General features: G+C 44.1%; 1 long non-coding RNA gene across 1 annotated transcript; it reads right to left on the bottom strand.

Annotated features, from left to right (window-relative positions):
* Window positions 1–59388: 59388 nt before the first annotated feature.
* On the bottom strand, window positions 59389–61015 carry LOC308170518. Its single transcript, XR_013937791.1, has 3 exons — window positions 60960–61015; window positions 60223–60338; window positions 59389–59488 (listed from the first exon to the last, which is right to left on the bottom strand). It is a non-coding gene; the product is annotated as an uncharacterized lncRNA (long non-coding RNA).
* Between the last annotated feature and the right edge of the window lie 11074 nt (window positions 61016–72089).

The following is a 72089-nucleotide window of genomic DNA, read 5'->3' as shown; positions in this document are numbered from 1 at the left end:
TATCCGCTAGAAATGCATAAATGATGATGCTTCATTATGTAGCCAATCAAGTAACATCGTACAGTGAAAGGTGTCCGCTAGAAATGCATCAATTATGATGCTTCATTTTGTAGCCAATCAAGTAACATCGTACAGTGAAAGGTGTCTTTATCCGCTAGAAATGCATCAATTATGATGCTTCATTATGTAGCCAATCAAGTAACATCGTACAGTGAAAGGTGTCCGCTAGAAATGCATAAATTATGATGCTTCATTTTGTAGCCAATCAAGTAACATCGTACAGTGAAAAGTGTCTTTATCCGCCAGAAATGCATAAATTATGTGGCTTCATTTTGTAGCCAATCAAGTAACATCGTACAGTGAAAGGTGTCTGCTAGAAATGCATACATTATGATGCTTCAATTTGTAGCCAATCAAGTAACATCGTACAGTGAAAGGTGTCCGCTAGAAATGCATAAATTATGATGCTTCATTTTGTAGCCAATCAAGTAACATCGTACAGTGAAAAGTGTGTCCGCTAGAAATGCATAAATTATGATGCTTCAATTTGTAGCCAATCAAGTAACATCGTACAGTGAAAGGTGTCTTTATCCGCCAGAAATGCATAAATTATGATGCTTCATTTTGTAGCCAATCAAGTAACATCGTACAGTGAAAGGTGTCCGCTAGAAATGCATAAATTATGATGCTTCAATTTGTAGCCAATCAAGTAACATCGTACAGTGAAAGGTGTCTTTATCCGCCAGAAATGCATAAATTATGATGCTTCATTTTGTAGCCAATCAAGTAACATCGTACAGTGAAAGGTGTCCGCTAGAAATGCATAAATTATGATGCTTCATTTTGTAGCCAATCAAGTAACATCGTACAGTGAAAGGTGTCTTTATCCGCCAGAAATGCATAAATTATGTTGCTTCATTTTGTAGCCAATCAAGTAACATCGTACAGTGAAAGGTGTCCGCTAGAAATGCATAAATTATGATGCTTCATTTTGTAGCCAATCAAGTAACATCGTACAGTGAAAAGTGTCTTTATCCGCCAGAAATGCATAAATTATGATGCTTAATTTTGTAGCCAATCAAGTAACATCGTACAGTGAAAGGTGTCTTTATCCGCTAGAAATGCATAAATGATGATGCTTCATTATGTAGCCAATCAAGTAACATCGTACAGTGAAAGGTGTCCGCTAGAAATGCATCAATTATGATGCTTCATTTTGTAGCCAATCAAGTAACATCGTACAGTGAAAGGTGTCTTTATCCGCTAGAAATGCATCAATTATGATGCTTAATTTTGTAGCCAATCAAGTAACATCGTACAGTGAAAGGTGTCTTTATCCGCTAGAAATGCATCAATTATGATGCTTCATTTTGTAGCCAATCAAGTAACATCGTACAGTGAAAGGTGTCCGCTAGAAATGCATAAATTATGATGCTTCATTTTGTAGCCAATCAACTAACATCGTACAGTGAAAGGTGTCTTTATCCGCTAGAAATGCATAAATTATGATGCTTCATTATGTAGCCAATCAAGTAACATCGTACAGTGAAAGGTGTCTGCTAGAAATGCATACATTATGATGCTTCAATTTGTAGCCAATCAAGTAACATCGTACAGTGAAAGGTGTCCGCTAGAAATGCATAAATTATGATGCTTCATTTTGTAGCCAATCAAGTAACATCGTACAGTGAAAAGTGTCTTTATCCGCCAGAAATGCATAAATTATGATGCTTCATTTTGTAGCCAATCAAGTAACATCGTACAGTGAAAGGTGTCTGCTAGAAATGCATACATTATGATGCTTCAATTTGTAGCCAATCAAGTAACATCGTACAGTGAAAGGTGTCCGCTAGAAATGCATAAATTATGATGCTACATTTTGTAGCCAATCAAGTAACATCGTACAGTGAAAGGTGTCTTTATCCGCTAGAAATGCATCAATTATGATGCTTCATTTTGTAGCCAATCAAGTAACATCGTACAGTGAAAGGTGTCCGCTAGAAATGCATACATTATGATGCTTCATTGTGTAGCCAATCAAGTAACATCGTACAGTGAAAGGTGTCTTTATCCGCTAGAAATGCATAAATTATGATGCTTCATTATGTAGCCAATCAAGTAACATCGTACAGTGAAAGGTGTCCGCTAGAAATGCATAAATTATGATGCTTCATTTTGTAGCCAATCAAGTAACATCGTACAGTGAAAGGTGTCTTTATCCACTAGAAATGCATAAATTATGATGCTTCATTTTGTAGCCAATCAAGTAACATCGTACAGTGAAAGGTGTCCGCTAGAAATGCATAAATTATTATGCTTCATTTTGTAGCCAATCAAGTAACATCGTACAGTGAAAGGTGTCTTTATCCGCCAGAAATGCATAAATTATGTTGCTTCATTTTGTAGCCAATCAAGTAACATCGTACAGTGAAAGGTGTCCGCTAGAAATGCATAAATTATGATGCTTCATTTTGTAGCCAATCAAGTAACATCGTACAGTGAAAGGTGTCTGCTAGAAATGCATACATTATGATGCTTCAATTTGTAGCCAATCAAGTAACATCGTACAGTGAAAGGTGTCCGCTAGAAATGCATAAATTATGATGCTTCATTTTGTAGCCAATCAAGTAACATCGTACAGTGAAAGGTGTCCGCTAGAAATGCATAACTTATGATGCTTCATTTTGTAGCCAATCAAGTAACATCGTACAGTGAAAAGTGTCTTTATCCGCCAGAAATGCATAAATTATGTGGCTTCATTTTGTAGCCAATCAAGTAACATCGTACAGTGAAAGGTGTCTGCTAGAAATGCATACATTATGATGCTTCAATTTGTAGCCAATCAAGTAACATCGTACAGTGAAAGGTGTCCGCTAGAAATGCATAAATTATGATGCTTCATTTTGTAGCCAATCAAGTAACATCGTACAGTGAAAAGTGTCTTTATCCGCCAGAAATGCATAAATTATGATGCTTCATTTTGTAGCCAATCAAGTAACATCGTACAGTGAAAGGTGTCTGCTAGAAATGCATACATTATGATGCTTCAATTTGTAGCCAATCAAGTAACATCGTACAGTGAAAGGTGTCCGCTAGAAATGCATAAATTATGATGCTACATTTTGTAGCCAATCAAGTAACATCGTACAGTGAAAGGTGTCCGCTAGAAATGCATAAATTATGATGCTTCAATTTGTAGCCAATCAAGTAACATCGTACAGTGAAAGGTGTCTTTATCCGCCAGAAATGCATAAATTATGATGCTTCATTTTGTAGCCAATCAAGTAACATCGTACAGTGAAAGGTGTCCGCTAGAAATGCATAAATTATGATGCTTCAATTTGTAGCCAATCAAGTAACATCGTACAGTGAAAGGTGTCTTTATCCGCCAGAAATGCATAAATTATGATGCTTCATTTTGTAGCCAATCAAGTAACATCGTACAGTGAAAGGTGTCCGCTAGAAATGCATAAATTATGATGCTTCATTTTGTAGCCAATCAAGTAACATCGTACAGTGAAAGGTGTCTTTATCCGCCAGAAATGCATAAATTATGTTGCTTCATTTTGTAGCCAATCAAGTAACATCGTACAGTGAAAGGTGTCCGCTAGAAATGCATAAATTATGATGCTTCATTTTGTAGCCAATCAAGTAACATCGTACAGTGAAAAGTGTCTTTATCCGCCAGAAATGCATAAATTATGATGCTTAATTTTGTAGCCAATCAAGTAACATCGTACAGTGAAAGGTGTCTTTATCCGCTAGAAATGCATAAATGATGATGCTTCATTATGTAGCCAATCAAGTAACATCGTACAGTGAAAGGTGTCCGCTAGAAATGCATCAATTATGATGCTTCATTTTGTAGCCAATCAAGTAACATCGTACAGTGAAAGGTGTCTTTATCCGCTAGAAATGCATCAATTATGATGCTTAATTTTGTAGCCAATCAAGTAACATCGTACAGTGAAAGGTGTCTTTATCCGCTAGAAATGCATCAATTATGATGCTTCATTTTGTAGCCAATCAAGTAACATCGTACAGTGAAAGGTGTCCGCTAGAAATGCATAAATTATGATGCTTCATTTTGTAGCCAATCAAGTAACATCGTACAGTGAAAAGTGTCTTTATCCGCCAGAAATGCATAAATTATGATGCTTCATTTTGTAGCCAATCAAGTAACATCGTACAGTGAAAGGTGTCTGCTAGAAATGCATACATTATGATGCTTCAATTTGTAGCCAATCAAGTAACATCGTACAGTGAAAGGTGTCCGCTAGAAATGCATAAATTATGATGCTACATTTTGTAGCCAATCAAGTAACATCGTACAGTGAAAGGTGTCTTTATCCGCTAGAAATGCATCAATTATGATGCTTCATTTTGTAGCCAATCAAGTAACATCGTACAGTGAAAGGTGTCTTTATCCGCTAGAAATGCATCAATTATGATGCTTCATTTTGTAGCCAATCAAGTAACATCGTACAGTGAAAGGTGTCCGCTAGAAATGCATACATTATGATGCTTCATTGTGTAGCCAATCAAGTAACATCGTACAGTGAAAGGTGTCTTTATCCGCTAGAAATGCATAAATTATGATGCTTCATTATGTAGCCAATCAAGTAACATCGTACAGTGAAAGGTGTCCGCTAGAAATGCATAAATTATGATGCTTCATTTTGTAGCCAATCAAGTAACATCGTACAGTGAAAGGTGTCTTTATCCGCCAGAAATGCATAAATTATGTTGCTTCATTTTGTAGCCAATCAAGTAACATCGTACAGTGAAAGGTGTCCGCTAGAAATGCATAAATTATGATGCTTCATTTTGTAGCCAATCAAGTAACATCGTACAGTGAAAAGTGTCTTTATCCGCCAGAAATGCATAATTTATGTGGCTTCATTTTGTAGCCAATCAAGTAACATCGTACAGTGAAAGGTGTCTGCTAGAAATGCATACATTATGATGCTTCAATTTGTAGCCAATCAAGTAACATCGTACAGTGAAAGGTGTCCGCTAGAAATGCATAAATTATGATGCTACATTTTGTAGCCAATCAAGTAACATCGTACAGTGAAAGGTGTCTTTATCCGCTAGAAATGCATCAATTATGATGCTTCATTTTGTAGCCAATCAAGTAACATCGTACAGTGAAAGGTGTCTTTATCCGCTAGAAATGCATCAATTATGATGCTTCATTTTGTAGCCAATCAAGTAACATCGTACAGTGAAAGGTGTCCGCTAGAAATGCATACATTATGATGCTTCATTGTGTAGCCAATCAAGTAACATCGTACAGTGAAAGGTGTCTTTATCCGCTAGAAATGCATAAATTATGATGCTTCATTATGTAGCCAATCAAGTAACATCGTACAGTGAAAGGTGTCCGCTAGAAATGCATAAATTATGATGCTTCATTTTGTAGCCAATCAAGTAACATCGTACAGTGAAAGGTGTCTTTATCCACTAGAAATGCATAAATTATGATGCTTCATTTTGTAGCCAATCAAGTAACATCGTACAGTGAAAGGTGTCCGCTAGAAATGCATAAATTATGATGCTTCATTTTGTAGCCAATCAAGTAACATCGTACAGTGAAAGGTGTCTTTATCCGCCAGAAATGCATAAATTATGTTGCTTCATTTTGTAGCCAATCAAGTAACATCGTACAGTGAAAGGTGTCCGCTAGAAATGCATAAATTATGATGCTTCATTTTGTAGCCAATCAAGTAACATCGTACAGTGAAAAGTGTCTTTATCCGCCAGAAATGCATAAATTATGATGCTTAATTTTGTAGCCAATCAAGTAACATCGTACAGTGAAAGGTGTCTTTATCCGCTAGAAATGCATCAATTATGATGCTTAATTTTGTAGCCAATCAAGTAACATCGTACAGTGAAAGGTGTCTTTATCCGCTAGAAATGCATCAATTATGATGCTTCATTTTGTAGCCAATCAAGTAACATCGTACAGTGAAAGGTGTCCGCTAGAAATGCATAAATTATGATGCTTCATTTTGTAGCCAATCAACTAACATCGTACAGTGAAAGGTGTCTTTATCCGCTAGAAATGCATAAATTATGATGCTTCATTTTGTAGCCAATCAAGTAACATCGTACAGTGAAAGGTGTCCGCTAGAAATGCATAAATTATGATGCTTCATTTTGTAGCCAATCAAGTAACATCGTACAGTGAAAAGTGTCTTTATCCGCCAGAAATGCATAATTTATGTGGCTTCATTTTGTAGCCAATCAAGTAACATCGTACAGTGAAAGGTGTCTGCTAGAAATGCATACATTATGATGCTTCAATTTGTAGCCAATCAAGTAACATCGTACAGTGAAAGGTGTCCGCTAGAAATGCATAAATTATGATGCTACATTTTGTAGCCAATCAAGTAACATCGTACAGTGAAAGGTGTCTTTATCCGCTAGAAATGCATCAATTATGATGCTTCATTTTGTAGCCAATCAAGTAACATCGTACAGTGAAAGGTGTCTTTATCCGCTAGAAATGCATCAATTATGATGCTTCATTTCGTAGCCAATCAAGTAACATCGTACAGTGAAAGGTGTCTTTATCCGCTAGAAATGCATCAATTATGATGCTTCATTTTGTAGCCAATCAAGTAACATCGTACAGTGAAAGGTGTCCGCTAGAAATGCATACATTATGATGCTTCATTGTGTAGCCAATCAAGTAACATCGTACAGTGAAAGGTGTCTTTATCCGCTAGAAATGCATAAATTATGATGCTTCATTATGTAGCCAATCAAGTAACATCGTACAGTGAAAGGTGTCCGCTAGAAATGCATAAATTATGATGCTTCATTTTGTAGCCAATCAAGTAACATCGTACAGTGAAAGGTGTCTTTATCCACTAGAAATGCATAAATTATGATGCTTCATTTTGTAGCCAATCAAGTAACATCGTACAGTGAAAGGTGTCTGCTAGAAATGCATAAATTATGATGCTTCATTTTGTAGCCAATCAAGTAACATCGTACAGTGAAAGGTGTCTTTATCCGCTAGAAATGCATAAATTATGATGCTTCATTTTGTAGCCAATCAAGTAACATCGTACAGTGAAAGGTGTCCGCTAGAAATGCATAAATTATGATGCTTAATTTTGTAGCCAATCAAGTAACATCGTACAGTGAAAGGTGTCTTTATCCGCTAGAAATGCATAAATTATGATGCTTCATTATGTAGCCAATCAAGTAACATCGTACAGTGAAAGGTGTCCGCTAGAAATGCATAAATTATGATGCTTCATTTTGTAGCCAATCAAGTAACATCGTACAGTGAAAGGTGTCTTTATCCACTAGAAATGCATAAATTATGATGCTTCATTTTGTAGCCAATCAAGTAACATCGTACAGTGAAAGGTGTCCGCTAGAAATGCATAAATTATGATGCTTCATTTTGTAGCCAATCAAGTAACATCGTACAGTGAAAGGTGTCTTTATCCGCTAGAAATGCATCAAATATGATGCTTCATTTTGTAGCCAATCAAGTAACATCGTACAGTGAAAGGTGTCTTTATCCGCTAGAAATGCATCAATTATGATGCTTCATTTTGTAGCCAATCAAGTAACATCGTACAGTGAAAGGTGTCTTTATCCGCTAGAAATGCATCAATTATGATGCTTCATTTTGTAGCCAATCAAGTAACATCGTACAGTGAAAGGTGTCCGCTAGAAATGCATAAATTATGATGCTTAATTTTGTAGCCAATCAAGTAACATCGTACAGTGAAAGGTGTCTTTATCCGCTAGAAATGCATAAATTATGATGCTTCATTATGTAGCCAATCAAGTAACATCGTACAGTGAAAGGTGTCTTTATCCGCTAGAAATGCATAAATTATGATGCTTCATTTTGTAGCCAATCAAGTAACATCGTACAGTGAAAGGCGTCCGCTAGAAATGCATACATTATGATGGTTCATTTTGTAGCGAATCAAGTAACATCGTACAGTGAAAGGTGTTCCGCCGCCGGGGCACCTGCTTGGCCGTCCTTGTGCGGGGCCTCTTTGGTCTGTGCTTGCTTGGCTGGGCCGGGTGTGCTGGTGGTGGGGCGGGCTGGTAGTCTAGCAGGAAGGGCCCTCAGATTTTGAGATACCCCTACCCGAGGTAGAGCAAATGACAACAATGATTTTTCTTATCTTTAGGGTCTCCCATTAATGAAATTGATTGTTGTCAAATTTTATTTTGGGGGAAAATATGTTTTTTGGGTTGTTCTTTAGAGCTACCCCAATCCCTGAAAAAGAGCCAAATTAGACCAGGCCGAATATGGGGAAGGTGACAAAAAAGCCCATAACTTGAGAATGATCACTCTTTTCCTCTTCAGATTTGCTGAGGTATGAACCAGGTGGTTGTCCTACATCACCAAATAGTCAGACAACTATTTACCTAAATAAATACTGAATTATAGTCCTGTAAACTTAGCTTTAGTTTAGACGGAAATTGTACTTTTTGGTGACAGGAACATAGGACTCCATCACTTTTCTCTCATTTATCAGAAAAACAGAAATCCCTGAAAAATATATCATTACTGAATTGTCTAGGGTGCTATTGAACAATAACCAGTAGTTGTATGGAAATATCTCATACAGTTCTATTGCAAATGAGATTTCTTTAGACATAGGCCTATCTCTTCTCTGATACAGTCAAATTCCGAATGGGGGATAAGTGGCATAATAGCCTATAAGTTAAGAATGCCTACTCTGATGGTCATCATATTTGGAGAGGGAAATACCAGGTGGCTGAACGACATCACCAAATAGTCAGAATAAGAGTAACCCAATAAAATAAAGTTTATTAGTTCTAAATTACAAGCCTCTAAAACATGTAAATGTAAGGTGTAAATAGTACAGGTTTTATTAAAACTGGAACCTTAATTCAAAGTACAATTAAATACAGTCCTCAAACATTAGGGGACACATTTTGACATTCTGCACAGCAGGTGCAGAACTCTGTACAGGGAAGGCCAACAGAGAGGCACTGGCACTTTCCACTCTCTCCACACTTTGCATCTTTGCAATATAAGTGAGTGATGTCTCTCACTTCTGTAGGTGCTGGGGGTTTTGTAAAAAGGACAGGTTGAATGGCCCCATCTCTGATAATCCACCCCTTGCCAATAGGACTCCATAACAGGGGTTTGGGCATGTGGCTGTGACACCATACCGCTGTCTGGAACATTGCTCTCTGCACATGCTGCTGAAATGCATCCTCTGTTGGCGGCAGATTTGCAGAGGCTGTATCAGATGTTGATGCAATTATGAACCTCAGTTCATCCAGGTTTGAGCACATCAATCCATTTTCCATTTTCTTTTTTCCATATAGGAGAAGCGCAAATTCTCTTGCGACTGGCAAAGACTCTTCCAAGCTGGCAGAGAGTCCAAAATGGGCCAGATCTTTGAGCTCGCTGAGATGGGTCTTGAGTTTGTTGAATGCTGTTGTCTTTCCTATTCTGTACAAACTACTTGTTGTGTCACAGCCAGTGAGTGCATGACATGCTGGTAGACAGTTAGACATGTCTTTTCCAATCTTCTCAGATATGGTGTTGATGGGGACATATCTCTCTCTCATTCCATGGCCTGTATGCATGTACACCAGAGATGAACCAAACATTTCTTTGCTTGCATAGTATATGAGCAGTACTTCCACATCTGTGTCATCAGACCTCACAATGATACGGGAATATGACTCTGCAAGATGTATGGCATGGAGCACCATCCTTGTGTCTGCCTCCTCCTGATCACTGTACAGTGATGTCAAACTGCTGACTCCTGCTGTGTAAATGCTCTTCACCTCCTCCCCTTTGTCAAATCCACCTGCCAAGATGATGGAGTCATCTGAGTGTAGTCTCTGTGGGGCTGCAGTGACAATGTAGTTGCTCACAAACATGCACAGTGCAGTCTTGTTTCCACTACTCCTCAAGTAGCCTACTTCCTGTAGTTTGGGACATTTGTGTTGCCAGTGATAACATGTGTAGGCCTTCCATCACTTGCACCTCTCCTTTGCCTCTCCAGGTCTTTGATTGACTGTGGGCCGTCATACCTGTCAAATACCATGACCACACATTGCATTTCTTGTTTTCTATTTAGAAGTGACAAGATCTTCTTCAGGATGCATTCTGCTAGCTCACTGAAGGTCTGGAAGGCTGAATCATGGAGGCTTTGAAGCATAGCCATGCCATCAATGATGTATGCAGATTTCTCTGTGGTGTCAGACAGCTCTTGCATCACTTCTACTACCGACTCCAGTTTTTTTGCAAGGTCTGCTTTTGTGGTTTTTCTCATCGCCCCATCGTCATAGAAGAGAGAGGGTGGGACAGCAGCCAATTCATGACGCATCACATTCTCCAATGATACGTCCCTTTGTTTTGAAACAGCCAGGAGTCTCCTGAAGAGGACATCGGAATCCATCTGAAGCTGCTTAGATTTACTAGATTTTATTACTGCTATCATATCTGTGAATGTTGCCAATTTATGTCTTTTCTCAGGATCCCAGAAACGTTTTGGTGTATCACTCTTAAGTCGTTCATCAATGAAATTAGCATTTAGCTTTTCTCCATCTTCCAGAAAGCTTGAGAGATCTTTTGCCACCTTTTGTGATGCTACTTGTCCACTTGAAATATTGATGAGCTCATCGGGAACTTTCTCCAAATCAAATGGGTTCTGCCTGTCTTGCACAAACTCCATTATCTGTATAGTTTCCCTCTCATCCCTGTCCATGCGGGCTGCTCCATGTTCTTTGTGGGATTTTGGTGCATGTGCCGCTGCATCACAAAGCTCTGTCATGGCATCGCAGTACTCACTGGTGACATGCCTTGTAATGAGCCATCTTTTCAGAGCTCCCTTTCGTAGTGTGAAGCCGATAATGCCTCCTTGACCCTTTCCTTCTCTGTTGATAGTTTGTTCAAGTGCTTGATCGGTGGCTACACAGTTGAAGTTTCTCTCATCTGAGCGCCGCACAACAAACCCTCCTTCTCTCATGAATTTGTAGGACTCTGGTTGGCTTTTTTCAAGGGCTTTCATTTCAGCTATGTAGACTGGCATGTACTTTGCATAGTTCATCCTGCCAGCAGCCCGGAACCATGGTATTGCTTCAGACATGCAGTTGAGATGAAGGTCAAAGTTAGCTTCACGCTCTGATCGTAGCATTCTGAGTAAGAGATCAGCCCCTTTGAGGAAATTCAGCCAGTACTTAAAAGTTGCTGATTGTTGAACTCCCCTCTCTGAAAACTGTTGTATTCTTCTCCTCAGTTCAGGAAGGTCTGTCTCCACTTCACTTAAGAACTGTCTGGCAGAGACCTGGTCGTTGCCATGAAAGGCATGCTGCACATCTCGCAGGAGGTGTTCTTGTTCAGCAGACAATGGACTTTGGCCTTTTTTGTTCAGCCAGGAGACCAGTGCCATCCAGAAGAGCCTGAACAGAGCCTCTGAAACAACCTTGATGCTCCTCACACCTCTTGTCAGTTGTTTCCCCTGAAGCATCTGCCGAGCTGTTGCGTCAGCATAGACTCCAGACTCGGTTATAATGTCAAAGAGGCCCCTGTCTGCATACACCTTCCCAATGCTTGCCAGAAAGGCCATGGTGACGTGCATTCCTCCAATTCTCATGGTGATCTTGCCATCCAAAGCTTCAGGTTTGCTCCACAGAATTTGCTGTGCTTTGCTGTAGATGGCAAGGTCAGCAGTTACAAGTATATGCCTCTGTCCCAGTTCTTGAGCAAGCTGTGTGAGCTGCAAAAGAGCTGTATAGATTGTAGATAGGTCTGATGGTGAAGCTCTTATGAAGGGCATATATTGTACTGTTGTTAATGGGATGTCTGACGTGGATACATAGGCATTGAATGCAGACCATCCTGGGATTCTCTGTTCTTCTTCTTTCATGATACGGCTCACCTTCCAAAGTAAGTCTTGGCCTTCTGCTGCCTGAGCTTTTGTGCTGTCTGATTTGAGGACCTGTGGTAGAACTGCTGGTGGTTCAGATCGCCTACCTGGCTTGATGTATCTGAAATTCAAGAACAAGTCATTGGGCATCTTTTGTCATATAATTCAATCTTTAACAAAATTCCCTTACAAACAACAACACTCCAGATTCCTTAGATCATGATGTGTGACCTCACAAATAATGTGTAACTTGAATATTGGACAAATGCTAGTCTGACTTACACAAGTGTAATGTGAAACTTGAAGCCTCCCGTGCACATTACACATTTAACATTTTAATATTGGATTATATTGCATTAACATACAGTATATCAGAGCCATTTCAATCAAGTATTGCATGTGTCTGGCAGATAGTTGGTCTATAATATTTACCTCTGAACCTCTTCATTATCCAAATCACAGCTGTCCAGGGCATGGAGAGATCTCTCCGGGATTCTCAGGATGGGGTTGTGTGCTGTGGCAACATCACCTCTTCTGTATACAACAATTGCCATGGAATGTGTTGTATTTTTGCCATCCAGCGTCTCTTCATTCTGGTCAAAGTTGTCAATGACTGCATCAATTATCCCATGTTCTGTGGTTCTTGTCAGATCTTGTCAGATTTCTGTGATACTTTGCATCATAGGCAAACAGATCTTGATAGGTCAGCATACGGTGATGTCATCAAACCTCTCTGAGGCTGCATTGAGGACCTTTGACCTTGTACTTTCACCTGTACCGGTACAGATAGGGGTCAGGCCTTCTCTCTTTGTGACTTTCCGGCTGCAATTGAAACATTGGCTGCAAATGAAACACTGGCTACGGATGTCAAATCTAGTGTCTCTGGACAGTCTAAGTCTTTTACTTTGACACTGATCCTGGGGTGGTTCTTGATCACTGGTTGTAGGCATATAGTTATGTGTGCTTGAATAAATGGCCCGACATGACTTGTGATATGAAACCTTGACCTTGAAGGACAGTATGTCATCTGAGTGGGGCGATAGTCTCTTATGAACTTCATCATCTCGTCCTTGAGCAACGTTCAGTATGGTTCTGAGTCCTTGTAAAGTGGGATTCTTGACAAATGGATTATTATTAGTAATGATGTCCTTGTAGAGCTTTTTCACATAATAAGCAGACCTTTTCATCCAGTGTCTGTAAATATGGCTGGCTAGCTGTCTGCGTTGGCCCTGTTGGCTCCATTGTTACAGTGAACTCTGGTAAATATGGAAAACACACACACACACACGCACACACACACACACACACACAATTAATTTATGCTAGCCTCTGTTAGCTAGCCTCTGTTAGCTAGCCTCTGTTAGCTAGCCTCTGTTAGCTAGCCTCTGTTAGCTAGCCTCTGTTAGCTAGCCTCTGCTAGCCTCTGCCTAGATCAGAATGCCTGCACTATGGTTTAAAAGCTCACACATCTAACAACATATTCAACAACATATTAATATCATAGTTGGACATATGTGTTACCTATTATCTGTCATTAGATTGGTGATAATCTGAACAGAACTGTCAATCCACAGCCCCTCTCCCTCTGAGATGGAGAATGTTATGGCTGCTGCTGCCCAGTTGGCTACAATGTTTTGAAACATGCAGCTGTCACTCAAACCAGAGTGGCAGAGAGTGTTCCACTGTCAAGCTTCACAATTATTTCTATACTGTACTTTGAATTAAGGTTCCAGTTTTAATAAAACCTGTACTATTTACACCTATGTTTTAGAGGCTTGCAATTTAGAACTAATACACTTTATTTTATTGGGTTACTCTTATTCTGACTATTTGGTGATGTAGTTCAGCCACCTGGTATTTCCCTCTCCAAATATGATGACCATCAGAGTAGGCATTCTTAACTTATAGGCTATTATGCCACTTATCCCCCATTCGGAATTTGACTGTATCAGAGAAGAGGTAGGCCTATGTCTAAAGAAATCTCATTTGCAATAGAACTGTATGAGATATTTTCATACAACTACTGGTTATTGTTCAATAGCACCCTAGACAATTCAGTAATGATATATTTTTCAGGGATTTCTGTTTTTCTGATAAATGAGAGAAAAGTGATGGAGTCCTATGTTCCTGTAACCAAAAAGTACAATTTCCGTCTAAACTAAAGCTAAGTTTACAGGACTATAATTCAGTATTTATGTAGGTAAATAGTTGTCTGACTATTTGGTGATGTAGGACAACCACCTGGTTCATACCTCAGCAAATCTGAAGAGGAAAAGAGTGATCATTCTCAAGTTATGGGCTTTTTTGTCACCTTCCCCATATTCGGCCTGGTCTAATTTGGCTCTTTTTCAGGGATTGGGGTAGCTCTAAAGAACAACCAAAAAAACATATTTTCCCCCAAAATAAAATTTGACAACAATCAATTTCATTAATGGGAGACCCTAAAGATAAGAAAAATCATTGTTGTCATTTGCTCTACCTCGGGTAGGGGTATCTCGAAAACTAAAGCCTTTTTTGAGGACTTGCTGCTGGACTATGGGTGCGTGGGGCGGCGGGGGCTCCCCGGGGGGGGGTGTGGGGGCCCACCGCTGGGTACTGATAGGCAAACTGGCTAGTAGTCGCTCTATGTGTAGAGGGCTGCAAGGGAATTTTTCCTGGCTACATATAGTGTACAGGTTTTTACTTTTGCCTGCTCGCGGCTCTGTCAGTATTGATTGATTGACTGATTGACTGAACATTTTCATTGTGTGAAGCGCATTGAGTTGCATCTTGTAAGAAATGCGCTATACAAATAAAATTTGATTTGATTTGATTAGAAATGCATACATTATGATGCTTCATTTTGTAGCCAATCAAGTAACATCGTACAGTGAAAGGTGTCTTTATCCGTCAGAAATGCATAAACGAGCAGCGAGTGAGACGTGTGGGTCCGACTCTCTCGGGGGAAATAATTGATTTTACCCCAAAATCAACTTGATATGATTTAACAAACTTTTCTTTATGCATTTAAGTTGATTATAACTCTGTCCGTCATTTGGGAAACTTAGGCAAACTTTCGCGAGTTGCCTATTGAACAAACAAACAAACAAACAATTAACCACGCCTGTATGCCACCAAAGACACGCTCTATGCCGGAGATGGAGAAACTACAAACAACGCTGGATACACTCGTGGCATCGAACACTACTCTCACCAGAAAAATGGATAAACTGGACACACTTTCGAACAAAATAGACAATCTGAGCAGATCAGTGGCGTCCATCGGTAACCGGCTGGATAAAACCGAAGCCGACATACTCATACAAAGCAACAAGCTGGATGTGCAAGGTTCCAAAATTGAATCCCTGGAAAAGAAATTAGCGGATGCTATCAATGAGATTGACTTTCTCGAGAACCGATCCAGGAGGAATAATCTTCGCTTGTTACACCTACCTGAGAAGAGCGAGGCTGGCTACACCATGGCGGCTTACCTGGCGAAGACCCTATCGGATCTTCTAACCATTCCATTACAGGAGGAGGACATAGAAATCGGCCATAGAATCGGTGCCCTGGGTGAGGAACATACCAGGCCCCGCACGGTGATTTTTAAACTGCACCATCTCCAGAAGAAGTTCTGCATCCTGGAAGCTGCTGGAAAATGCAAGGAGCTGAGGCCCAGGGGTCTTCCAGGCGTGAAGCTGAACATCACTGCTGACATGTCGGTCCGCCGGAGGAAGCAGCGAGACCAATACTGGCCGATTCGGCAGCAGCTCCATGACAAGGGGATCAGGACCAGAGTCCGGGACCCAGCGACCCTCTGCGTCTGGACTGACAATGAAGCCCTGAAGTTTGAGAGCCTAGAAGAAGCTACTACGGATTTAAAACGTAGATACCCTGACATAGATTTCGCTAAAAAGGTTTAATTTTAGTAGGCTAAAAACCTGCCCAGGGGGTAATAGGCATGCCCCATCTTCCATTCTAAGCCTAAACGTGTTATATTATAGCCTATATATATATTCTTGTTTTTCATCTCCGAGACCTATGCATTTTGAGGCTGGGTAAGTTAGTTTATATTATTTCATTGTTGTTGAAATGGTCACTTATCTATATTATTTCATCATGATGTTAGTTGATCAGCGCTTGAAAGTATGCTATAGGCTTTAAACTGCTGTTTTTTGTGGTTGCTGTTGACGGTTGTTTTGTTGCTAATTTTGTTTTCCCAGTATCTTTCATTACGGCCCTGCCTAAGGTTGTGTATTCTCTACTCTGTGTAGATCAACGGGCCGTATTGGTTTACCTAAAGTAAAGGACTTATTTTTCTTATGATCAATTTATTTCGCCCCCTTGGAGTTCTCTAGGGACTCGCCTTCTAGTATTGCATGGGTTATCCATGTAGGACGTTGTTGTTCTTTTTGTGTTGTCTTGTGGTGTGTGTGTGTGTGTGTATTTGTTGTTTCTACTCGCTGCTCTGGTGTGTGTGTGTGTGTGTGTGTGTGTGTGTGTGTGTGTGTGTGTGGGTGTGGGTGTGTGTGTGTGTGTGTGTGTGTGCGCGCGTGGAGAGGCTGCGTGTGTGCGTGTGCGTGCGTGTCTGGCTGCATGTGGGTATGTGGGGGGTATGGGTGTGTGTGCGGGAGGGGGGGGGGGGGTACAGGTCTTGCTCTGCCAGTTTTTTTTTTTTCTTTTTCTTTTCCTTCAGCTCATATTATGCCTTCTCGTTTCTATTCCTCTTCCTCTTTCCCTCTTTCTCCTTTCATTACTGTCCTTCCCCCTCCTACTGTTTTCCTAGTCCCGATAATATGCTTACTTTATGAAATACTCGCAATGTTAATTTAAAATGAAGCCCTTAAACAGAGATATGAAAAAGTTGAAAATAATATCATTAAATGTTAATGGCTTGAATAACATAATTAAGAGGAAAAAGATTATCCTCCAGCTGAGGAGAGCTGGAGGAGATGTCCTCTTTTTACAAGAAACCCATTTAAAAAAAAAAGAACATGACAAATTGAGTAGGGGACAAATTTACTCCAGTTCATATGGAACACAGAAGAGGGGTGTTGCTATAATTATACAACCACACATACCATTTATAGAAGAACAACATATATACGATAAAGAGGGCAGGTTTGTTTTAGTAATTGGTAAAATAGAGTCAATTACTCTCTCATTTTTAAATGTATACTATCCACCGGAATTAGGCCCAGAATAATAATCGAAATGTTAATGACAAAATGTAAAGGAATCACCCTAATGGGAGGAGATATGAATCTTACAATAAATTCTAAGCTAGATTCCTCAAATAATAAACCACACAGAGCTGATAAAACATCATCAATTTTAAGAAGTGCAATGTCAGAATTTGGATTAGTAGACATATGGAGGATGCTAAATCCAACTAAAAAAACATATACATATTATTCTGGACGATTTCCAACTTCCAATAAACTGGATTATTTCTTCATGTTTAAAAAAGACGTAGAGAGGATGGAAACATGTACAATAGGCACAAGGGATTTATCAGATCATGCTATGCTATCTATAACTATACATTTGGATATAAAGCAAGGAGAAAAAATATGGAGATTAAACAACTCACTTCTCCAAGATAAGATCTTTGTTGAAAAAATCAATAAAGCCATAAAAGAATACGTAGAGATAAATGACAATGGAGATACTAATCCAACTATTATATGGGAGGGCCTTAAAGCGGTACTACGAGGACAGATAATAGCATATTGCGCATGGAAGAAAAGACAAACACAACAAAAACAGAAAATACTTGAACAACAAATACAACACTTGGAAGACAAATTAAAAAATACAAATGAAATAATAGTAAAAAATGAATTAAAAAAGAAGTATAAGGAGTTGGATAAAATTCGTACAGAGGAAGTGGAGAAATTAATGACATACACCAAACAGAAATATTACGATGGAGGACCTAAGTCTTTAAAACTCCTAGCATATCAACTTAAGACACAGACTAAAAAAGCATACATTTCGAAATTGAAGACTGTAGAAGGCTCTGGAACAATAACGGAAAAGGATAAAATAGCTGAAGAATTCGTAAAATATTATGAGAACCTTTATAAAAACACAGGAAACATTGACCTGGGACTAATGAAAGATTTCTTACATAAGTTAAACTTAAAGCAAGTAACAAGATCAAAAAATGAACAGCTCATTAAGGACATCACAGTAAATGAAATACAACATCAAATAAATAATCTTAAAATGGGGAAAACACAAGGTGATGATGGATATACTAATGAATTTTATAAAACTTTTCAAAAACAATTGATACCACTACTTTTACAAGCATATAAGTTTGTATTACAAACGGGAAATTGGGCAACTACTTGGAACTCATCTATCAAATTCAAATCAAATCAAATTTTATTTGTATAGCGCATTTCTTACAAGATGCAACTCAATGCGCTTCACACAATGAAAATGTTCAGTCAATCAGTCAATCAATCAATCAATACTGACAGAGCCGCGAGCAGGCAAAAGTAAAAAACCTGTATACTATGTAGCCAGGAAAAAATTCCCTTGCAGCCCTCTACCAATAGAGCGACTACTAGCCAGTTTGCTTACCAGTACCCAGCGGTCCCCCAGGGGAGGCTAGGACCACCGGCACAAAGCAAGCAAGCAAGGGCAAAAACCTGTACACCATGTATCCAGGAAAAATTCCTTGCATATTATCGGCGTACATACTGTCCATAAATTTTGTGTTGTATTTGCATCGTTCTGCATCCAGTATGGTCACAGGTCCTGCCAAAAGAGAAACTTAAGCACAGTTATAATGCAACAACACAATAGAGACAGTAAAGATGACAGCAATACAACCTGATGGTGGTCCTGGTACACTCTTGTACCGGTTCCAGTACTGCTCTAGGTGCTATTTGGAGCTGACAGTGCCTCATCAGCACCCGGGTCCATTTTCCTGTCAATACAAATCTCAAAAACACGAGTATGGTGTAGTGGCCTAGTGATCCTAGTTCTATAATGTCCAATGTCTCCCGTAGTATCAAAAGGCGACATTGAATAAGTAGGTTTTGAGGTCACGCTTAAAAATGTCCTGAGTTTTAGACAACCTCAGGCCCTCAGGTAGGGTGTTCCACAATCTAGGAGCATATATGCTAAAAGCTGATCCTCCAAATCTCTTTGTCCTAGCCTCTGGCACTATTAAAAGTTCCGTGCCACTAGACCGTAAGGGTCTAGCTGGTGTGTATCTTATGAGCATGTCCACCATGTAATTGGGTGCATCACAGTGAAGTGATTTATAAACTAGTAAAAGGATCTTGAAGTCTATTCTATGACTGACAGGGAGCCAGTGTAGTGATCTCAAGACAGGTGTGATGTGCGCTCTCCGTTTGGTCCTAGTAAGGACACGAGCAGCAGCATTTTGAACCATTTGTAGTCTATTTATCATTTTTTTGGGGAGACCTGTCAGGAGAGCATTACAGTAATCTAGCCTACTAGTAACAAACGCATGCATTAATTTTTCAGTGTCTGCCTGGGAGAGAAATGATTGTACCTTAGTGATGTTTCTTAGATGGTAGAAGGATGTTTTAATAGTGTTATTTATATGAGTTTCAAAATTTAGATCTGGGTCAATTATGACACCAAGATTCCTGGCCTGACACTTAGTGTTAAGAGCTAGTGTTTTCAAGTGTGCAGATAATTTCTCTCTCCCAGTTTTCTCGCCAATGATCAATACCTCTGTTTTTTCTTGATTGAGTTGGAGAAAGTTTTGTGTCATCCAAATATTAATATCGGCAATACAGTCTATCAGGTGGTCGATCATCTTGTAGTCGTTGGGAGTTACTGAGATATAAAGCTGAGTGTCGTCAGCATAGCTGTGGTAGTTAACGCTATGCTTCTTGATAACAGAACTGAGGGGTAGCATGTATAGGCTAAAAAGCAACGGTCCTAAAATGGACCCCTGGGGAACTCCACAGGTTGTGCTATAATTTATATCTATAATAACGGTTATACATAAAGAAGGTAAGGACGCTACTGAATGTTCGTCTTACAGGCCAATATCACTACTGAATACGGACCATAAAATAGTAACAGCCATTATTGCCAATAGGTTAAAGGACATCGTGCCAGATATAATAGACAGCGACCAATGTGGTTTTATACCAGGTAGGCTGTTGTCAGATAATATAAGGAGGACGTTAAATATAATGGACTACGCACAAAACAATGGTGAAAACCTTCTACTCTTAACACTGGATGCAGAAAAAGCATTTGACAGAGTGCTATGGCCATTCATGTTTGAAATTGTAAGAAACTTTGGATTTCATGAGAATTTTAATAAATGGCTTCAAGGAATGTATAAAAATCCAGTGTCAAGAGTAAAAGTAAATGGCACAATATCCAGAAGATTTCCAATCTATAAAGGTACAAGACAAGGAGACCCACTCTCAGCAGTTATATTTGCTATATGCATGGAAGGACTAGCAGAAAGTATAAGGAAAAATAATACCATCAAAGGCATAACGATAAAAGAGGAACAGCACAAACTGGCATTATATGCAGATGACGTGGTTGTTTATTTAACATCACCAGCCCAATCCTTACCAAGCCTAATGGAAGCAATTACAGAATATAGTAAACACTCTGGTTATAAACTAAATGAAAGTAAGTGTGAAGTATTAACAATTGGAGAACAGATAGATTCGGAAATTAAGGAAAAATACAAGTTGAAATGGGATGCAAAGAAAATCAAATATTTAGGAATCTACCTCACTGGAGATATAACAACATTATACACCGACAATTATCAAGCCCTTGAAAATAAAATACGAGAAGATCTTAATAGATGGAAGATAACACCTGAATCCTTAATGAGTAGAGTAGAAAGCGTCAAAATGATGATCCTCCCACAGTTTCTGTTTTTATTTCAAACATTACCAGTTCCCATTCCACAGCGTAGCTTCAAAAAATGGAATACAATGCTCTCAAATTTCATTTGGAACTACAAAAGTAAACGGAAAAAACTTAGTATACTAACTCAAACCAGAGAAAAAGGAGGGTTTAATTTCCCTGATCTAAAGTCCTATTTCCATGCAACTCAAATAGATACAATAATGAAATGGATGAATAACTCGGTTCAAACCAAATGGAAAGACATAGAAAAACAAGCAATATCAATATCAATAGGAACACTACCTTTTCTGAGTCTAAAGGATATTCAAAAACATAGTGGAAATAACAGATGCATAGAAAATACCCTCAAAAATTGGAAAACTATTCGTAAAATGTATAAATGTGATGACAAATGTATTTATTTGAGAGAGATAGCCAGTGACCCAGACTTTTTACCTAATAAAACAGACAAAATATTAGAAGAATGGGCTAAGAAGGGACTACAGGTGTACTCACAGATGTTTACAAATGACATGATAGACTCATTTGAAACCTTAGTTAATCAATTTAATATAAGTAATTATTTTTTTAAGTACTTACAAATTAGAAGCTACCTTATAACACAGCAGAGGAGACAGGAACAAAGATCACATATACTAATGGAATATCTGATCAAAAATAGAAACAGTGAAAAGACAAAAATCTCAAAAATTTACAAAATCATGCAAGAAATCAAGATACAAGAAGATAACACTAAAGAAAAATGGGAAAACGAATTAGCAATAACAATTACGGATGACGAGTGGAAAGAAGCATGCAAAAGAATATTTAAGACAACACAATCAAAATTCTGGAAAGAATTTGCTTGGAAAATAAATATGAAGATCTTCCTAACACCGAAAATGTTGTCAAAATATAGGCCAACAGGCAATGCAGAATGCTGGAGGAAATGTACGGAACGAGAAGCCAATCACACACACATTTTCTATACATGCCCTAAATTGAAAAGGTTTTGGGAGGCAGTTCAAGTAAAAATAAAAAATACATTTACCTTACAAAATCCTATACATCCAGTCAATATTATACTCGGTCTTATTCCATTAGATATATACAGAGAGGGAGATAAATATTTGTACACCATACTACGTATCGCGGCTTTAAAGCAAATCACACGTAAATGGTTGGACTTAAACCCACCATCCGTTAATAATTGGAAAAAAACTGTTGAAGACATAAAAGAAATGGAAAGAATTACTTGTGTCGTATATTTTCTACTATATATATCCTATTTTCTAGTGTTGTGCAATGGCTCTTGTAATCTGACCAGCCCTCGGACTTGGGGCCGTGGTGACATCACAGGGGACGGCCCTCATGGCCATCTGGATAAGGTGATAGGCTATGACCTGTGACTGTATTTGCATAAGAGGGCAGGGATCTAGGGGACTGAGACAAAACCAGCCAGGAAGGGAGGGAGCGGCCTCTTTTTTGCACCAGCCCACAGGATCAACACGTGTATGTATAAATCTGTTTGTAACTCGGATTAAATCATCTTAAACTCAATAATTGTTCTTTGATGCATAACCAATAAGAAATACACAACACATGGCGAGCCTAGCAGGAGACAATATAGCTTAATTTACAGTATTGTGCAAACTCTTCAATCCGACGAAGAAGGTAGGTTTTCTGCAGAGATCTCTCTCTAGTCGATTGGTGTGTTTAAAATAGACTGTAAATCTCAGATAAGTTATAGTCAAAAGAATCTTGTGTAACGGTAATCTTGTTGGAATAGAAACAAACTTTTCATAATCTTTAATAAGCCTGGGTTGGTGATAAGGGCCGAATTTGGTAATTCGCCTTTTTGTGTAATATTGTGTAGTCTATTTTTGTAACTAATAGATATTGTTTGGACGGTATTACGGAATATCGTGAGTGTGTGTGTAGAATTGTGTTAAAGTGTAAATGGACTGTAGTCTATTTTGTATTGTAGCAGTGAAAAACATATGAGACTCTTTTGTCTGTGTGAAAGGACGCCATTGTGTAAGCGGAGCTTAGGCGCCATTTGCAGTGTCCTGTCAGCGGAGCTTAGGCGCCATTTGCATTGTCCATTGTTGTAAACGGAGCGATAACACGCACGCTCGGGCACGCGCGCAGACACGCGGACACACAGGGCCTTTAGACATCTCTGTGAAGAGACTGGAAAACGTGAATACATTGTAGAATATTTGAATGAGATAAATAATAGTTTAACTGGATTGAAAGATAATCTTGATATTGCTGTGTCGTGAAAAGTAATCGTTTATGAAAACAAGTTGTGTTAAAGAGATTGTTTTAAAGCAGGCTACAAACACGCGGTGGTTTCTCAAGGACAAAAGGGTTGTTAAATTGAGCCGCCTGCTTTCTGCCTCTGGCCTTTAGGCTTCGGACACGTAGGGGGGTTGCGTGTGATTGTTGCATTACATAGACTATAGTATTTTAGAGATAGAGATAAAGTGAATTGATCAGCGGGGTATTTTTTAATAGTTTAGAGTTACGGTTGGAACATTCATAGACGCCATTTTACACGGAAGAGCTGGCGCATGCGCAATCGATGCGCGTTAGCCGGAGCACAGCTCCATCTGCTGGCCAAAACACGACAAGACATTTTTAAAACATTGGCTCTCTGTAAATTGATGAAATACAACCCTCCTTCATTGATGATGTTTGTAGATGATTGTTATTAAATTACTTTAATTAATTTAATTAATTACTAATTGGTTGAATTAATTATTCAGATCATTCATTATCTGTTTCACAAAACTTTGATCAATTGTTTTGTGATAATCTAATGATAATCATTCCTTTTTTGATATTTTGATAAATAGCTGAATGACTTCACAGGTTTGCATCAATGAAGTATACGATTGTACAATGACTAAGTCTAACTAATCATTCATTCCTTTCAAATAACAAGTCGATTTCTTTAACAGGTTGTAATTAATAACTAATCATTCATTCCTTTCATTTAACAGTTGATTTATTTACAGGTTGTAATTCATATTTGTAATTTACATATTTTATTTTAGTTAGGTCATTTCCACAGTGTTTGATTAAGGAATAGCAGAATAGTACATATTTGATAAATAAGCAGTAAAAGGGTTTTTGTAAATCGGTGAATACTTAGGTGTTGACCAGACTTTGTGATTTAATAATTGTGTTGACCAGAACTGTAATTAGTATTGAATGAGTAATTAAGTGACACATATTCATAAACAATTAGGAAACACATTTAAGTATAAAGTACTTACACAGAGATTAGATTTAAGTTAATACTGCACTGACATACACAAGAGGCAAATCTGTTATTTTGAGTTGCAGGGTTTTGTGGGGATGGTTAATACAGTTATATTGGACTAGCATTTGTTTAGCAAACAAGACAATAGGAAGGTGGGTTGTAAGAAGCGTACACCTTATCTAATATAGAATATTGTCAGCATATTGAGCAAGTAGAATGGGGTCGAATTCCACGAAGCTGTTAAAAGATATTAGTGAACATCGTGGAATGTTGGCTACGTTATCCCCTATGGCTGTAGTGGAAAAAATGAATCCTCTTGTTAGGGAAATTAGCAAAATGTCTACGAAATGGAATAGCCGTTGGGCATACATTGAACAGCCGTGGCCGAAAGAGGGCAGCCTTAATTTACAAATAATTGCAACATTGGAAATACTTATCAATGGGCACAAAGCACATCAAAGAGGAAAGATTAGATCAGAGAAACGCAAGTTAGAGTTAGCTATTTTAGATCTATTTAAGGTAGAGGGACAGAAAATAGCTCAGATGGAACCGGAAAAGAAAAAAGAATTGGCCAGAACACTGGAACAGAAATTGAACATTCCATCCCCAGACATGTGTCCTGTCTCCAGTCCCCCTCCATATGCTAAGGCACTGGAGGACCATTCCCAGAAGAAGAAGAAGGAGCCAAGGGGAAAAGGGGACGACAGGAGTGACGAGGAAGATGACAGCGAAGATGGCAGTGAAGACTCAAGTGATGACGATAATGCAGATGGAGGCTACAACGCGCAGGTCAGGAAGATGATAGCCACAGCCGAAAGGAAAGGTGGGAGAAGACGCCCGGAGAAAGCGGAAAGAGAGGAAGATTGTCACCGAATGTCATCAAATACATTAAAGAACTGTCCAGTGCTGATTCGGGGTAACAAGATGGAATATCATCCGTGGCATCATACAGATCTGTCTGAAGTGATCGAGAAACTCCCAGTTCTGGAGGAGGGAGGACATTCGTGGACGCGAGAGGTCGACGTGATACTGACAGGAACGCAGGCCGCAATGGGAGACCTGAAAAGACTCTTAGCTTTTATTGCAGGATTGGATACAATGCAGGAAATATTGATGAAGGCAGGACTTCATAGATATATCAATACATCAGTTTATGATCCAGAGCTCTTCGCAGCAAACAGAGGCAGGCTGTGGAAAGCAATCAGAGAGACCTACCCTACTCACATTCACCCAGACAATATCATTGTGAAGCCACTGGGGGGGGATGAGAATCCCAGGGGTTATGTTGCCCGTGTGCACTCTCAATGGAGAAGTGTGACAGGGAAAGACGCTGAAGATAACCCCTTAGAAAAATCCATAATCAGGGAAAAAAATACAAGAAGGGCTTCCTACCCCAGTTAAGGATAAGCTAGCAGAAGTGGTGGGGCTACGACACATGAACAAAGCTGTTTATATAGACCACGTAGCTCATCAAGTTGAGTTATATCGAAAGAATATTCAGATACAGAAGGCAGAAGACGAAGAATCACTCAGAATATTGACTCATTTGCAATTGACTGAAAGCGAGAGGAACATAGAGGGAGTGCAGGCTTTAGCCCCACAGCAACAGCCACCTGGAGTGCAGACTGCTACTTACCAGTCCTACTCACAGGGGCCACAAGGGGGGTATCCTGCTACTTACCAGTCCTACCCACAGGGGCCACAAGGGGGGTATCCATACCCACAAGGGCCACCAGGGGTGCAAGCGGTTCCATACCAGATGTACAACCAGCCTGGCCAAGGACCACCACCAGGGGGATGGACAGAAGCAGGGAAGAAGATGCTAGAACTGTGTTACCAATGCGACCAGAATGGACATCTAGCCTGTACCTGCTGCAACAGGCCCCAGGGGGGCGCAGGGGGGAGCCAAGGAGGAGGATATTGGCCTCCTACTACACCTGCTCCAGGAGTGATGAACCCTTACGGAGGCCCAGCAGCTGGCCTATAGGGGTGCCCGGAAGATCCGAGTGGGAGGTGCCAGCTGGTGGTGACAAAGAAGCCTGAAGACGCCACGCACCTTCCTATGTCTGGAGAATATGTCAAGACAATCGGATTTGAGGGAATTAAACAGCTGATTCCTACAACTGAGCTTGTAGACTTAGAGTACAAGGGACAGAGAGCAACTCTGTCAACACTTGTGTCAGAACACACGCCAACAGGGCTGCTAGGGAAAGATGCTCAATGCCAATTGAACTGTACAGTAAAATGCACACCTGACGGCTGTCAGGTGACGGTGCCATCCGGTGTTCAGATTCCATCGACGGCCAGAGTGATTAAGCATAGAACAGACCTACAAGCTTTGCCTTTAAAGGGAGCTGATATAGAATATTGGGTTGATGGGTCTTGTTACGGGGTAGGAGAAACTTTGTGCGCTGGGTATTCCTTAGTTAAAGCACAGAATTCAAAGTTTATTGTAGAACAGGCTGAGGCAGTTCCTCAGCCATGCTCAGCTCAGTTGGCTGAATTGATTGCCCTCACGGAAGCATGCAACTTGGGAACCGGACGGAGAGTGACAGTGTACACCGACTCTGCCTATGTACATAATGTTTGTCATTTTAATGGAGCTGTATGGAGGGGGCGGGGTTTTAAGAGAACTGATGGTACGCCTATACAGCACCACGCACAGATCATGAAGCTGTTACAAGCCATGATGAAGCCAAAGGAATTAGCCATAGTGAAGTGTGCCACACACAGGTCTGACTCATCACATGTCACACAAGGTAACAGGGCTGCAGAGGATGCAGCCAAAGCCATTACAGGAGCAGACAAGGCAGGTAAAGGTCTTCTGGTCACACATGAAAAGCAATTACAGGGCATGGTCACACTTGAGGATTTATTGATGTTACAGAGTAGAGCAACTATGTTAGACAAGAACGTTTGGCTAGCAAGGGGGGCAAGTCAGGATGACACAGGTCTATGGAGGAATCATGAGGGGTTGGTTGTAGCACCCTCAGATTTATTAGGCATGTTAATACGGGAAGCTCATGGATTAGCACATGTGGCTAGGGGGGAGGTAAGACGCAAGATCACCAAGGAATATGGGTTTTGGAGTCCATATTTGATGGAACAGATTGACCATGCTTTGGGTCAATGTGGGGTCTGTTGGAGAAACAACATCAGAGTGGGTACACCAGTGGTGTCTGGGCATATCCCTACCCCAATAGGGCCACGGGTGGTGGACAGGGGGGTGGATGTACAGAGTAGGCAGGATGTTGTGCCAACAGGTGCCGAGGTCCCCAGAGAACCTGAGAAGGAGGAGCTACGAGGAGATGCTGTGGTGTTGCCTGAGCCAGTGGCAATGCCAGCGTTACAGCCAGTGATATTACCGGCAATGCCTGAAGCCGAGGGGACAGTGGAAAGCTGTCCAGATGCCAATAAACCAGAAACCAACGAAGCAGAGAGTGTTGACAGTCTGGAGGTCCAGCCTGGGAGTGTCCAAAGCCTGGACACCTGTGCTACTGGGGATGCTGGCGAGTGCCTGCACCATGCTTCAGATGATGCTGAGGGCGACTCCCCAGACCTTGATCAGCGTGGGAGGGGACCAGGCGGCTGCCTGAACCTCAATGACACTGACGGACGACGACCAGTTAGGAAAAGATTAAAGACTATGAATAGGGTAGTGAAGCAGCAGATCAAAGGGAACGACGGGAATGGACAGCAGATGATAGCATGGCTGGAAACGGTCTTAGGGGCATGGGAAACTTATTTTGCTAAGATAGGAGCACCTATTATAGCAGACATGATTTTTGACTTTCTTAGGAGGCAGGGCCTCATTGACTGTTTTTGGAAAATCAGTCACTCAGTCCACGTTAATGAACTTTTCAGAAGACTAGTCCTCACCTGAGGTGAAGATCTATGCATTAATGCATTCCCTTTGTCCTATGCTTACTGTTGGAGAATTATGTGTTATGATAACTGAATGTCATTATTTGTGTATTGTTTGTTTGTTTCTATATTGTGTGATTGAGGTCAGTTGAGAAGTGATGTGGTGGTTATACAAAGCTAAGAGAGAGGTTCTGTTCCTAGCGCAACGAAAATGGAAGCTCCTGACTATGAAAGTGTTATCAATCTGAGACAGCGGTAAAGGCTGTTCTCCAACTGGGTACAAGTGCTAGTAACCTCTGACCCTGACGCTTCAAGGACAAAGAAAACATCGGTCGTTGGAAGTTTCTGTATTGATTTGTGCATGATGAACTGTGTTTAGTTTAATTGTGATTGTTATTTTCAAGATTCTTTTTATTATTGGTTGTTTTCTATTTTTTGTTTATAATATCTTTGGTTCCTAATACTGGTCCTGGGTTGGTCTGTGTTATTGTGCTTCTTGTGTTGTGTGTTGGTGTAGTTTTTCTGTTTGTTGTTGTTTATTTTTTTATTTTTTTTGGGATATTTTGTGGGGTTTTGTGTTTTTGTTTTTGTTTTGTGGTCGTTTAGTTTCGGAACACCCTCTGGGTGGTCCGAGGGGGGATGTGTCGTATATTTTCTACTATATATATCCTATTTTCTAGTGTTGTGCAATGGCTCTTGTAATCTGACCAGCCCTCGGACTTGGGGCCGTGGTGACATCACAGGGGACGGCCCTCATGGCCATCTGGATAAGGTGATAGGCTATGACCTGTGACTGTATTTGCATAAGAGGGCAGGGATCTAGGGGACTGAGACAAAACCAGCCAGGAAGGGAGGGAGCGGCCTCTTTTTTGCACCAGCCCACAGGATCAACACGTGTATGTATAAATCTGTTTGTAACTCGGATTAAATCATCTTAAACTCAATAATTGTTCTTTGATGCATAACCAATAAGAAATACACAACACTTGCAAAGTGGGAGGCCGTGAAGAGCAATTCACTATGAACTGGAGTAAATGGACCGAATGAATGAGTAGGAAGGAAGCCCCCCCCCCCAACCCTCCCCGATCCCACCCCTCCCACCCCCCTCCCTTTGTCTCTTACTTTTCTATTTCTATCCCTATAATTTCTCTCTTTTTTTTTTCTTTTATATTTTCTCTCTAGTCTCTATTCTTTATTTTCTTTATTTCTTGTTCTCTCTATAAAAAATAATAATAATAAAAATAAAAATAAAAAAAATGATGCAGGATGAACTTAAACAAGTGAAGAACTTGTAAAGTGTGTGAAATGAACTTGTGAAATGTAATGTAAAGTCCTGCAATAAAGTATAAAAAAAAAGAAATGCATAAATTAGGATGCTTCATTTTGTAGCCAATCAAAATAACATTGTACAGTGCCAAAGGTGTCTTTATCCGCTAGAAATGAATAGCCTACATTATAATTGCTTCATCTTGTAGTCAATCAAAGTAACTCCGAGAATGGCTTGCTGTTTTGGGCAATTTTGTGACCTCGCCCATAACTGTTTTTGACAATTCCTTCTTTATTAGCATGAAACTTTGTGAAAATCCCTTGATGATTTTGCAATGCTTCGGATGTCCTCACCTTTCCTCTTCCTCGTGTTTCGTCTGAAAGTGACGATTGAGGTTGAAATCCTTACATACAGCGAAACGTTCACTACAAACTAAACGCACAACTTAAACCGGCGACTTCTGTGAAAAAATACATTGAAGTCCATGGTTTACTGAACACCCGACACTCGGTGTTCATCTTCCTCTTTTTATCGTTCATTTTAACTAGGCTACCTGCCTGCTCCGATGCATTTGGTTTGATGCTGCGTTCATTCAAGCTGAATGACACCTGCTAAACAATCATGTCTATCCACAATAAAAGCTCATTTGACGTGTTTTAGTCATCAGTTAAAGTTATTTAGTTGGTTTTGGACCTCACGGGACATTCAGAACCGGCCCGCGGGCCACACGACGTCCAGGTCTGTTTACAGTGCCGAAGGTGACTAAATCCGCTAGAAATGCATAAATTATGATGCTTCATTTTGTAGCCAATCAAGTAACATCGTACAGTGAAAGGTGTCTTAATCCGCTAGAAATTGATAAATTACGATGCTTCATTTTGTAGCCAATCAAAGTAACATTACAGTGTCAAAGGTGACTTTATCCGCTAGAAATACATACATTATTATGCTTCATTTTGTAGCCAATCAAAGTATTGTGTAGGTAAACTAAACTTAGGTGGTTTTTTGGCAGTTGAACAGTGCTTAGAGGTAGCTATATAATTAAGCAAGGATGAAAAAAACTCAATAGCACAATACCACACAAAAACAAGACATTTCCCAAACACAAACCTGCAAGTATTTCATTCTCTTAAATTAATTATATGGTTCATTAAAGTATTAGCCAATAGCGGTCGAGAGAAATCCGTGTATAATTATATTCATTCTTTATTAAAAGTATAATAGAAAAACACAACTTTATTTGATTGAATTAACAGTTAAATAACACACTTTAAACAGTCCCGTTGTAATTTCAGCGTCAAGGGTTAAGGGTTAAGGTTAAGGGTCCCGCTTAGCATCTACTGTTCATTTTTAAATCACTCCTCGCCATTTATATCTGTCTCAACAATATCACTATCATCATAATAATAATCATCATCATCATCATCTTTGTTGTCGTCGTATTGGTCGCTGTTGCTGGACCCCTCCTCCTGTTCAGACAGCTGTCCTAACGTCCACGCCCTCGTCCTATAGGGCCTCGTACTTGTCAATAACTATAAGGCTCCGGAGTAGGCCAACACCCACTCCAGCTCTGGGGGGAGGAAGACAGAGAGGGGGGCGGGTCCACAGTCAGAGGAAGTTTGAAGCCTGTGTGTGTGTGTGTGTGTGTGTGTGTGTGTGTGTGTGTGCGCGTGCACGCTTCTCTGTGTCACCTTCTGCCAGCATGTTCCGGCCCCCGCACTGCTTCTCCCCGACCAGCCTGCAGATGATGCGCCCCGTGTCGTAGATGAACACGGTGGGCAGGTGGCGCTCCGGGTGGCGCTCCGGTGGGCACAGGCCCGGCTGGATCTTCAGGAACTTGGTCTCCGGGAACCTGACGGCCAGGCTGAGGAGGTGGTGGTTCAGGAGGGCGCACATGGGGACTCTGAGACCGTTTGGAGGGGTGGGGGGGGGTTGGGGTGGGGGGATAGGGTGGGGTTGGGAGGTTGGGGGGTGGGATAGGGTGGGGTGGGAGGGGTTGGGTGTTATAAACAGTTCGTTTAGGACTCTCTGTCGGTCCCACGAGAACTTACTCCCTGTTCTCAGACTCGTTATCAATGTTAATGTTCTTTGTAAACGTGCGCTGGAGTTCCGAGGTGACAGTGCTCCACAAACACTGTTCCACGGCTATAGAATCCCTATTCATACTCTGTCGTCCATTCTATTCCCCCCGTGAGTTCAGCTCATTCATTCTCGCGTGTGTCTACATTCCACCTGATGCTGACGTCACCGCAGCAGTAGACACACTGGCAGAGCAATTGATGAGTGTGGAACGTAGTTACCCGGACAGTTTTGTTGTTGTTTTGGGGGATTTTAACCAGGCTAATCTTAGCCGGGCGCTCCCCAAATACAGGCAGCAAGTCACGTGTCCCACCAGGGGGGTGAACACTCTGGACCATTGCTACTGTACAGCTCGTCAAGCCTACCATTCTGTCCCCCGTGCTGCACTGGGCTACAGTGACCACATCCTCATACACCTGATCCCTCGCTACAGGCAGAGGTTAAAACTCTCTAAACCTGTTGTACGGCGATTCAGGGTGTGGTCCAGTGAGGCATGTGAGCGACTCTGCGCCTGGTTGGAGAGTGCAGGCTGTGACCAGGACTTGGTGGAGTGGGCGGGGCCAGAGGCTGGTAACAATCTGGATATATACACAGACACTGTTGCATCATTTATCAGCCTTGGCGAGGAGGTGTGTGTCCCCCTCCGCTCCAGGAAGTCCTTCAACAACGACAAGCCCTGGTTTTCATCCCAACTCAGGCGTCTGAGGTCAGAGAAGGAGGTGGCTAGGCACAGTGGGGACGTGGATCGGGTCAAGCAGGCCAAGTACAGGTTCGCCAAAGCGGTGAAGGAGGCGAAGCATCGCTTTTCGGAGAAGCTGCAGCAACAGCTCTCTGAGGGGGATTCCGCCTCCGTCTGGAAAGGCCTAAAGACCATCACCAACTACAAACCCAGGTCCCCGCTGATGTCCGACAACCTCCCTCTCGCTAACGAGCTGAACGAGTTCTATTGTAGGTTTGAGAAAGAGAGGTTCCCGCCCACCCCCGCCCTCTCCCTCCACACCCCCCGGCTACAACCACCACCCCCGTCCCCCAGGGGGGCCAATGTCGCTCCTGCTACCCCCCCCCTCCCCCCTCCCCCCCCCCCTCCCTCCCCCCTCCTCACCCGCCCCGCCCACCCCCACCCCCCTTTCCCCACCCCCTCTCTCTGTCACAGTGCGAGAGGTAAACAGACTGTTTAAGAGGCAGAATCCCCGGAAGGCAGCTGGTCCGGATTCCGTCTCTCCCTCTGTCCTGAAGCACTGCGCCGACCAGCTGGCCCCGGTGTTTACCCACATCTTCAACGCCTCGCTGGAGCTGTGTCACGTCCCAGCGTGCTTCAAGGCATCAACCATCATCCCCGTCCCCAAGAAGGCCAAGGTCACAGGCCTCAACGACTACAGACCCGTCGCTCTGACCTCTGTCGTCATGAAGGTCCTGGAGCGCCTTGTCCTGGCCTACCTGAAGCTCATCACGGATCCTGTGCTGGACCCCCTGCAGTTCGCGTACAGAGCCAATAGATCCACGGAGTACGCCGTGAACATGGCTCTGCACTACGTACTAGAACACCTAGACACTGCAGGCAACTACGCCAGGATCCTGTTCGTGGACTTCAGCTCGGCCTTCAACACAATCCTCCCACACATCCTGGAGCACCAGCTATCCCTGCTGCAGGTGCCGGTCTCCACCTGCAGGTGGATCACGGACTTCCTGACTGACAGGTCTCAGCGGGTGAAGCTGGGGAAGAGCATTTCCAGCTCCAGGTCCACCAGCACGGGCTCCCCGCAGGGCTGCGTCCTGTCTCCAGCACTATTCTCCCTTTACACCAACAGCTGTGTCTCCCGCCACCCCTCGGTCAAGCTCCTGAAGTTTGCAGACGACACCACCCTGGTGGGCCTCATCTCCGGGGGGGACGAATCTGCCTATACAGGGGTGAGATCGAGGGGCTGCAGAGCTGGTGCAGTTTAAACAACCTGGAGCTAAATGCTCTGAAAACAGTGGAGATGGTGGTGGACTTCCGAAGGAAAGCAGCCCTGCCCCCTCCCATCACGCTGGGAGGTACCCCGGTGGCCTCCGTGGAGTCATGCCGCTTTCTAGGCATGACCATCTCCCGGGACCTAAAGTGGGAGCAGAACACCGAGGCCCTCACGAAGAAGGCCCAGAAGAGGATGTTCTTCCTCCGGCAGCTGAGGAAACTCAGGCTGCCGAGGTCCATGATGGTCCAGTTCTACACGGCCATCATAGAGTCCATCCTCACCCACTCCATCATCACCTGGTTCCCTGCTGCAACGACCAAGGACAAGGCCAAGTTGCAGCGGGTGCTACGTTCAGCAGAGAGGGTGATCGGCTGTCCCTTGCCCTCCCTCAACTCCCTGCATGACACCAGGGCTCTGAGGAGGGCAAGGAAGATCATGGCAGACCCCTTCCACCCCGGCCACGGCCTCCTCACCCTGCTTCCCTCTGGAAGAAGGTTGCGGCTGCCTAAGGCACTGAAGGCCCGCCACAGGCTCAGCTTCTACCCCTCAGCCGCCAGACTGATAAATGACTCTGGCTTCCCCCTCCCCCCCGCCCCCAAGTCTGCCCAGGACTGAACTGGACTCACTGTAAAAACTCTGCACTGCACTTTATACCGCACTATCCAATGCACTGTTGTCTGTCCTGTGTTGCTGTGTTGTTGTTGTTGTTGTGTTGTCCTGTTTTTTGACATGTGAAAAAAAAAGTATAAACGCACTTGCTGTGGTGACGAAGCAAATTCCTATATGTGTAATGCATAGTGGCAATAAACTGAATCTGAATCTGAATCTGAATCTGAATGTTATGACTATGTTAACAATATATCAATTGTACTATGTGAGAGTTTTGTGTCAGTCATTGGAAGCTTCCCATTGAGAAGTTGACTGTCCGCTCTAGAGCTGTAAAATATCATTTTCTTCAATAAATACTATACCTAGATTTAAAGCAAGTTCCTATCGTGAGTCTCATTAATTAATCCACGACAGTAGGAGGGAGGGAGAGATACAGTATGTCTATCAGGCAGGGGAAGATGGAGCAGAGTGCATGGAGGAGGTACAGAGTGAGGAAAAAAAGAGGGGGAGTGAGGGAGAGAGAGAAAGAAAGACACAGGGAGGGAAAAAGATGCAGTGTTTAAACTCACCCCGTCCCAGAGAGGATCAGTGTTTAAACTTACCCGTTCTTATACATGAAGAGCAGCACCCTGACCCCGGCCGGAGCGCAGGTGACCTCCCTGACGTACTGCTCTCCGTTGATCTCCCTGAGCTGACTGAACCTCTGCCCGCTCCGTCTGGCCCCTCTGGGCCTCCGTACCCCTGGGCTGACCCCACCTGGGACCTGACCCCCCCCCCGTGATGCAAAAGGCCGGGAATGTTACGTGTGGAAAAAAAAGCTTCTATGTCAATAATGTCATGTATAACCTGATACCAGGATCACACACACACACACGTTATTCACACACACACACGTACGCACGGACGCACACACACACACACACACAATTAGTACAGATGAATCTTTGTCATTCTTTGAAAAACACGTACAACAAACGATTACCACACACACACACACACATACAGACACACACACACACACACACACACACATACAGACACACATACAGACACACACATACACACACACACACACACACACATACAGACACACACAAACATACAGACACACACATACAGACACACACACACGCACATACAGACAGACACACACACACACACACACACACATACAGACACATTGTAAAGTGAGCATTAAGCTTTACAACCCCCTCCGTACCTGTACCGGTCCCGGAAGCAACTATCTTCCTCGTCTTCCTCATCCTCCTCCCTAACCTAAAGTCATTTAAATAAAATAAACCCAATTACTGATCAACTGATCAAAGAATATTTCAAACAGTAGACAACATTACACAATAATACATCTAAATAAAAATGATAGAAGATGATAGTTATAGCAACACTGTGATCATCATTTACTACTGTCTTTTTCATTTCACTGCTGGCAACTACAACCGAAGTTCCCTTCAGAAAAATAAAAAGTTATTCTGGGCCCGGATTCACAAAGCGTTCTTAAGAAAAAAGTTGTTCTTAATACTATACATTTATGGAATGATGAAATAATAACCTTCAGAATGGATATGTCAACCATCGTTCAAACCCCCAACAGCTTGGCCAACTGCAAGTTAAAACAAAGAATATCGCACGTGGCTGTATTACATATAATTGAAACGTGCTTATGAGCTAGCTTCCACAACACGGCAATAAACTCAGCTTGGTGGTGGATTAAACCTGTTCTTCAAATCTATAAGCTATATACTATTGGTTAAAATAGTTAGTTATAGTCGTGCATTTTATGATTTTGCTCAATAAAATAAGCACGTGCGGTTAGCCTGCTTAGCTAATGACTTCACGAGAAACGCAGTCTGGTAATAAACTAATATGGTAAACGGAGATTTTCTTGGCTAATTATAATTTCAGCTAGCAGATATTCGCTTGCACATGCCTCTTTGAATCGTGATAGCTAGCAATTTCACTAGTGTTGTACCTTCTTAAAGTTCGCTGAGCAAGAAGTCCAACGCACCTAACGCAGACCTGGCACGTGTCTGCAGAGTGCTTGGTCAATGCTAACCCGTCGCCACTGCTTCCCTGTCGACACTTGTATGAATTTCCTACCTGTTTTAGTTGAAGTGTAAGTATAAGTGTATAAGGATTCGTTTTATACTTTACTTATACTTATATTTTGTGTGTGTTTGTCGTCCAGGGAGAATCAACCAACAGAATTAGCTAACCGTCATCCACATCAGCAATGTGGTTATCGAAGTGATCGGGTAGGTAAATGTGTAATGTTCTCTACTGCCACCAGATGGCGGTGTAGATGTATTCCCTCCGCTGCCCACCAGATGGCGGTATAGATGTATTCCCTCCGCTGCCCACCAGATGGCGGTATAGATGTATTCCCTCCGCTGCCCACCAGATGGCGGTATAGATGTATTCCGTCCGCTGCCCACCAGATGGCGTATAGATGTATTCCCTCCGCTGCCCACCAGATGGCGGTATAGATGTATTCCCTCCGCTGCCCACCAGATGGCGATATAGATGTATTCCCTCCGCTGCCCACCAGATGGCGGTATAGATGTATTCCCTCCGCTGCCCACCAGATGGCGGTATATATGTATTCCCTCCGCTGCCCACCAGATGGCGGTATAGATGTATTCCCTCCGCTGCCCACCTGATGGCGCTATAGATGTATTCACGTCCGTCAGAAACTTCACTTTCAGTCCCTGCCGTTTTTCACCAAATGAATTAGGATATTAGAAATAGAATTACAAACCCTTAAAAGCAATAATTGAGATGTTTATTTCCATAGATAAGTTAAATATAATGTGTGGTTCCAGGGCTGCCAAGTTTCACCCAAACTTTGGAGTGAGATTTTTTGCCGGTGGAGCGACGCAAAACTGAGCACGTTTGGCAGCAGCGGCCCCTCTCTCCCACCCAATTATTATTATTATTGCTAGTTTCCTACAATTTTACATCATAATAAACCAGCACAAGAAATGAAAACAATTGGAAAATTGTATAAAACAAGATAAATTCAGACAGTAATAAAAATATAGTATATTTATTATCATCTATCTATAAATAAATCAATCATGTAACATCAGAATAACTCTTTTAACTGTCAATCAACCATGTAACATATTAATCACTCTTTTAATTGTCAATCAACCGTGTAACATATTAATCACTCTTTTAACTGTCAATCAACCATGTGACCTATAAAGTTACAACATCTTATGCAGTACAACAACCCCAACCCTTACAAGCGGTGTTCATAACTCTGTGTTGTAGGTGTTTGTGGCAGATTTTGATGCCTTAATAACAGAGGTAGGGGGCTCCCACTTGAAACATTCTGGCTCGAGGCCAGCCATCTTCACAGTCATGATGGATGAAAGGGTTACATCAAGAGCCAGACTGTTACGGGTTTTGGTTTTGTTCAGCCCCACCACGGAGAACACTCGTTCTGTATCAGCATTTGAATGCAGAAGTACCAAAACCAATTTGGCAATATGAGAGAGCCTCCCAAATCTGCTCATCCCGTTCACCTTAGAAAAATGTACATAGGAAGCCTAATTACTCAAGGATTTTCTTATGCAGCAAGTTGATTAAGTCAATATGTAGTATGTCAAAGGGTGCAGAATAATTATTACCTTATTCTTCTCTGATGCCATGTTCCCCCAAAAGCTCTCAACGTCGAATGTGGCTGGGTCTGGTGGCATGGGAATGTCCATGAACTGGTAATCCAGAAACTCCTCGCTGAGTTTGTCATGCTCTTGAGGTCCGTGGTACGGGAGAAGTTCAGCAAATCTAAAAAGAACACAATGTGCACTGATCAGATATAGTTACAGCAACTGGAACAGTGGGGTTTGTTTTTCAGATGTGATTATCAAACTTAACAATCTATTCAAAATGATCAGAACATGTCAACCCTAACCTGTCAACAAAGTACAAGGCATCTTCCACACCACACTCTGTCCTCTGCTGGACATCAACAAACATGGCATGTTTGAGCAGGGGCTCTCGCAGGGGTAGTTTCTCCATGGCATACTCCACAGCCCTCAAAAGAAATGCCAGTGCTGCCTGTTGGAACCTCTCCACTTGCTGCGGTGTAATGTCTCCTGCATCAAGGAGCCTGTTGAGCGTAGCTCGAGTAGTAAAGCCGATATTCAGCTTTTCTCCTGCCAGAGACACAATAACAATACAACTATCAATTACTTTAGAACAGGTAAGTTTAAATTAAAAAATATTTTGGTTTGTTTACAAGAGTTCGTTTACAGAGTTCATTTACAATCATCAAAGTATCTCCCATCACATCAGTCCCATTCCTCTGTCTCCTCTGACCTGGCAACCTTTTTGGAAGGGGGCTGACCCTTCGCTGCCCACATTGAAAGCAGGTCTGCCTGCTTACTGCTCCCTGCTTTCTGCTTCGATGACATCTTTAAACAGACAAAATGCAATGATGATTCAAAATCAGAAGTGCTGATTTGAGGTAGTTTTTACAACTAAACATGACATAAAAAGCACAAGAAAATCTGTCTGGTCTGAAACATCGCCCCCCCCCCCCCCCCCCCCCCCCCCCCACCACCACCACCACCAGGGCCAACTACGTACTTCGCTAAATATCCTTTTACGAGCTCACTGCTCACAGTTTTAGTTTTACAATTACGAGCTCACAGTATCAATTACCTCGCAAGCAGTTAAGTGATTCAATTTAGTTTATATTTTAATCAAGAACCTGGATTCTAATTCGAATGAGGTGAGATTTACCTACCGTTTTGGCCGTCCGCTTCATGCTGCAGCTCGCGTGAACACAGATGCAACGCTCATCTACCGCTCCGACTGCGCACGCAAGCATAATAACGCGAGTGCAGAAAGAGGACGTCACGAAACTCATGTCCAGTAGCTTTCTTTCAAGGAATTTCAAAAATAAAAGTCCCGTAAAACAAATTGTTATTTCTCGCCGTGAGAAATAGAGTTGCGGCGTGAGAGCGTGAGTCTCACGGTGATTGCGTGAGACTTGGCAGCCCTGGTGGTTCCTTTATCCATATTAACTATTTCTATACTAAATGCTAAAAACAAGTGTAACGTTGGCGCTTTTATGTTGAAGCGAGGAGGGAGGTGGACAGGCAGAGTCGGACTGTCTGTTGTCGTTCACGGAACAAAGATGCAATAGGCTAGGTGCACGATCTCCACTACTTCCTGAAAGGCACCTTGCATGAACATATCCTGTCTCACTCTATTGGTTTAATTGATTAATCAGCACAGCTGACTACATAGTATACAGGTTTTTACTTTTGCCTGCTCGCGGCTCTGTCAGTATTGATTGATTGACTGATTGACTGAACATTTTCATTGTGTGAAGCGCATTGAGTTGCATCTTGTAAGAAATGCGCTATACAAATAAAATTTGATTTGATTTGATTTGATTCAGTCTACGACGGAAGATGGGTAGTGACTCAGCCGTTCTGACGGCCGTGGGGAGCTCATTCCACCAGCGGGGAGCCAGTGTTGTGAAGAGACGTGATCGGGCAGCCCGACTGCTGTGTAGAGGAGGTGGGGCCAGTCGGCCAGCCGAGGTGGAGGAGCGGAGTGAGCGGGCAGGGGTTTGGGGGGTTACCATTTCCTTCAGGTAGGCAGGGGCTGTCCCTTTAGCTGCCTGGTATGCAAGCACCAGGGTCTTGAATCTGATGCGAGCTGCTATCGGGAGCCAGTGCAGGGTGCGAAGGAGAGGGGTGACCTGCGAGTATTTGGGGAGGTTGAATACCAGCCGGGCAGCAGCCTTCTGGATGAGCTGCAGAGGTCTAATGACACAAACGTGACGCCATACATATTGCCATGAAAATAATTGCATTACATTGACTTCTATGAGAAACCACTTTCCTGGGGAGGCCTGGCCTCCCTCAATACAAACGGATAGGGATTCTGGCCTGTAGGTGCTTTACAATTGCAATATTGGGTTTCAGCCATGGAAAAATTCAGATTTATGAACAAAACGGAAATAATATTAATATATAAAAAATATATATATGTTTTTTGTTAAGCAATAAAACAAAAACAATTAAACAATCGAGTAACAAGTCCTTGTAGCTAATGTCTTGAGAAGTGCTATTTAGAGTTAATCACATTAGTACAGTACAGTACAGTACAGTACCTTCATTGCAATCATTCTTCATCTTTATTTAGTATACCACATGTACTCAAATGACTGTAAACGTGTAATCTATAATACTGCAAATATACAAAAACAATCATGTTACAAGAAAACCATAAAATACATTCCTGGTTCTTTAAATCAATCAATAAGTAGGTTACTTCTGTGCTGTTTACAAATGTTTAGAGGTAGAAACCCTGTTATTGTACAAACTACCTTCTGACAACACTGAAATTGACAAAGGGTTGTTGAGGTCACGAAACAGTAATTCAAGTATAACAGTAAAATTGGTAAGAAGCCAACATTGAGTAAAGAATAAAAAAGAAAAAATAAGCTACAAAGTCATGTGAAATGTAAAAGAATAAACTACGCTGCATTTTTTGGTGTAAGGAAATGTGCAATGTGTAAGGTGCTTTGAGACTTTTTGTTATTAAAAATACATTTACATTAGGTTATAACCTTATGTCTTATAACAGTAATGAACAATATATTAGCAAAAAAGACATAATATAATACAGCAAAATATATACAAAATATATACATCGATGACTTTAATCACTAAACCTTTATGTTTGCATGTGTGTATTAAAACATATTTGGGTTTGTTTATGTGTGTGTGTGTGTGTGTGTGTGTGTGTGTGTGTGTATATATAGGTCAGAGGCAGTTTGAGTCAAACTGTGTGTCTGTCTGTCTGTATGTGTGTGGTGTGTGTGTGTGTGTGTGTGTGTGTGTGTGTACAGGTCAGGCAGTTTGAGTCAAACTGTGTGTGTGTGTGTGTGTGTGTGTGTGTGTGTGTGTGTGTGTGTGTGTGTGTGTGTGTGTGTGTGTACAGGTCAGAGGCAGTTTGAGTTAACACAAGCTTTGGGAGCCCTGAGTATAGCTGACACAGTGGGGACTGGGACCAGTTCCTTCTTTGTGAAAAGCTGTGATGTGCTTGCTCCATACAAGCCCAAAAACATCTTTGTCTCTTATGGCCAAAAGTCGGTACAGGCTCCAAAGTTCTGGAGCGATCGACACATACACATTCAACCATACACATTAAAAAACAAACTTAGTTCTATGTAGGGGTGTAACGGATCACCTAACTCACGGATCGGATCGGGTCACGGTTTTTGAGTCACGGATCGGATCATTTTTCGGATCAACACAAAACATTTTTGTTTTTATAAAAACTGCTTTTTCCTTGAATTCTGTAAAAACATCACTTTTACTATGTGACAAAAACCACAACATTCAAGATGTCAAAACTGGTAATATATATATACATACATATATAATATATATATACAGGTATATATAACATATTCTACACTCAAACATTACATAATTATACTGAAATACACTCAATTTAAATGATAGGAGAGAGGGAGGAGGCGCCTGGTTGCAGCAGTGAATCACTGGGCTCTTTAAAGCAGATGAATAAACATGTTTTATGCCACTTTTAACTAAATAATAAAGTGAACGCTTATTTTGAACATGGTATGAAAAGAATGCCTACATTATCAGAAGTTGTCGAGCTACCTTTTTCGTGCCTCCCGTCATAGTTGACAGAGAAGCCAAAGTGCTCCCATACATGGGATTTAAATGACGAGGGAGGCATTTCGAGTTGTTCTCCGCCGAACAACGTAACATGATACACTTGGGCCGCGTTCGTAAATTCGCTTTGAGAGCGACGGAGCGCACACTGGGTCCGACGTCATAAAGCGACCAAGTAATTTGATTGGACAAGAGGCGTTCCTTGAACGCTGATCAGATTCCAGAGCGGATTTACGAACGCAGCCTTGTTGTTGTGGATTCCCAGCTTCACGTGTAGTGAGCAAACAACAGATTATTTTTCTTTCGCATTATCAACCTATCATTGCGCTTTAGAGTAAAACAAAGCACGCAACTGTCGCGTCTATCTTTTCATGGCAACTCTACATTGTGATTTACAAGAGATATTAAGTAATATTATTACTTGTTAACATTTTGCAATTGATCCGCGGTACACATGCGTTCCGAACCGTGGAGGGCGATCCGCGGTTACACCCCTAGTTCTATGTAAGCACATCATTGTGCACTCAGTTCTAACTGGTCAGTCCTTTATTTCACTCAGTTCTAACTGGTCAGTCCTTTATTTCACTCAGTTCTAACTGGTCAGTCCTTTATTTCACTCAGTTCTAACTGGTCAGTCCTTTATTTCACTCAGTTCTAACTGGTCAGTCCTTTATTTCCACTCAGTTCTAACTGGTCAGTCCTTTATTTCCACTCAGTTCTAACTGGTCAGTCCTTTATTTCACTCAGTTCTAACTGGTCAGTCCTTTATTTCACTCAGTTCTAACTGGTCAGTCCTTTATTTCACTCAGTTCTAACTGGTCAGTCCTTTATTTCACTCAGTTCTAACTGGTCAGTCCTTTATTTCCACTCAGTTCTAACTGGTCAGTCCTTTATTTCCACTCAGTTCTAACTGGTCAGTCCTTTATTTCACTCAGTTCTAACTGGTCAGTCCTTTATTTCACTCAGTTCTAACTGGTCAGTCCTTTATTTCACTCAGTTCTAACTGGTCAGTCCTTTATTTCACTCAGTTCTAACTGGTCAGTCCTTTATTTCACTCAGTTCTAACTGGTCAGTCCTTTATTTCACTCAGTTCTAACTGGTCAGTCCTTTATTTCACTCAGTTCTAACTGGTCAGTCCTTTATTTCACTCAGTTCTAACTGGTCAGTCCTTTATTTCCACTCAGTTCTAACTGGTCAGTCCTTTATTTCACTCAGTTCTAACTGGTCAGTCCTTTATTTCACTCAGTTCTAACTGGTCAGTCCTTTATTTCACTCAGTTCTAACTGGTCAGTCCTTTATTTCACTCAGTTCTAACTGGTCAGTCCTTTATTTCACTCAGTTCTAACTGGTCAGTCCTTTATTTCCACTCAGTTCTAACTGGTCAGTCCTTTATTTCACTCAGTTCTAACTGGTCAGTCCTTTATTTCACTCAGTTCTAACTGGTCAGTCCTTTATTTCACTCAGTTCTAACTGGTCAGTCCTTTATTTCACTCAGTTCTAACTGGTCAGTCCTTTATTTCACTCAGTTCTAACTGGTCAGTCCTTTATTTCACTCAGTTCTAACTGGTCAGTCCTTTATTTCACTCAGTTCTAACTGGTCAGTCCTTTATTTCACTCAGTTCTAACTGGTCAGTCCTTTATTTCACTCAGTTCTAACTGGTCAGTCCTTTATTTCACTCAGTTCTAACTGGTCAGTCCTTTATTTCACTCAGTTCTAACTGGTCAGTCCTTTATTTCACTCAGTTCTAACTGGTCAGTCCTTTATTTCACTCAGTTCTAACTGGTCAGTCCTTTATTTCACTCAGTTCTAACTGGTCAGTCCTTTATTTCACTCAGTTCTGACTGGTCAGTCCTTTATTTCACTCAGTTCTAACTGCTCAGTCCTTTATTTCACTCAGTTCTGACTGGTCAGTCCTTTATTTCACTCAGTTCTAACTGCTCAGTCCTTTATTTCACTCAGTTCTAACTGGTCAGTCCTTTATTTCACTCAGTTCTAACTGCTCAGTCCTTTATTTCACTCAGTTCTAACTGGTCAGTCCTTTATTTCACTCAGTTCTAACTGCTCAGTCCTTTATTTCACTCAGTTCTAACTGGTCAGTCCTTTATTTCACTCAGTTCTAACTGCTCAGTCCTTTATTTCACTCAGTTCTAACTGCTCAGTCCTTTATTTCACTCAGTTCTAACTGGTCAGTCCTTTATTTCACTCAGTTCTAACTGCTCAGTCCTTTATTTCACTCAGTTCTAACTGGTCAGTCCTTTATTTCACTCAGTTCTAACTGGTCAGTCCTTTATTTCACTCAGTTCTAACTGGTCAGTCCTTTATTTCACTCAGTTCTAACTGGTCAGTCCTTTATTTCACTCAGTTCTAACTGGTCAGTCCTTTATTTCACTCAGTTCTAACTGGTCAGTCCTTTATTTCACTCAGTTCTAACTGGTCAGTCCTTTATTTCACTCAGTTCTAACTGGTCAGTCCTTTATTTCACTCAGTTCTAACTGGTCAGTCCTTTATTTCACTCAGTTCTAACTGGTCAGTCCTTTATTTCACTCAGTTCTAACTGGTCAGTCCTTTATTTCACTCAGTTCTAACTGGTCAGTCCTTTATTTCACTCAGTTCTAACTGGTCAGTCCTTTATTTCACTCAGTTCTAACTGGTCAGTCCTTTATTTCACTCAGTTCTAACTGGTCAGTCCTTTATTTCACTCAGTTCTAACTGGTCAGTCCTTTATTTCACTCAGTTCTAACTGGTCAGTCCTTTATTTCACTCAGTTCTAACTGGTCAGTCCTTTATTTCACTCAGTTCTAACTGGTCAGTCCTTTATTTCACTCAGTTCTAACTGGTCAGTCCTTTATTTCACTCAGTTCTAACTGGTCAGTCCTTTATTTCACTCAGTTCTAACTGGTCAGTCCTTTATTTCACTCAGTTCTAACTGGTCAGTCCTTTATTTCACTCAGTTCTGACTGGTCAGTCCTTTATTTCACTCAGTTCTAACTGCTCAGTCCTTTATTTCACTCAGTTCTAACTGGTCAGTCCTTTATTTCACTCAGTTCTAACTGGTCAGTCCTTTATTTCACTCAGTTCTAACTGGTCAGTCCTTTATTTCACTCAGTTCTAACTGGTCAGTCCTTTATTTCACTCAGTTCTAACTGGTCAGTCCTTTATTTCACTCAGTTCTAACTGGTCAGTCCTTTATTTCACTCAGTTCTAACTGGTCAGTCCTTTATTAGAGAGAGAGAGAGAGAGAGAGAGAGAGAGAGAGACTCAGTTCTAACTGGTCAGTCCTTTATTAGAGAGAGAGAGAGAGAGAGAGAGAGAGAGAGACACTCAGTTCTAACTGGTCAGTCCTTTATTAGAGAGAGAGAGAGAGAGAGAGAGAGAGAGAGAGAGACACTCAGTTCTAACTGGTCAGTCCTTTATTAGAGAGAGAGAGAGAGAGAGAGAGAGAGAGACACTCAGTTCTAACTGGTCAGTCCTTTATTAGAGAGAGAGAGAGAGAGAGAGAGAGAGAGAGAGAGAGAGAGAGAGAGAGAGAGACACTCAGTTCTAACTGGTCAGTCCTTTATTAGAGAGAGAGAGAGAGAGAGAGAGAGAGAGAGAGAGACACTCAGTTCTAACTGGTCAGTCCTTTATTAGAGAGAGAGAGAGAGAGAGAGAGAGAGAGAGAGAGAGAGAGAGAGAGAGAGAGAGAGAGAGAGAGAGAGAGAGAGAGAGAGAGAGAGAGAGAGACACTCAGTTTCTAACTGGTCAGTCCTTTATAGAGAGAGAGAGAGAGAGAGACACTCAGTTCTAACTGGTCAGTCCTTTATTAGAGAGAGAGAGAGAAGAGAGAGAGACACTCAGTTCTAACTGGTCAGTCCTTTATTAGAGAGAGAGAGAGAGAGAGAGAGAGACACTCAGTTCTAACTGGTCAGTCCTTTATTAGAGAGAGAGAGAGAGAGAGAGAGAGAGAGGAGGACACTCAGTTCTAACTGGTCAGTTCCTTTATTAGAGGAGAGAGAGAGAGAGAGAGAGAGAGAGAGAGAGAGAGAGAGAGACACTCAGTTCTAACTGGTCAGTCCTTATTAGAGAGAGAGAGAGAGAGACAACTCAGTTCTAACTGGTCAGTCCTTTATTAGAGAGAGAGAGAGAGAGAGAGAGAGAGAGAGAGAGAGAGAGAGAGACACTCAGTTCTAACTGGTCGTCCTTTATTAGAGAGAGAGAGGAGAGAGAGACACTCAGTTCTAACTGGTCAGTCCTTTATTAGAGAGAGAGAGAGAGAGAGGAGAGAAGAGAGAGAGAGAGAGAGAGAGAGAGACACTCAGTTCTAACTGGTCAGTCCTTTATTAGAGAGGAGAGAGAGAGAGAGAGTGAGAGAGACACTCAGTTCTAACTGGTCAGTCCTTTATTAGAGAGAGAGAGAGAGAGAGAGAGAGAGAGAGAGAGAGAGACACTCAGTTCTAACTGGTCAGTCCTTTATTAGAGAGAGAGAGAGAGAGAGAGAGAGAGAGAGAGAGAGAGAGAGAGAGAGAGAGAGACACTCAGTTCTAACTGGTCAGTCCTTTATTAGAGAGAGAGAGAGAGAGAGAGAGAGAGACACCTCAGTTCTAACTGGTCAGTCCTTTATTAGAGAGAGAGAGAGAGAGAGAGAGAGAGAGAGAGAGAGAGAGGACACTCAGTTCTAACTGGTCAGTCCTTTATTAGAGAGAGAGAGAGAGAGAGAGAGAGAGAGAGAGAGAGAGACACTCAGTTCTAACTGGTCAGTCCTTTATTAGAGAGAGAGAGAGAGAGAGAGAGAGACACTCAGTTCTAACTGGTCAGTCCTTTATTAGAGAGAGAGAGAGAGAGAGAGAGAGAAGGACACTCAGTTCTAACTGGTCAGTCCTTTATTAGAGAGAGAGAGAGAGAGACACTCAGTTCTAACTGGTCAGTCCTTTATTAGAGAGAGAGAGAGAGAGAGAGAGAGAGAGAGAGAGACACTCAGTTCTAACTGGTCAGTCCTTTATTTCCATTCACTATGAAATACAACTACTGACTGCACCTTAAATACAACACTTGATGCTGAAAGTCCCCCCCCTGCGGGTTTCTGTAATTGCTGCAGGCTGGGTCGTCTGTCTCCGTCAGCTCGGTGTGTGTGGTCTGGATTACCATGCTGAGAGGGCCTCCTCTCCCCGTCTGAGGCTGACAGGAGTGTGAACAGATACTGAGTGTGTCTGACAGCCTCCGTGCTGTGGGGACGACCCACAGGGATGATGGAAACTAAGAGCAGTGTAAGTTTTAAAGATAAGCCAGTCAGAGATCAGCACTGCCCCCTACAGGCCTGGCTGGTGGGTACGTTTTTTTCACAGAACGGAGGAGTCACTGAGTTTGGAAGCTAACTTGTTAGCGTGTTAGCCCCCCCAGTGAATAGACTTGGTATCTGAGGGGGGGGGGGGGGGGGGGGGGGGGTGGTAGAGACCTGGATAATGGACAGTAGGGGGCGCTGTCCCCCCCCCCCGGCGGTCAGAGACCTGGATAATGGACAGTAGGGGGCGCTGTCCCCCCCCCGGCGGTCAGAGACCTGGATAATGGACAGTAGGGGGCGCTGGCCCCCCCCCGGCGGTCAGAGACCTGGATAATGGACAGTAGGGGGCGCTGACCCCCCCCCGGCGGTCAGAGACCTGGATAATGGACAGTAGGGGGCGCTGTCCCCCCCCCGGCGGTCAGAGACCTGGATAATGGAAGTAGGGGGCGCTGGCCCCCCCGGAGGTCAGAGACCTGGATAATGGACAGTAGGGGGCGCTGTCCCCCCCCCGGGGTCAGAGACCTGGATAATGGACAGTAGGGGGCGCTGTCCCCCCCCCCGGCGGTCAGAGACCTGGATAATGGACAGTAGGGGGCGCTGTCCCCCCCCCCGGCGGTCAGAGACCTGGATAATGGACAGTAGGGGGCGCTGGCCCCCCCGGCGGTCAGAGACCTGGATAATGGACAGTAGGGGGCGCTGTCCCCCCCCCGGCGGTCAGAGACCTGGATAATGGACAGTAGGGGGCGCTGGCCCCCCCCGGCGGTCAGAGACCTGGATAATGGACAGTAGGGGGCGCTGGCCCCCCCGGCGGTCAGAGACCTGGATAATGGACAGTAGGGGGCGCTGGCCCCCCCCGGCGGTCAGAGACCTGGATAATGGACAGTAGGGGGCGCTGGCCCCCCCCCGGCGGTCAGAGACCTGGATAATGGACAGTAGGGGGCGGTCAGAGACCTGGATAATGGACAGTAGGGGGCGCTGGCCCCCCCCCGGCGGTCAGAGACCTGGATAATGGACAGTAGGGGGCGCTGGCCCCCCCGGCGGTCAGAGACCTGGATAATGGACAGTAGGGGGCGCTGGCCCCCCCGGCGGTCAGAGACCTGGATAATGGACAGTAGGGGGCGCTGGCCCCCCCCCGGCGGTCAGAGACCTGGATAATGGACAGTAGGGGGCGGTCAGAGACCTGGATGATGGACAGTAGGGGGCGCTGGCCCCCCCCGGCGGTCAGAGACCTGGATAATGGACAGTAGGGGGCGGTCAGAGACCTGGATAATGGACAGTAGGGGGCGCTGGCCCCCCCCCCGGCGGTCAGAGACCTGGATAATGGACAGTAGGGGGCGCTGGCCCCCCCCGGCGGTCAGAGACCTGGATAATGGACAGTAGGGGGCGGTCAGAGACCTGGATAATGGACAGTAGGGGGCGCTGGCCCCCCCCGGCGGTCAGAGACCTGGATAATGGACAGCAGGGGGCGCTGTCCCCCCCCCCCCGGCGGTCAGAGACCTGGATAATGGACAGTAGGGGGCGGTCAGAGACCTGGATAATGGACAGTAGGGGGCGCTGGCCCCCCCCGGGGGGCGGTCAGAGACCTGGATAATGGACAGTAGGGGGCGGTCAGAGACCTGGATAATGGACAGTAGGGGGCGCTGGCCCCCCCCCCGGCGGTCAGAGACCTGGATAATGGACAGTAGGGGGCGGTCAGAGACCTGGATGATGGACAGTAGGGGGCGCTGGCCCCCCCCCGGCGGTCAGAGACCTGGATAATGGACAGTAGGGGGCGGTCAGAGACCTGGATAATGGACAGTAGGGGGCGCTGGCCCCCCCCCCGGCGGTCAGAGACCTGGATAATGGACAGTAGGGGGCGCTGGCCCCCCCCCGGCGGTCAGAGACCTGGATAATGGACAGTAGGGGGCGCTGGCCCCCCCCCGGCGGTCAGAGACCTGGATAATGGACAGTAGGGGGCGCTGGCCCCCCCCCCGGCGGTCAGAGACCTGGATAATGGACAGTAGGGGGCGCTGGCCCCCCCCCGGCGGTCAGAGACCTGGATAATGGACAGTAGGGGGCGCTGGCCCCCCCCCCGGCGGTCAGAGACCTGGATAATGGACAGTAGGGGGCGCTGGCCCCCCCCGGCGGTCAGAGACCTGGATAATGGACAGTAGGGGGCGCTGTCCCCCCCCCCCGGCGGTCAGAGACCTGGATAATGGACAGTAGGGGGCGCTGTCCCCCCCCCCCGGCGGTCAGAGACCTGGATAATGGACAGTAGGGGGCGGTGGCCCAAAAAGGTTGAGAACCACTGCCGTAGATGCTGCATGGATGACCTCACACTTCACCACCACCTGTATGCAACACGTCTGTTGACGAGGGCATTGCAGCATCAGCAATCAAGGCACTGGAGAGGCACCTCTGGTACCTGACTGGTGAGATGCTGCCGCTGGCACTCTTCAGCACCAAGGTGCCCGTTGGCGAGAGGCGTGCACTTGCAGATGCCATCTTGGAGCACAAGCCAGCTGTTCTCCCCATGCGAGCCCCACAGCTGCGCTTTGGCACTGGCTTTGGCAAGCCAAAGTTTCCCACCCTCTCGCTGACTACCAGCTTGGCCGACCTTGCCAACCCAGACTGCTGGTTCGGCATGCACCAGCTGCACATCGATCCAGCATTTCTTTCACTCGATGTTAAGGATTGGGCTACCAGTCCAGCATTCCAGGCAGGTGTGGTAAATGTACGTGCCATCAATGTTGTCAATGACTGTGCCGAGCGTGGTGTCAAACTGACATCAGACTTTGTGGCAGCAGCCAGGAGCGAGCAGCACCTGCAGAATGTGCTGCAGGCAGTTGAGCATGACCGCTCTAAACACCCAAACCTTCGGTGCTGCAAGCGCAAGCTGAACACCGACTAGGACTAGAACAAGATGTTCAATAATGTTTTTCAATGATGTTCAATGAAAATGTAAATGTTGTTCTCAAAACCTTTGTTCTTAATAAATATTTTTCACTCTTTTCAAAAACTAGTTGTATCTTTAGAAATTGACTCGTCATGTTGTCAAGAAATTGGAGTTCTGAAAGAACACAAACATTTCAACATTTCTAAATTTCACATGCTGCGTTACACCTCTAAATCTCAATGAATTTTCCCAAAACTTTGCAAAAGTCATTTGTATGTGCACTAGAACAAAATGCAACAATGAACAAGTTGATATTTTGACATTCTTTTTGTTGCATTGCATTTTGATGCACCCTACCCCCCACACACACACACTCTGGATGGATGATTGGGGTGTGTCTCACAAGGATGCAATATGTCCATGCACACGGAAGCGGTACACACAGGTGTATTCCAGGTGACCCCAATTACTGAGGATAGCCAGCTCAACATAGCGATATGGGGTGCCATTACGGTCCTGAGAGAGAAAGAAGGAACAACATTTGGGAGGTTGAGGGATAGAGGGGTGGAGAAAAATGGGAGCGAGCAAGAGTGGATGAATGCTAGGGTAGTCAAGCTGAAGAAAATCTCTACATGTGTCTCTATTGATGGATTTCATGTGCGACTCAGCAGAAATGCACCACAAACATCTATTAAGAATGTTTGAACACTTTTTTTGGTACTATGTTCCCTATGTACTTCAATGTTATCGCTCTCAGCTCACAACTCATGCATTCACGTACCAACATGAAATCCATCTATTGGTACAGCACTTTAGTGGAGTCTATCACTCACAGGCAGTTTGAAGGTCTGGATGGACTCTGCTGCCTGGTCATATCTGAATGTTCCAAGTAACCTTCCCTCTTCACCCTCAGTAGACATTCCCTGAGAGAGATGGAGGAATAGATAGAAAGAGAGAGTCTTTTGATGCACTTTTAAAGAGACATCTTTCTTGAAGGACCGATCCGCAGTTGTGAATTGGCTGGCCACCATTCAGGGTAAACAACATTGGAACAACAGGGAAAACATTGTGTTGAGATTTGAAAAAGTAACATCAGTTACTCTACACAACAGCCTTCAAAAGTGAAATGTATGGTTCATGAAAAGCCTTCAAATACTTTGAGCGTTTACTCAAGTGGATGTAAAATGTATGGTTCATGAAAAGCTTTCAAATACTTTGAGCGTTTACTCAAGTGGACTACTTACTCAAATGACTATTCCATTGGTTTCATTGTGCCAGGCAAAATAAAGTGTCAAAATAAGCAACATGGACAGGGGATAAGCAACAGCAATGAACATCAACAACAGTGAATACCAGTACAAATGTGGGGAAATGCATCATTAACATTAAACCTCAGTGTATTGCTCTGAATTTCTCTGTGTAGTGTCATACACAATAGATTTAATTTATTAATGTATGAATGAATGAATCTTTTTATTTTGAACATGATTTAAAATAATAAAAGAACAAATAACTAATACGAAGAGTACAGGCCTATCAATGTTCGAAAGAGAGTAGGATGAAGCCTACGCTTATCATGTCCTACCCCTATCCGTCACTCTCAAGTGAGAACAATTATACTTAAATTATATAATCCAGTTAATGAATTCATACATTTCTGTATCAACAGTACTAATAATGTTTCATTCTTAATATTGAAACAACACTAAATAAATAAATAAACATAATTTTCCATTCTTAATACTGAAACAACACAACATTAGTTAGTGAGATTGGTGCGAGCATAACCCTTGTTAAAGTTGTGGTTACCTCTCAAATGATATCCCTTATCCCTCTCTATAAATCATTTTTGAATGTTACCTGGGAGTTCATGAGTCTTTGCTTTATACATTAACTGTGACAGTTTAAATTTGAATAAGTTTGAACCAGTACACTCTGGTTTCTCTTCAGATCGCACCGTGTATTGCTTCTCGGCCTTTTGGCTAAGAGCAAACTCTGGTTTCTCTTCAAGAAACGCACGGGCCTTTCGCCCTTACTAGAGACTTCTATTAAAGCTAGTCTCCGGTGGGGTGTGGGTTTTTGTGTTTTTTTGAGAAATCTAGGGTTTTTCCTTTTTCCTCACTAGGCTCTATGCCCCTCCTTTTTTTCTATTCTTGGTCGGGGAGCACGTCTTCTCAGTAGGTGGCTTGTCCGCTGCTGGGAGGTGGCTCCCCCGACCCACCCCCCCTCTTTGAGCGGAACAGGCCGGGATCCGAGAGGAGCTGCCGGAGACCCGCGACTCTTCCAGTAGGTGGCCTTTTCACCACTGGGGCAGTTCGGCCGCTGGGCAGCCCCCCTCCAAAGAGCGGAAAGGCCGGACCCCGAGAGGAGCTTCCAAAGACCGCGACTCTTCCAGTAGGTGACCAGTAGGTGGCCTGCCCGCCACTGGAGCCACTGGAGCACGAGTTCGGCCCCTGGGCAGCCCCCCTCCAAAGAGCGGAAAGGCCGGACCCCGAGAGGAGCTTCCAAAGACCGCGACTCTTCCAGTAGGTGACCAGTAGGTGGCCTGCCCGCCACTGGAGCCACTGGAGCACGAGTTCGGCCCCTGGGCACCCCCCCTCCAAAGAGCGGACAGGCCGGACCCCGAGAGGAGCTTCCAAAGACCGCGACTCTTTCAGTAGGTGGCCTGCCCGCCACTGGAGCACGAGTTCGGCCCCTGGGCAGCCCCCCTCAAAAGAGCGGAAAGGCCGGACCCCGAGAGGAGCTTCCGAAGACCTCGACTCTCCCAAGCACGCCAGAGGTGAGAGAGGGCCCAACACCCACCAGCCGACCCAGCTGAGCCAGTGGACCCCAACCAGACCAGGAGGGAGGACAACTATAACATCTAAGCTAGGAGCGAGAGGGACACAGGGGAGTGCTTTCAAGACCGTAGGTCTTTGGCCACCTGGTGTCCCCACTCGCTCTCAGGTGTCCCTCTTTTGTCCCCAGACGGGAACCCAGTTCCAGACCCAAGCCAGAGTCCAAAATCTGCCGTGAGGACCTGAGAGGAACAACACCCCTAACCTAACGGCAAGTACCCTATTCCCCCCCCCCAAAAAATTATCTACAACCTCCCCCTAACCCTATTCCTCTCCCTCCTTCCTCCCTGATCCCCCACCCCCCCCACCCCACTCCAACGATGAACCCCGGAGCGATGCGGCGCTACAACGCCGTCAGGTTGACGCTCAACCCAACTGAGGAGGCTGCCATGGATGGAGCCCCCCAACAGAAGACTGCCAGACCAGTAACAACGATGACCCGCCTGGAATTCAGCAGGGCGGTTCTACAGAGAGGTATGGGCTTTGTGCCGTCTGATCTAAACTGCCTGGTGAAGCCCCCTGGGCCGAATGAATGTTTTGAAGTTAGCTTTAAAACCCCCCAACTGTTAGAGGAATTCTGGACCTTTCATAGGATTAATGAACACAAACCCCCACTTAACCGTTTTACAGCCCACCCACTAACGGATTTAGAATCAAAAGTGGTCACAATTCAATTCCACAATGAGGTGATTCAGGAATATGATATTGAGGTGTGGCTACACCGTCATGCCACCCTTAAATCGGGGGCCCGGATGGTCCTGGATGAAGACGGAGTGTGGACGGGGGCCAAGAAATGGCTGGTGCAACTCCGTCCGGACCCGGAGGGGATAGGCGGAGTCCAACATATCCCCAGCACCATCAACCTGGGGAACAACAGGGGCTCCGTCTACTACTACGGTATGCCGAAGCTCTGCAGGAACTGCGGCCAATTGGGCCATCTGGCAGCGGCCTGCAAGGCCGTGGTATGTAAAATCTGCCGCCAAGACCACCCGACGTCGGAGTGCACCACGACCAGACCTTGCAACCTGTGCGGGGGACAGGGGCATCTTTACCGTGACTGCCCAAGTTCCTATGCAAGTAGAGCCCGGGGCTATAAATCCAACCAACCACCACCCCAACCCCCACCCCCACCCCAACCCACACCCCCACCCCCACCCCAACCCCCACCCCAACCCCCACCCCAACCCACACCCCAACCCACACCCAACATGGAGGAAGAGAAGGGAGAGACGGAGGAGGACCGGCGCCCGAGCGATGGAGGGGACGATCAGAGCTCGAGCGACGGAGAAGGAGAAGGAGAGGAACCAACCGTCCCAGCACCCCCTACAGACAACCTCAACACCCACCCCCTCCTAAACCCCATGGCCACCTCCACCCCCTGCAAAAACACCATGAAGGGGGAGCCGGCCTCTATTGAGATAGCCACCAGCAGCACACCGCAGATCCACCTCCCCTCCCAATCAGACAGTGAAAATGACTGGAGCTTGGCTCAACCAAAACGCAAAAGACCACAAAAAAAGGCAATCCGGAAAAAACCAGACAAAAAGACTACTCCAGAACCCAAACCCCAACGCCATACAGGTAAGCCGGCTCCCCCCCCCAAACCCTCCTCCCCACCCTCTTCCTCTCTCCAGTCATCACATGCTCCTCACCCTGCACAGCCCACCAGCCACCCCCAGTCCATGCTCACCGGACCGTACGGGCCACCGAAAATCACCTCATCAACAACACAGATGAGGGGGCCACCAGGCAGTCAGAGGGGAGACAACCCCCACACCATGAGCAGCCAAGGGGAGGTACCACACTATCTGGCCCCCAACGACCCATTGGAGGGCCTCAACCTCATGTGCAATAGTTTAGCAAAAATTGGAACAAACCAAATCCAAGAACCATGAGGATAACAATCTCATCTCTCAACACCAGAAGCCTCCGGCAACCAGACAAACGGGAGGTCGTCTACCAGTACATCACCCAACATCAGTCAGACATGTATATCCTCCAGGAGTGCGCCATCCCATTCAAGGAGATGGACGCCACCCTGGAGGAGGAATGGACACGGGGGGACTCTCTCTGGTCAGGCTCAAACATTGATAGAGCTGATGGGGTCGGCATTTTGGTGGCCAACCCTTTTCTGCAGACCAAAAAGGGGGAGGTTGTAGAGAGCGGGCGAATCCTGGTTCTGGACCTAGAGATCCAGGGTTCGCCGCTGAGGGTCATCAATGTGTACGGCCCAACCAACGTGGCCAAGAGAGTCTCCCTTTTCAAGAAACTTCGGTCTCTCCTCCTCATCCCCACACCAGTCCTAGTGGGGGGAGATTTCAACTGTGCCCTCCGGGATGAGGACCGCAGCAGGCCCAGGAGAGACCGATCCACTACAGAACTTCAGTCCATCATAGACGACTTCCAACTGGTAGACGCCGGTGGCACCTCCCCGCCGACACACACAAGGGTGAGTTCCTCCGGGAATTCTTCCTCCAGGATAGACATGTTCTTGCTCTCGCCAGGTCTGAGGATGGGAACCCTGACCAGCCAGGCGGCCCACTTCTCGGACCACAGGATGTTGACAGTGTCCCTGGAATGGGATGGCCAAACAAGAGCGGGTAGGGGTACCTGGAGGATGAATACATCGATCCTTCAGGACCCAACAGTGGTGCATTCCTTCTCCAGGCGCTACCTGGAGTGGAGGACCCTAAAAGAACTGTTCGACTCCCCGATAGAGTGGTGGGAGATGGTTAAGGCCAGGACAAAGGGCTACTTCGGGTCAGTCGGAAGGAGGAAAGCGGCAGAACAGAGGGCCAGGTTTCAACACCACAACGCGGCCCTCCAACGCCTAAGTCTCCTACAACTGGGTGGTCTGGATGTGGCCCGAGAACTGGCTGAGACCAAACAACACCTTGCCACCCTCTACCGGGAGCAACAACAAAAGAAACAGTTCAGGGAAAAACTCCAGGGCCTGGAGGAGGAGGAGAAATGCACACGCCACTTCTTCCGCAAGGCACGGTCAAAACACAAGCCTATCCTGTCCCTATACGACACCAATGGGGACACCGTGTCAGACAGAGGCAACATCCCGGGGGTGGCAAGAGAGTTCTACGAGAGTCTCTACAACATCAAGACAACCGACGAGACTCTCATGGCCACCTTCCTGGATGGTCTGGACCGGGTCCCCGAGGGTGGTGAGAGTGAGAACCCAGAGCTGACCACGGAGGAGCTCACCCGGGCCGTGCACTCCTTGAATACACACAAGGCCCCTGGACCGGATGGGATCCCAGCAGAGTTCTACAAGACTCTCTGGGATCTCCTCAAGGAGGACTTGGCGGAGGTCTTCAAAGCCGTCTACAGGGAAGGGAGGCTTGGAGAGTCAATGAGACAGAGTACGGTCACACTGATCCCCAAGAAAGGGGACCTCAAGGACCTCCGGAACTGGCGCCCCATCAATCTCCTCCCAGTGGACTATAAAATTATGACAAAAGCCCTCACCCAACGGTTTCAAACCCTCCTCCCCTCAGTTATAGCCCCTGACCAAACCTGTAGCGTCCCCGGTAGGTCCATCAACGACAACCTGCTCCTGGTGAGAGACCTCATCCTGCACTCCCAGGAGCGGAGGTCCCCTTTAGGCCTTCTCAGCCTGGATCAGGAGAAGGCCTTTGACAGGGTTAGCCATGGTTTCCTGCAGAGGGTGCTGAGGGGCATGAACTTCCCCCAGCACCTGCTCAACTGGACCGAACTCTGCTACAACAACATCACGAGCAGAGTTCGGATCAACAACCAGTTGACAGACCCCTTCCCCATCAAAGCTGGAGTACGGCAGGGATGCCCCTTGGCCCCTCTACTGTACGTCATCTACCTGGAGCCGTTCCTACGGAAGATCAGGAGCTCCCCCAACATCATGGGCTACCCTCTACCAGGGGCCCGGGGGGAGAGGCTCAAGGTGGTAGCGTACATGGACGACATTACCATCGTCGGCACAGATAGTCGCTCCATTTCCACAGCAACGAAAGTGGTGGAGGACTACTGTGCAGCCACTGGCGCCCTGATCAATAGGGGTAAGTGTGAGCTGTTTCTGTCGCAGCACTGGCAGGAGAACCTGGCAACCTCCTTCCCTGTAAAGACGGAAAACATTAAGCTGCTGGGGATCACCTACCAGAAAGATGGAGGAGCCTCCGGCAGCTGGAAGGAGACCATCCGCCAGGTCCAAAAGAAGATCTGTGAGTGGAGTGCACGGCCTCTCACAATGACAGGCAAGATCCTGGTCCTGAAGGCTATTGTTCTTCCCATTCTCCTTTACCTGGGCAGGGTGTTTCCCCCAGACAGAGCAGTATCCAAAACCATCGAAAGGATCATGTTTACCTTTGTCTGGGGGAGCCAGATGGAAAAACTAAAACGCACCACCCTGTACAAAACAGTGGAGAATGGGGGGAAAGGGGTCCCAGACATCCTAAACATCATTAGGGCACAGGGACTCTCCAACCTCATCAACAACATCAACAACAAAGATAGGAAAGCCAGGTTCTTTGAAATATACTATGCCACACCCATCCTCCGGACACTCAGGGTGACCGCATCAATAAATCACACTGTGCCCTACAGCTGGGACCCCCCTCCAGTCTACAAGATATGGAGGGACTTTGCCTTCAAGACAGGATTGTCCGCGGCTGGGCTGGCCTCATGGAAATACAAAGACATTATGACCTTCATAAGGTCGAAGGAAACCATTACTCACCCCAAGGCCAGCACAGCCGTGGACTCCAAACAGGTATGGAAAAACATTAATCATAAATGTACTAACAATAAACAAAAAGACATTGCCTGGATGGCTGCTCATGGTTGTCTCCCCACTAGGGAATTCTTGCATAGGCGGCACATCGCAACGACTGAGAAATGCCCCCACGGATGCACGGACACAGAACACATTAACCACCTGTTCTGTGAGTGCTCCGTGGCCAGGCGGGTCTGGGCCCTGTTTGTTCCCTCTGTCTCCCTAAACAGCCTGCTGACCCTGCCCCGCTTGACGAGCGAGAACATCCTGTATGGTCCTCCCGGGGGGTGCACAACCCCCCAACTACAACAACAGTGGAGGATCATCAGCGCCGTCAAGCAGGTACTCTGGGAGACGAGGAACATCAGGGTCTATCAGAAACAGAGCGTCCACCTGACAACCCTGAGGAGGAGAATCACCCTCTGCCTCAGGGACCATGCTATTGTTGACTTTAAAAATAACCCGGATCAAGCAAGAGCGGTGTGGGGGGTGGAGAGATGGAAGGACGTCATCCTCTAAATCCCCCCCCCATGCCGCGCCGCATCGCCCAACCCCCCCCCACCCCGGGCCTACCTCACTACACCACCAGTTCCTGCACTATCACCTTCACCACCGTTCCAGCACAAGCCCTGGTCAGCAGTATCACCATCACAAGGACCAGGAGAGGAGCAGCGCACAACACCAACAGGGAAGTTTACTGCACCTTCCACCACCTACACATGTACACAGCACTGACCCACTTCCTACCCTCACCAGAATATCACCACACACAACCCACAGCCGAACCAGCCGTCTCTGCCAGCACCACCAGCACCAGGATGACCAACACCACTGGGTCACAGGGAAGTACTGATCACCCGCCTGACACCAAAATGCACACTACACAAACCATGCACACCTCCCTTCTCTCACTCCTGTATCTTTTCAGGCACATGTCATATCCAGCTCTGACACCTACCCAGGCTTCCAGACCCAGGAGCAGAGACCGGCGGGAACCACCACGTCACCCCAGCACCAACCCCAGGTTCCAACTCAGCGACCCCAAACCCCCTGTTCCGGGCCCCCCCCCCCCAACTCCAGGCCCCCAGCTACAGGCCCAGTCCCCTACCCGCCAACCCCCAACCCCCAGCCCGGAACAAGCTGAGAAGAGCCAGGGAGCTTTTTCCCTGGATAAGCTGTGTACAGGTTTTTCGCCTCTGCTTGCCTGCCATGCGCCGAGCTCTCTGGGCCTCTCCTCAGGGGCCTCCGGTCGGCCTGCGTGCTCGATCTGCTCCGCCGCTGGGGCGCCTGGTCCGGCTAGCCTCGTGAAGGGCTACAGGAGTCTGAGCCTGGTGGGCTGGGCCGGATGCGCCGGTGGTGGGGCGGGTCGGGTGAGTCGGGTGTGTGGGGTCCCTCGGGGGAGGGAGGTGGGGGAGCCACGGCTTTGCACTGGTGGGCAAACTGGATAGTAGTCGCTCTACAACTAGAGGGCTGCAGGGGAATTTTTTTCCCGGATGCACAGCGAACAGGTTTTTTACCCCTGCCTCCTACCGACACTGGAACCTGGACACTGAACACTGAACACTGAACATTACACTACACTGGACAATACACTGAACACTGAGCACTTTAGTTAGTTTAATGTTGGTTGTTGTTGAATGTAATGTCTTAAATGTCTGATTGTTTGATTAATTGATTGTATATACGGTGTTGTGTTTTTATAAAAACCAATAAAAAACACCTTAAATTTGAATAAGTCCATGAGCCTTAAGGCATTTGACATTAGGAACAAGTTATTTGTGTGATCACGAAATCCGACCTTATGTACAATTCTCATAGCTTTTTTCTGTAGTGTAATCAATGGTTTTAGAGTGCTTTTGTATGCTTTCCCCCATATCTCCACACAGTAACTCAAATAATATTTTGGTAAGACAAGACAACAATAAAGAGTATACAACATCCTCTGTTCCAGAATATGTTTTGCCCTACACAATACACTCCTTGATACTTTGGATCTAACGTATCTTATGAGATTTCTAACAGAATTTACTGTCTAATATTACTCCTAGAAATGTGTATTACTCAGGTTGGGGTGTAAGAGGTTAAAGGTGACTCACATAGACTTGGAAGTCCTTGGGGGCGCTGTCGATGCGTCCTGTGGGGGAGGTGAAGCGAGGCAGGTGGTCCAGGGTGACGTGACTGATCAGGACGGGGCGGGACAGGTCGATCACCAAGGAACCCTGCGCCCCATGGAACGCCCAGCACTTACCAGGCTGTAAGACATGGTGACCCTAATGGGAGGTGAGGTTTGGAGAAGGTTACCGGTGAAGTGGGAGAACTTCAATTCTGCCCGTATCTTCTTCAGTTCTCTTTCCCCCTCTGAAGTGTCAAAATGAATTCCGATTGGTCTACCTGCTGAACAGCTCCTAATTTAAGTACTTAAATCTATATAACATGGGCAACAGGATACATTCTTTCTCATTCCTGTGTCCTGTTGTGAGGTTCTCATCATGACCTGTGGTCATCTCTATCTCTCTCTGCTCGCCTCATTTGATTCATTCTATTTGGCCATTCTTGCACTAAATATTCTTTGCACTTAGTGATAATTACATTGGAGTCAGATTATCAATATAAATATGCTTTGCTATTAACAAACAAAAGTTTTAAGTCTCTGCCAAACCTTTGTGTGGAAACTAATATTATTAAATGTGACTGGGTCTTCAGACTAGCTTGAATATTAATACTAGCTAAAATATTATAATTATATATTAATTTAATCTTAATCAAAACAAAGCTGAGATGTTATAATAAAGTAAAAAGAAAATGAGTTCCTCTAACCAGTTTGTCATGCATTTCTTTATTCCAACATCACCCATGTTTTTGTTTTATCTCCACCCAAAAATACCTAGTAAATACTATATTTTAAACGTAATTATTATTTAGCCTATTTTTGTGAGAGAAAGAGACGGAGAGAAAGAGACAGCAAGAGAGAGAGAAAGAGACAGCAAGAGAGAGAAGTTGGTACCTGGATAACTGTCCGTGGACTCTCTGATGAATACCACAACGGAAACCCAAACAACGTAACACAGGCATCACGGAAATGGTAGGTTTCAGAGCACCTAGTGCTGACCACGCTGGCACCTGCACAAACACACACATACACACAGCTCTGAGCATTCAATAGTCTACATTCTAGTACACTCAGCAAACGTCAGTGACGTTGTCTGGGATGTGGTAGAACAGGAGATTCACAGTTTGAAAGTGTACCTAAAAAATCTGCATGAATTGTGTGATGTAATCATGTCATCATGGACCAGAATCTCAATGGAATGTTTTCAACATCTTGTTAAATTAATTAATTAATTTTGCCATTTAGCAGACGCTTTTATCCAAAGCGACTTACAATTACGAATTACAGGGACATTCCCCCTGGAGTAACTGCGGGCTAAGTGCCTTACCCAAGGGCACACTAGTAGTGGTGTGGCTTCAGGCGGGATTTGAACTCACAACCTTCCGATCACAAGTCCAACTCACTATCCACTAGACCACCACTACCCCATATATTCATTCATATCTTGTGGAATCAATGCCACAAAGAATCGAGGCTGTTTTGAGAGCAAAGGGAGGCCCTACACAGTATTAGTATAGTGTTCCTAATAAAGTTCTCAGTGAGTATATAATGTATGATGTGGTAAGCATTTACATGTGTCACATTCAAATGAAACACCACATCTAGATGCTAATGAGCAGTAAATCACAAACCTTGTGACTCTAAGGCGAAGTCAGGCATTTTCTCTGCCATTGGAGGACTGCAATCCTGACCAAACTGTTTAATGCATGACACGCGCGCGCACACACACACACACACACACACACACACACACACACACACACACACACACACACACACACACACACACACACACACACACACACAAAGAGTTAAGATGCTTGTAGACATGCAGCAGCAAAGTGCCAATCTTGCAACTCTGGCAGTCATAAAAATGTCAGCACTGTATTCACTGAGCATGACCTGACCTATTAAGCAGTTGTTGAAATAGCTGTATTTTGGAGAAAATTAAATGGTAAGAGACATACAGGAATGAGAAACGGGCATTACCATGGCAGTCTGGCCCTCCTGGGACTCTACCCTCTGTCTGAGGAAAGTGGTGACTCTTTTGAGGTCCCTCATCTCCTGGCTCAGCACGGTAGTGACGGAGCGGATCCCGGCTTGTTCCACAGTGAGTTCTGCTCTGAGGTCTGCCATCTCCTGGCTCAGCACGGTAGTGACGGAGCGGATCCCGGCTTGTTCCACAGTGAGTTCTGCTCTGAGGTCTGCCATCTCCTGGCCCAGCACGGTAGTGACGGAGCGGATCCTGGCTTGTTCCACAGTGAGGTCTGCTCTGAGGTCTGCTCTGAGGTCTGCCATCTCCTGGCCCAGCACGGTAGTGACGGAGCGGATCCCGGCTTGTTCCACTGTGAGTTCTGCTCTGAGGTCTGCTCTGAGGTCTGCCATCTCCTGATCATGGTGTGTGCGATGCATCTGTGGGGAGGTGATTAGAACACATAATTTACATTTACATTTATGGCATTCAGCAGGCGCCTTTGTCCAAAGCGACTTACAACAAATACATTTGACTAAGTAAGTGAATAATCTATCCACCAGTCATAGCCAGTCAGAGAAAGTAATCTCTGCTCAGGCTTGGGGCCATTGGCAGTCGTCGTGCTACACATAGGGGAAACAGTACAGGGGGGTAGTAGATGTCTCAGGAGAACCAGTACAGGGGGGTAGTAGATGTCTCAGGAGAAACAGTTGGGGGTAGTAGATGTCTCACGAGGAACAGTACAGGGGGGTAGTAGATGTCTCAGGAGAAACAGTACAAGGGGGTAGTAGATGTCACAGGAGAAACAGTACAGGGGGGTAGTAGATGTCTCAGGAGAAACAGTACAGGGGGGTAGTAGATGTCTCAGGAGAAACAGTACAGGGGGGTAGTAGATGTCTCAGGAGGGACAGTACAGGGCGGTAGTAGATGTCTCAGGAGGGACAGTACAGGGGGGTAGTAGATGTCTCAGGAGGGACAGTACAGGGGGGTAGTAGATGTCTCAGGAGGGACAGTACAGGGGGGTAGTAGATGTCTCAGGAGAAACAGTACAGGGGGGTAGATGTCTCAGGAGGGACAGTACAGGGGGGTAGTAGATGTCTCAGGAGGGACAGTACAGGGGGGTAGTAGATGTCTCAGGAGAAACAGTACAGGGGGGTAGTAGATGTCTCAGGAGGAAATCACAGCCTTATTCCCGATGGGTCTGAGACTGATGGCTAAATCTCAAAAGTCGGTATAAGTTATTTTACCACCCGGTATAAAGCAGGCACTAATCTTGCCCACAGCTCTCTCTCTCTCTCTCTCTCTCTCTCTCTCTCTCTCTCTCTCTCTCTCTCTCTCTCTCTCTCTCTCTCTCTCTCTCTCTCTGTCGAGCTGTCTGTTTTCAAAACAACTCAGAATTGGACTCGACTTGAAGCCTATGGCAGGAGGAGATTTAATTGTCTGACCTCTCAGTCCATCACCACCTGGCGCAACCCTAACAACCTACAACAAGCGTGCAGCTCTGTCACACTGACATGATCATGTTGATATTTGGCTGCCAAACCTGCTCTCATCTTCTCCACAATCCTAAAAATGGAGACACTCATAAAAAGCATCAAAAATCGGTTTTTGCGACTGGTCACGTTATCTGTACATATGCAAAATAAAATATAATATAAACAACCACAACATACATCCTTTGGTGGCATACCTCTGCTGTTTCTACCTGGCTGGAGACATTAGTGTACATCAACGACTTTAGATAGTGTAGCATAGTTACTCTTGATATTATATGATATTCTATATTAATGACACTCACAACTGTGTCAAATTTATTGAGGTAATGACCAGAAAGTACCCCTTGTTACAACATTGTAACCACATAAATTCGTAGTAAATACTGGCTGAACAAAGCTCTATAAAGGGTAACCCAATGGTCTTTCCTAGACACAGTGGTCAGATATAAGACAGTCCTTGTCCAGTTGCACGCATCTTCACATGTCAAGGAAATGTATTCGCCTTCTTGCTGTTACAGTTTTGAGAGACACATTTCAACTACTGTGTAGAGGTTAGTAGAGAGAGTGTATAGGAATCGACTTTTGAGATTCAGCCACATTTTGCGTTTCAAGCAGTGACAGGAAGTGGGAAGGGTCAGACTTCTCACCTCTGAGACAGGTATCTGCTTATCCTTCAGAATGTCAATCTCTCTCAGTATGTTATTGCTGTTGTCTTCCAGAGCTGCATTTATGACAGCAGTAACATCCTGTAGAAAGAGATTGGAGATTTAGAGGAGTGGTTTGTGTGGTTTTGAGACTACACATGAGTGGTTTGTGTACAAGTCTTCGAGTACTACAATAGCTAACTTGCATCTCGAAATCAAGTACCCAGACCACTGAGATAAGATCCCGACATGTCAAGTGAACAGGTCATAATAAATATTTGCTTGGACACAACAATAGTTTTTATTTGCCTACTTTCTGTTAAGAGTTACGATTTGACAACAAAGTGGCCGTACCTTTATATGTTGTATGTAACATACAATGAACATTTTATGTGTAGCTCTTTTGACACACCTTTATGGCAGAGAACCAATATATCACACAAATGAAGACAAAAAGTTAAGAGGTAGATGGCGAAGGGAGGAATGTTCTACCCTCATCTATTTTCTCTACCACACGAACCAGGAAAACCTGGAGGGCCCAGCGATACACTACAATTATGCCTTATGCTGTACAAACTTCAGTAATGGTTTAACAGATGCCCTGCGTCACTTAGAAAAATGGCACAAAGCATGGGATGAAGTAGGCGATAGCATATGGCCCCCAAATTAAATTATGTATTTTCTAGGTTCAGCGCAAGCAGTAGGTGCAATTAGCAGCACAGCAGCTGAAACATTAAAGCTGACAGCGGAGCAAGAGAGATAACTCCAAGTTAGGATTCTCAGTTACTTCAGATTTGTATATAGACCTGATTAACAAAACGAGAAGATTTCTACTACAGATTTCATATTACAGCTGTTATTTCATCATTCATTCATTAGGCTACAATTGAATATGCTTTATAGGTTTTAGGTCAAACATGGCCAATAATCACAACATTCTCAATAAAGCTCAAACATTACAAATAATGTATACTGTATACCCCTCCCCCTGGATTTGGATAAATATTACTTGACTTAATTACAACTGTTTCACCTTTCTATAACCAAAACACCAATAACTTAAGATAAGATCAAGCCTACAGACACCAAATTCATTAATGTTAATGTGTTTAATAATCGTGTAGCATAATATTTCTCATACTTTTCCATCTAAGCTGGATCTTCGTACACTCTACATTCTGATAGTTTTTTCTTTATTTTTTTCTTCCCTCGCTCGCCTCACTTTTCTGACAATTAAATCTGTTAAACAATGAATGAAGTTTGCCTTACCGTTTCCTTGGAAGGCAGGGTGATGACAAACGTGCTGGGGTACAAGTACCAAACGCCTGAGAGCCAGAGGGAGAAGGGAGAATCAGAGAATCGAAAATAGGACTGAATACGTTATCAAGTGGTATGCTCCACTATCCTCAACAAATCTGCAACATGCTCCATGCTGTCGGTTGATTGAAACAACACCCAAGCTGCTAGTGACAAAGCTACTATGTCTGTCTCTGAAATTCATGATATTAGCTTGCCATGTTAACTGGTGAAATAAATGATTGGTAGGGATGGGAATCGAGAACTGGTTCCAGTTGAGAACCGGTTTCAAATTGTTCGATCAATCGGAATCGTACGCCTCCAAGGATATCGATTCCTTTTATTGATGCTGCCATATTTTTCTTACAGTTTTGCGTTGCAAAAACTAATGAGTCATAACGTCAAACTCTGTAATAATCACAATACTATAACCGTGATTTATAGAAACTTCTCTTTTAATAACGTCCATGGAAAGAGGGCAATCAGATATGCAAATTGAAATTAAACAACGTGGAAATCTGTTGCTAGCAGCACAATCGCGGGTCTGTAGTTTAAACACATTTTTTATTCATTTGTTTGTCAAGTCTATTTATGTCTTGGAAATGTCTTTAGGATAACCTAACCCTACATGTGAATGATGTGGTAGGTCAGGTGGTCAGAACATATGTACTTCAAAAGGCACTAAAAATCTTTTGTGGAAAATGTACTAATAGGGCCAAAGAGGTCACATCATATATATCACTGTGAATAGCTTGCTGGTGGGCTAGTAACACCACACAAGTAGGACTTATGAATCTAGAATGAAATGGATGTGAAGTGACACTCACCGAAAGTCAAGAGGAGAAGAAGCAGGATGACGCGAATGTTGAACAATGCACCAGCTAGAGGGAGAGAGAAAAAGGCTAATGTCAACAAACAAACAAGTAATGCTAACAAATGATCTACAGGAGAGAGATAATGCGAATTGTTAAGTATACATTACTCGATTAAACACATGCACGCACGCACGCAAACACACACACACACACATGCACAGACACACATACACACACACGACCAACGTGCGCATACACACCGCAACGCAACACATCTGCATACACACCACAACATGCACATGCACACTGCAATAAACACGCATGCACGTACACACACACACATACACACACACACGCACACACAAACAATGGGATCAACGTTTGCGGAAGTGTTTGTGAAATGGTTTGCGGAAGCAAGATTTTGTTTTAATTGTAAGATTGTTGGTAAAAACAGACATTGTACATTTGTTTAATTATTATAATTTTTAAAAATATATTTTGGGTGTATTCAGCAATGGCATGTTCAGGTCAGAAAGAGGCATACAAATTTAAAAAGATCCATCCATCCATCCATCCATCATTTACCATAAGAGCAGATCACATCCATTGTGCCCCTCTGTGTTGCTGCCTGGGATGAGGCCAAGCCTGGCCAAGGAAGTACAAAAAACTGAGGGCCAATGTCCTGTGTACGAATACTCATACTGCCTACCATTAAGTAGGCATTTTGTGTATGCAGGAATAAGAAAGTTCTGAAAGTATGCAAAATTCAGTCTAAACTAATTTAACTGAGGTCACTGTACTTACCACCGCTGTCACTGTACTTACCACAGCTGTACTTACCACAGCTGGCAGTGGTAGTCCTGACACCTCTGGGTACCATCACAGTGCTACTCTGGCTTTGGGCTCTGTGGCGTGACTGACTGGAGAGGCCCTCACTGGACGTGTGCATTGGGGGAGGAATACTCACCCTGGGGGGCACGGCTGGGGCCAGACTCACCCTGGGGGGCACGGCCGGGGCTGGGGCCAGAACAGTAGCAGGTGCTGGGGAAGCTGCCTTATGCGCACCTGTTCTCCTCTTATTGGATCTAAAGAGAGAGAGAGAGAGAGAGAGAGAGAGAGAGAGAGAGAGAGAGAGAGAGAGAGAGAGGGAGAGAGAGAGTGGATGGGGGGACAGAGAACATTAGTACACAAGGATTTGCATACCGTGCTAATGCTAATGCCTATACATCAAGTGTAACACACACACACACACACACACACACACACACACACCTCCAAGGGCTCTCTTTGTACGAGATCTTGCTGACGTTACCGTCCTCGTCGTTCAAGCGAGGACTACGGCGTAACATGACTGAGAGAGGGAGAGAGAGATTTGTGTTATCGCATGGCTTGCCCCTTCCATGTAGTCAAGCAGAATTTTGCACCAAGAGACGACCAAAATGGTTCACTCCCAACTCAATACTTCAAATAAGATAATTTCATTTGCAGTTATAGTACAGTTATAGTACATAGTACATGTATAGCAGTTATAGTACAGTTATAGTATGAAGTATCTAGTTATAGTATCCTACATATTGATAACAACATTATAAAGGATAATATGCATGATGTGGTTAATAGCTTTAATATTTTTTTTGGAAGTGTTGGACCAAACCTGGCAGAAAAAAGTCCTGATCCATTGTCATCTGAGGATAGGGATGACAACCTTATAGATAGGAATCCTAGCTCAATGTTCCTTACACCAGTAGAAGAAAAGGAAATAATAGATATTGTTAATAAATGTAAATACAAAACATCTAGTGATTGCAATGAAATTGATATGAAAATTGTGAAAAAGGTAATTGAGGGGATTTCAGAACCACTGACATATATCTGTAACTTCCACGTTCTGGACCATAAATCACTCCACACTCTCTACTGCTCACTGCTTTTACCATATTTAAATTATTGTGCAGAGGTTTGGGGCAACACTTATAAATGTAGACTACAATCACTATTAATATTGCAAAAAAAGAGCCATAAGGTTAATTCATAATTCCGGTTATAGAGATCACACAAATTAATTATTCTTAAAATCAAAAACATTAAAATTCACGGATCTGGTCCACCTTCTAACAGCACAAATAATGTATAAAGCAAATACCAACCTACTCCCTAGGAATATTTAAAAAATGTTTTTTGATAGAGATGGGAGTTTGAGGGGGGAGTTAAATTTAAAACATATTTATGTACGTACAACGTTAAAACGTTTTTGTATTTCTATATGTGGAGTGAAGCTGTGGACCGGATTGAGTGTGGAGCTAAAGCGGTGTCCAAGCATGACCCAGTTCAAAAAGCGGTATAAAAACATGGTTTTCACCATGGTACGAGGAGGAAGAAGGGCTTTGATAGTCACCAGTTGTTTTCACAGATTATTTGTTTATTTACATTATCTGTTTTCTATTGTTGGTAAATATGTAAATATGATGATTCCAGGAACATCACTGAAGATGTGTCCAGAGGCATCAGTAGATGTATGTACACAGTAAATAGTGTTTTTTGTTTTGTTTTGTTTTTTCTTGTTTTTGTTTTGTTTTTTCTTGTTTTTGTTTTGTTTTTTCTTGTTATAACTCTTTCTTTTTTCACATGTTCGAAATAAAGCTTTCATTCATTCATTCATTCATACATTTATAGTACATAGTACATTTATAGTAGTTATAGTACATTTATAGTACAGTTATAGTACATGGACGTGTAGACAAACTGTTTCCAGGAAGTAGTGGTGGGCCTGGATGAGGGAACAGGCTCTATTTAACAGATGCCCTCCTGTATAATCTATAATCATGCTAATCTCCACCCCGTCTCCACCCCAACCTCACCCTCCCGAGACTGTCCAGTTGCTTAGCTACCCACACGACAAGCAAGCTTAGCTACCCACACGACCAACAAGACCCTCCGTTTCTCACATGTCATCAAGGCTCGAACACAATACACAGACTGCTTACTGTAGGCAGCGTTGACCTTCCTTATGGGAGCTCAGCTCCCATTGGCTCCCACATAACTCGAACCCTGAGTACAGTACAGTCAATATTGCTGCAGGTAAGATAAGAGAATCAAATTAAATCGGGTACTGTATTCAATGATTATGATTTTTTTCTTAAATCAAAAAGAAGTTGCAAAAATGTATGTAAAATAAATAAATAGACCCTTACCTATTTCTACGCTAAGCTTGCTATTGAACAGCTTGGCAAGGTTAATTGTCATGAGTCTGTTCTTCATCAGCAGTGAAGAACATGTGTCTTATGAACGCATGACCAACGCATTCTTGGTTTTTATAGAATAGAATTCTACTGTGACGTAATAGATGATTCATGACAATCACAATGGCTGGGTTCTAAAATTCGCTCTAAAATTCGAGTTTGCCTTTATGCTATGTATAAACAAACTATAACGTGTTGCATTTATGAAATCAATGAACGACTGCAGAGAAAACGAAATTACATTTCTGCATGCAACAAAAACATTTTGAACTCCGAAAAAAAGACGTTGGGTTGAAGGTTACTTTCAAGTAAAATACTCAATGTCTATTTGAGTCCTTCTTGTATTGATGAACTTAAATTATCCACCGGCAGCAAACCAAAAACTCCGTCCTCTCTCTGTGTGCCGTCATCCTTTTGCGTGCAGTCCGCTGTCAACCTGAATAATAAAAGGACGATTTCACTGAACAATGAAAAAATATGAATATATGCAAAATAGTAGGCAATTAAAATATTTATCTTACTTGGTTAATGTGATTTCTGCTCCTGAACCTCAGCGCACAGCGTCTGCACATCAGGGCTGTAGGCCGTCACCTTCATCTTGGATCGTAAGCTGTCATCTGTGTGTTACGATGGGATAATGTGTTTGGACCCAGGTGCAGAGTAGAACAGAGTAGACGGAAGCAGGAGTATAATTCAATAATAAAGGTACTCTTTATTTTGAGTAAACGGGAACAAATAATAACCGCACAGTAAGCGAATAAACAAAAGAGGAGAAATCAAGTCTCCGACAAACGTTTAAATAATAATAGGAACAAAACAACAAAACAAAAGGGGAGGTGGCTTTAGTCTCCCACAAAAACGCCGTCAATGGAACAAGGCAGAGCAATGTACTTACAAAAGGCAACGATACTTATTTCCTAAACCGGCGAGGAACGATAAGGCTACGAAGACCCGTATACACATAACGAACACAACATATAGTGAACAACCGACAACCAGAGGGGAAACAGAGGGATATAAATAGCCACAGCCAAACAAAACACACCAGGTACAAATCAGTAATTAGGACAGACAAAAATGCAACATAAACACCAGAGGGCGCCAAAGGGTCGCTCCACAATAAGATTGCTTCCCCAAACCTTACACTGTGAGGCGTGCGCGATGTTTGCTTTTAATAAAGTTCATGTTGGAGAACACCTGCTCACATGCATATGTGGATCCAAAGATCGACAGGACTCCAAGTGCATACTTTTTCATGTTCACATAAACGTCGGGGATAGCATTCCAAGTTTCGAACACAAGTTTGTCCGGTTTGGGGAGGTTTTCAATATCACGCCATTTGTGATTCTGAGCAAGAACGGCCTTCTGACGGGCAACATTTTCAAGGTCTGCTGTCAAGCGTTTAAACTTGGACACCCATATGTCTTTGTCGGCTATGTCGGCCAGTTCCATCTCAAGATCAGGTTGACTCACACCTGCAATTGCAGTCGTATTCAGCAGGGATGGATCGAGGCTTAGGGGAGTGACAGGGAAGGATAATGTGTTTTTTTCCTCTCTGAACTCACAGAATCAAGGCTCCATCTTGGGACCAACGTTGTTCTCAATCTACATCAATGATGTAGCAAAAGATGCTGGCAAATCCCAGATCCATCTTTATGCTGACGACACCATCTTGTATTGTGCAGGCCCTTCACTCCACTCTGCGGCTTCCACTCTACAACTCAGCCTCACCTCCATTGAGCAGTCTTTTCATCGCCTCCATCTTCTCCTCAACACCAAAAAAACTAAGTGCATTCTTTTCGACCGGAGACCTCGTGTCAGCAGCCCCCCTAAGATCTTCTGTGTTGACAGTTCCGAGCTGGAGTTTGTCTCTTGTTACAAATACCTTGGCCTTTGGCTGGACTCATCCCTTTCCTTCACCACCCACATAAAGCACCTGCAGACAAAAGTCAAAGCTCGCCTAAGCTTTGTATACCGGAACAAGGCCTCCTTCACCCGTGCAGCCAAACATACCCTTGTCAAGATGACCATCCTGCCCATATTTGACTATGGCGATACCATCTATAGGATGGCATCTCAGTCTGCCCTCAGGAAACTCGACACACTCCATCACTCCGCCATTCGTTTTGCCACTAGTGCGCCTTTCACAACTCACCACTGTGTTCTGTACACCCTTGTAGACTGGACATCTCTTCACAGCAGACGGCTCTGTCACTGGCTTCATATTATCTACAAATCCATACTTTGCAAAACACCTTTCTACCTCTCATCCCTTCTGCACCTCTCTCACCGCCCCGTCATCGTTCTAAGATCCAGTGATCTTGTCCGACTCACCATCCCCAAAGCCCGTACCGTAGTCGGGCGCAGCGCTTTCCGGTTCGCTGCAGCACACGACTGGAACACCTTACAAAACACCCTCAAACTCACCGCACTCACCTCACTCACTGCTTTCAAACAAATCCTGCAGCGAACCATAGTCGATCAATGCACCTGTTGATCACCGTCTCTCACCCATCCCATAACCCATCACTGCCTCATTTTAAGTACCCCTGCTCCACTACCCCCGCTATCCCTCACCTCCGCTCTTCCTCACCCCTACTCCTCCGTCTCTCTCCCCTCTCTCTGACTGTTAGTATTTTAATGCATCTGTATTTGCCAGTGTTTTATTGTTTTATAGTTTTATTGTTTGATTGTTTTATTGTTTATTGTATTACTTAACCTTGTTTTTTTTCTACCTAAGAATTTGTTCTTACATGTTTGCCTGGTTAAATAAAGGTTAAATAAAAAATAAAGAATCGTTTCCCAAACGATGTTTGCATTGCGATGATTGCAGAATGTAAATACTCCGAATTTATCATGTGAGCTTCTTTGAACTCTCTCAAATTGGGGAAGTGTGACAGTGTACCTCTCTGTAAATCTCTGGCAAGCACTGTCAACTTGCGCTCGAATGCCAAAACCTCCTCCAACATGTGCAGGGCTGTGCGTCCTTTCCCCTGAAGAGCTGTGTTCAGCGTGTTCAGGTGCGCTGTCATGTCTACCATGAAGTGTAGCTTTTCCAGCCACTCTGGCTGTTCCAGCTCAGGAAATGTGAGCCCTTTGCTGCCCAGGAAAGTTTTCACTTCTTCCAGACACGCGGAAAAGTATTTCAGCACCTCCCCTCTGGACAGCCACCGGACTTTGTTGTGCAGCTGGAGATCAGAATATGTGCTTTCCAGTTCGTCCAGTAACGAACGGAACTGACTGTGATTTAAACCTTTTGCCATTATTTTATTGACAATCTGAATGACAACATTCATTAC

Source organism: Nansenia antarctica, assembly GCF_963989245.1.
Source record: "Nansenia antarctica genome assembly, chromosome: 14".
Taxonomy (NCBI): Eukaryota; Metazoa; Chordata; class Actinopteri; order Argentiniformes; family Microstomatidae; genus Nansenia; species Nansenia antarctica.
Note: the sequence above shows the minus strand (reverse complement) of the source record. Positions and strands in the feature narration are given on the sequence as shown.